The 72089-nt window shown below is 36.2% G+C and overlaps 3 protein-coding genes across 3 annotated transcripts in view; 2 read left to right on the forward strand and 1 right to left on the reverse strand.

Annotated features, from left to right (window-relative positions):
- Positions 1-9025: 9025 nt before the first annotated feature.
- On the reverse strand, positions 9026-12415 carry LOC131643409 (F-box protein At5g07670-like). The gene is made up of 2 exons (XM_058913625.1): positions 11031-12415; positions 9026-10394 (listed from the first exon to the last, which is right to left on the reverse strand). The coding sequence occupies exons 1-2, from the start codon at positions 12263-12265 to the stop codon at positions 10121-10123; spliced, it is 1509 nt and encodes a 502-aa protein (XP_058769608.1). The 5' UTR covers positions 12266-12415; the 3' UTR covers positions 9026-10120.
- A 32198-nt stretch (positions 12416-44613) lies between these two features.
- Positions 44614-46023, forward strand: LOC131648226 (uncharacterized). The gene has a single exon (XM_058918004.1). The coding sequence runs from the start codon at positions 44614-44616 to the stop codon at positions 46021-46023; it is 1410 nt and encodes a 469-aa protein (XP_058773987.1).
- A 24681-nt stretch (positions 46024-70704) lies between these two features.
- LOC131648236 (uncharacterized) overlaps positions 70705-72089 on the forward strand; it is a 7438-nt gene continuing 6053 nt past the window's right edge. The window contains exons 1-2 of the mRNA XM_058918014.1: positions 70705-71206; positions 71453-72089. The exon at positions 71453-72089 is cut by the window's right edge and continues 4014 nt beyond it. Of these exons, the coding sequence (XP_058773997.1) occupies positions 70705-71206; positions 71453-72089 (1139 nt within the window). The remainder of the gene's footprint in view (positions 71207-71452) is intronic.

Genomic DNA, 72089 nt, shown 5'->3' on the forward strand with positions numbered 1-72089 from the left:
TGCCTCTTCACCTTAAAACTGGGATACTACAGAACAGATTACAACAAAGGATGTAATTTACACATTTTTAATCAAATAATAAAGTGTTGAAACAGGGCTAGGTTTCTTCTAAGCTTTAGTAAAATGCAATATGAACAAACAGCAAGAGATGCATAACACAAGCAGCATAATGGTGGTCAGCAAGAGATGCATAGAGAGATGGTTTTAGAGACTTACAATCGTGGTCAGCAATTCTCGAAACGATTTGAGAGTGTCTCCTTTGACTGAGACGAAGATTCAGCCGGAGGCGGAAGGCGGAAGAGTTTGCGAAGAGTTTGAGAGCGTCTCCTTTTATCCCTATTACTCAGCCACGAAGTGAATGAGGAGACGAAGAGTTTGCGAAGGCGGAAGGAGAAGACGAAATTCAGAGATTCAGTATCGAAATTCAAGGATGGAATGGTGATTCAAGGATGGAAGGCAGAGATTTTCATGGTAGGTTTACGTTTGGGGAAGAAGCTCTAGAATGGTATCCTGATTTCTGAAAAACGTAATAACCTGGGAATTAATGTTTTGTTTTAAAAAATTTAATTGTAAATACCCTACGAGAGCGCTTTTGAAAAGCGCTTTGGTACCCCAGCCCTATACCAGCGCTTTTTGATAGAAAGCGCTTTGGTAACCTACCCCTTTACCAGCGCTTCTAAAAGCGCTTTGGTAACAAGCCCTATACCAGCACTTCTTTAAAGCGCTTTAGTACCCCAGCCCTATACCAGCGCTTCTTTAAAGCGCTTTGGTAACAAGCCCTATAGCAGCGCTTTTCAAAAGCGCTTTCGTAGGTACCCCCTACAGGAGCGCTTTTTTTTCTTGTTTTTTATTTTTGTTTTTAGCGAAGGCCTATAGCAGCGCTTTTGCCAAAAGCGCTTTTGTAGCTGCGTTGCTAAAACTTAAATTTGGCGTAGTGATTCACAGCAAAGTTATTCTCAATCACATGCAGTATTCTCCTGGATTCTATTCAGACAAACATTCCCCTCAGATATAATCAAACCAAAGATTCATTCTGAAGAGATCTCTCTTTCCGAACCACCTATCAACTCAAAACAAGCAACACAGATCTAAGTCGATACCTTGGACGGTTCCTTAATGATCTACCTTCAAGATCTAAAGCGGATACATCAGACGGTTCCACAACGATCATCTTCAAAGATCTAAAGCAGATACCTCAGACGGTTCCACAACGATCAACATTCAAAATCTAAAGCGGAAAAACTTTGGACAGTTCCGTAACGATCAGCCTCCAAGATTTAAAGCGGTAACCTCGGACGGTTCAGTAACGGTCAACGCAGCGGTTTTCAAATCCTTCATCAAGATATAATCAATGGATTCATTCTAATGAACAAACCATCAACACATTCACCAGATGGCATCTGAAAACCCATCTCAGGTAATGTTTTGATCCGCCAACGACATTTCTCAAGCCACATTCAAAGCAATTTCCAACATCACTTCCGGTGGAGGTAAGTGCAAATTTTCAGGGCATCTAAATATTCAATCATCTTCTACCTTCAGATTCCAATCGGTCTCTTCAGGTTTAAGAAGATTGAATAGGGGCAACTGTTATACCCCAAAATTTGCCCGCATCTTTTTCAGAAAGAAGGCAGCAGACTTCTGTCTAAAAAAATTGGGAGTTTCATATAATCTTGGATTTTGTTTCATAAATATCCTGATTTTATGAATACTCGGTTTTTAGAATATTTCTTATACGGTATTTTGGTTCGCTGTTGAATTTATTCTTACACAAACGCCAAGTACTGTTTATCACTTCACACACGCTGTTTATTTGAGATTTATTTGCAGATAAATAATACTGACGTAATTGGTACATAATTAAACTTTTGCAGGCGCAAAGTCCGGGGATTCAGACTGTACTGGTAACAATTAATTTATTATTTGTTTTGTTTCCCACTAATTTTTGTACTATATTATTATTTTTAAATCTCTTCCTTTATTTTCAAATCTCAAATCAAATCCTAACTTTATTCTATACATCTCTCTTTTCAAACCCTACCATACACTTTCTTTCAAATCCTACTACCACTCAAATTTTCCTTTTTTGTACGGTATCACTTCATTCCCCAACGTCTCTATCCTTCTTTTTACTCTATAAATACCCCTCATTTTTTCCATAAATTCTCACATCAAATTTCACTCATTTCCCAAATTTCTACCTCATAATTATTTTCTCTTCTTCCCCGGCAAAAATGGCAATGTGGATGGATACATTTTTTCTTATGGTCATCACTGTTTTGGTGGTGATCATGTCCTTTTTCTGTCTGCATAGTCCTGAAAAATGCGGAACTGGAATGTTTACACTCCCGTGCATCTATATGCTGTTATTTATAGCATGGGTTTTTAATCGTCATTTTTAAAGTTTGTCGTATCTTTCGCTTTCAAATAATGTACCGTTCATTTTATTTGTCGTACTGTTCGTTATATTATGTAATATTTGTACTGTCAGTATTAAATGTCATTTTATCTGTCGTACTGTAGTTTAATTATCAAGATAATATTATGTGTGTTTATTGCTAGTTAAATATTTATTTTTTCTGTGCATTAAATATTTTTCAAGATTATTATCGGTAATTTCGTTCGCGTACGGTATATTTTATTTATTTATTATGTTTGTGTTTTTCTAACAACTCATGTAAATAAATTTTCACCATTAACACAACAAAAAAAGAAAAAAAGAAAAAAAGAAAAAATTAACTTTAACTGTTAAGTTTACACTTTAACTGTTACGTTAATGCCCGGACAGCCAGTTAACAGTCAAACCCGTTGACAGCAAAATTCTCCGTGTTTGTACCATCATTCAAATCAATCTTTTGAATTTCAAAATTCCAAGATTTTTGTTCTAGAAGTCTTCTGATAATCACATGATCAACAGAGACTAAACACTGCACAAAAATCAGGTACGCTTAACTATCTCCTACAGAAACAGTCCCTAACTAGGGTTTTTGTTTTTTTCAGGAGAACAAGTTTTTTGAGACCTCAAATGGATTTCATGGATCTCCATATGTCTCAAAGTAACCCCAGACAAATTTTCAAACTTCGATTCGCTCAGACGCACAGTCACCAGCTCAAACAGTCAACAAACGACCAGTTTGACCGAAAAGTCAACAGACAGTCAAAAATGAAATTTTTTGTCAACATCCATATTTTGTCAAAATATTCATCATTTGATCGATGGTTGATCATAATTCATCGAGAAAAGATCAGAAATCAACAAAACCCTAAGTTTCAAAATTAGGGTTTTCTCCTAAAAAGTCAACTGAACTTTGACCGGCCATAACTCTCTCCTCGTTCATTCAAAAAATTCCAACCAAAGCTTGTTTTGAAGGAAATTCAATTATATTTCAAATGAAATCGATCCCATGGTCATTGGATTTACCATTTGAAAAATATGAGCCAGGACATTACAGGTCATTTTCAAAGTCAACAAAAAGTGGTTTTTTGTCAAAGGCCGTAACATCAAGATAACTTCTCCAAATGCAAAAAAGTTTCCAAAGTAGCTTGTAGAGGACATCTTGAGGTTTCTAAATAGTACAAGAACTCCTTCATATGATCAAAATTGAGGGAGATATGCCTTGTTGAAGTTGGCTATTTTTTGGGAAAATGCATGAAACCAACATTGATCAAAAATGTTTTTTTTCCAAAAGAGGCCAAGTATTCATGATCCAAACATTTTTCTAATGATATTAAAGGGCTCCCACGACCAACTTGAGGCCCATGGCATTTTTATTTCTTTTTTAATTTAATTTTATTCCATTTAAAGTTAAATTAAAAGAGAAATGGTTCAAGATAATGATTCAAGGCTTTTGTCCTTAGCATGAGCCATCAAAATTGATCCAAACTCTGCAGCATAGAGGTGTGTAGCAGGCCTATAGCAAGAGGGATGAAGAAAATGAAGCCATGGTCAAGAAATTCAAACTTTTTAATATTAAAAAAACCAAAAGTTCAAAAGCAATCAAAGCTTCTTAGCTTAAAAAAAAATCCAAAAAAAATACTCTCCTTTTATCTTATTGCAATTTAAATTCATAGATAAGTGTATAGGTTGTCAAATTTATGTAAATAGCGTAGTTTACATTTCTCGCACAATCGATGTAATAGCGTAGATTTATTTTCCGCATTTTACATTCCCGCACTTTAAAATTCTGTACATATAAAACTGCGTGTATGTCAAAGATAATAACTGAAGCGTTAGATCACTAATTTCAAAGACAAAAAAATATCTGAAAATAAAACACAATCACACTTGCACCTCTTAGGGTAATCCCTCTGTTACTCTTTTCAAAATCAATTCTACTGTTTCAAATACAATTCAAACAATTTCTTTCTGTATCCAGTCAAAGAAAATTTTCTAAAAGAAAATAGGAAAGGACCTTATAAATTTAGGGTAGATCTCCTAATTGCTTGCTCAAAATCAAACAAAACAACAAATGTTTCACATATCACTGTTTTTCCAAAATAAAACTTTCAAAAAGATAACACTTTGTATATATCCAAACAAGGATCATTACGAAGTTAAAAAAATCTTTTTTTCGAAAGATAGAACACTTTGTATACATCCGCACAAGGATCATTACAAAGTTAATTTACAAAGGTATTTAAAACCACATACAAGCATTTCAAAGCAAGACAAATGATTCAAACAAGTGAGCTAAGCAATTAAGAGCCCATGGATAACCATGGATACAAAGGGGTGCTAATACCTTCCCTTTGTATAACCTACCCCCGAACCCAAAATCTCTTAAAGGTCTTTTTCTGTTTCTTTTATAAACATTTCCTTAATTGGATAAAATAAAAGTCGGTGGCGACTCTCTGATTTTCACAAACTCAAAAATAAAAGAAGAGTCAGTTCGTATCCCACGAAAAAAAACCAAGGACGACACTACTGCTGAGGTGGATTACTTTGATGGTGAGATTGATGCACAAGTTGAATCAATAGTGGCATCTATAGAAACTGAATACCAAACAACCCAATCATCTCAGATAGTGAATCCAACAGACCAAGAAAAAGCAAGTGGGCTCTAAGAAGAAATGAAAACAGACCATGGATGTTTATGGCATTTTGATTGTAGACCTGTCGAAGTCTATTTGGTATGTTTATGGCATTTTGATTGTAGTCTATGGAAGTTTATTTTGTATGTTTATGATAGTTGGATGTTTAGTACCAATTGACAATGGTATTTTGTATGTTTATGACATTTGTAAGTTTAGTAACAACTGACAATGGTATTTATTGAGTTATGACAATTGCAATTTTAGTACTAATTTACAAGTTTACAAGTTTAACAATTTACTAGTTTAATAATTTACAAGTTACTGGTTTGACAATTACAATTTACTGGTTTACAATCTATAAGTTTAACATGGTTTACAAGAATACATACCAGTGATACCAATTTGCCATAGTTTTGTTGATTACAGACCAGTTACATTATAATGCAGTAAAATACCAACAACATACCAAATATACCAAGTAAAACACATGGTTCCAATTTCATTCATTTCAATGTTCATACAAAGAGTACAACTGAATTGATACAATTCATAGTATTTCTACAACAAAATCTACTTAGTACTAAACAAAATAGCAAAAAACAACCAAGACACAATAAGAGTGTATGTGAGGGCATTAATAATCTTCTGATCTTTTGCAGACTTTAGTTTCAGTTTCTCAATCTTCTTTTTGTTCATTGACATCCCAAACTCGTGTACAAAATTCTTCCCAAATTCTGCACCCAACTTCCTCATAACCTCTAACATCTTTTCACTTTCAGGTGAACATCCATCATACCGAGGACCTTCAAGTATTCCACTGTCAAGTTCATCATCCCAATGAGATCCATTACAATCATCTTCCTTCTAGAAAGTATTGCAAAACCATTAAGATTATAAAAAACGAAATCTGGTAAACTATCAACATTAAACACCATTAAGAACTAAGGATATGAAGAAAATCGAACAACCCCCCCCCCCCCCCAATTTTAACACTTCCAATATCTCCTTCATGGGTTTGACTTTGATTTCGACACAAAAATTCGCATAGGAAGGTGGTGCCCACAGATTGGAGCTTTCCATCCACTGCTATTGATCTCAGAACTTGCGCTTTCGGCCATTGATTGAAGCTCGTGTATAGGTTGATGTCGTAGTTGTTAGCTGCACACAAACCCTAGATGCAAAGACAATGTCAATTCAACGAAATAATTTATTTTCATTTTAATTTGTTTTGTTTTACATGATAAATAATGTTAATTGGATTCAATAATAAAAATAATTGGAATAAATTACACCTAAGCATGAGTTATACTAAAAATGCTTACATGGCAATGACAACTCAGCAAATTAAGTAACCAAATTCACTAAAGATTTAAAATGTGAGAATCTTCATATTAAAGGGATGAAATCTCTGTTTTTTTTTACAGGGTTGTTTTTGGGATTCGCCCCAAATGGCAGAGGGTAAAAAGGTGTTTAACCCTAAAACAATTATTCTCTCATGGTTTAGAAGAAAGCTTCTACGAGCATAAAGATCGATAGCATTTCACCGTTCCTACACATTTTTCTAAGCCACGCTCTCAGAATGTAATGAATAATTAAATGGAAAAGGAGTTCTTTAGTTTGCAAACATTATCACTGGAAACAACGTTCTTTTCATTACTTATTTCTTTCTTTATTAATTTTTTAATAAAAAGAACCAAAATCAGTATAAATGAGGTATAATGTGGATTATAGTGGGATCCATTTAATTTTTTAAAAGTTGTATGGATATTTAAAAATGTAGTATAGTTGTTTAATTAATTAAAAATAATAAAATAATATAAAAATGTAAGTAGGTCTTATTTAAAGAATTCAAATGGATAGAATGGACTTGGGTTCTCTAAAATGCCCACAACATTGCTCCAAATGGTGACTCTGGGAGGTATCTCACGGACACGTGACATGCGATGACTACATTGTTCACTATCCTAAGATATGTTCACCATTTTAGGATCTTGAAGATTATTTTACTAGCAAAATACTCGTGCGTCCGCATGAATAAATTTATTTACTACAATATAGAATTCGAAATGAGTTATTTAATTATAAAATGAATAATGATAATATAAATTCAAATATATTAAATAATTATAAAAAAGAAAAAATGTATATAAAATGGAGATAGGAGAAAAAAATAAAATTTTGATATTTAAAAATAATTTTTGTCTCAAATGAAGGTAAATGTTAATTAAAATAAAATAGGTATTTTGCCGATAATGGCCGGTGAAAAAAAGAGAAAATTTAACATTTGAAAAATAAGAATTTTGTGTCTCAAATAAAGGAAATCGTGAATTAAAATAGGTATTTTGCTGATAGTATTTCGTAAGAAAAATATAAATTTTTACATTTAAAAATAAGAATTTTGTGTATCAAATAAAGATAATTTTAATTAAAATAAAATAGGTATTTTGCTGATAGTTTCCCGTGAGAAAAAGAAATATTTTGACATTTGAAAATAAGAATTTTGTGTCTCAAATAAAAGTAATTGTTATTTAAAAAAATATGTATTTTGCTGATAGTGACACGTGAGATTTTTTTTTTTTTTTGACATTTGCAAATAAGAACTCTGTGTCTCAAATAAAGATAATTTTTTAATTAAAATAAAATAAGTATTTTGTTGATAGTGACCTATGTTAAAAAAAGAAAATTTGAAATTTGAAAATAAGAATTTTGTGTCTCAAATAATGAAAATTATTTATTAAAATAAAATAGGTATTTTTCTGATAGTAATCCGTGAGGTGAAAAATTAGTTGTGTGTATGACTATTTAGTATTATCTAAGTTCATAAATTAAAGTTTTAATTTTATTAAGGTTTAGTATAGATTAATTAATATTTTAATAACAATAAATAATAATTAGAATTGATTAAATTTGTCGAAAAAAATTAAGTAAATACCAATATTGCATACATTCATACGACAATAAATATTTAATATGATAATCATATATTGTAACTATACATTTTAATATATTAAAAATCATTAGGAGAAAATAAAATAATTAGTTAGAAAAGATAAAATAATAAAATGAAAAGAGAAAGAAAAATGAATTTAATTTGAAAGAAGAATGAGATGGTGAGTGAAAGAGTAAGAAGTGGAGAAAAAAGTGAAAGTTAAAAAAGTTTCAAATATAAACTTATACTTGGTAGCATTTGGTTGAAGTATGATGAGTTAATTGAGAGATTAAGTTTTTACTAGTTTAACCTTTTGTAAGTGTAAAAAATTTTAAAGTGAAAGGTATTATTGATAGTTTGGCAAGAGTTGATTTTAATAGATATATAGTTGATTGATGAAATTCACAGATACTCTCTTTAGTTCTATTTATAATAGATAGATAATTATTATAGTCCATATACATTAACTATTCAATGAACTTTTTTTTTACAAACTATGCAATGAACTTAAAAATAGTTTTTTTTCTTATAAAGATGATATGAGGGAGTACATTGTAAATTTAAACATGTCTCATAGTTTATTTCAATGTTTTAAAAATCGAATAGGTCATCAATTCAGTGAAGATATTGAGTCATTGGTTTATTGGTCGAATCACTGAGTCACTGGTCAAACTGCATGACTAAACCGGATTAAATTGAATAACTTGGTTGAATAAATCGGTCTCATAACAAAATTATATTTATTAAATCAGCCAAATCAGATGATCCTGTCTCTAAAAAATATCACGACATCTACAAAATTTTAAAATTTCAAAATTTATAATTTCACAAGTTCATTCTTGAAATTGAAATTCTAAACGTAATTATCGCACACAATATAATAGTACAAAATACAAATTCAAATGAATTTTAAACAAAGTCTAATTTCAAACGAGAGAAAATTGTTTCAAATAAGTTTTGAACAAAGTGTACTTATATTTCAATTTTTTTTAAAATTATCAAAACAAATCATTTTGTCTGAAGAAGAAAAGGTATGCAATTGACTTGTCGATTTTTCATAATCACCACTTCATCGGTTTTGGCCGATTCTAATCAATTTTTACTGGTTCAGTAACATACCCGGTCCAACAATAAAATCAGACCGATGACTCTTTTAGTTGCCAGTTCGATCAACCAATTCAATTGAGTTTTTAAAACACTGATTTATTTAAATATTTACAATAAGTTGTAAATCTTACTACTGGATTGGGATAAAAATGAAGGTTTTGAGATTGTGAGGGATTTTTGAAAGTCTTGTGCTTGTGAAACTAATAATGGATGAGAGTTTTGAGATTGTAGGGGGTTCTTTGAAATGCTTGTGAAACTTAGAATGGGGGAGGGGATAGTAAACTCATGACTATAATAAATATGCGCTTTGAAATGAAGCTTCTAGATAGAGACGTCTGAAAAGGGGGGAATTGAAGTTTTGAGGTGCTTGAGAAATAATGGAGTGGGTTGAAACAATGAATTTTTTTAGTCACGAATTTCTAAATTAGAAAGAGTGAATTTAACTTCTTTTTTCTTTTTTTTTTTTATTTGAATGGTGACCACTCAAGTTCTTCTAAACAATTTGTGTTGAAATAAATTCATTAACCACTTGAATCCGCCAACATGCTTAAAAGACTGATAACTAATACTAACATCCATAAGAATATTCCAGAAACAAGTATTCCAAAATAAAATTGCAAAGTTTATACATTAGCACGTTCAAAAGCCAAAGGCAAGGCCATCACAGACAACAGTAACATGCTTATTATTTCACTAAACTTTCACATTGTAGAAAGAAAATGCAGATGTCCCAATTTCCACTCCTATGAACTTAGTTTACCTTTTACATATTTACATCTCTAAGCTTCTTTCTTTGTCTAACAAAAGGAAGAAAAATAAAGAATAATCTTCCCCATCAACATCTATGTGAAAAGAAAAAAGTATCTTACAAATTGGTAATGCTACAATTTTCACTATGTCAGTGAAAATAATCTGTTTTTAAAACAATGCCTATGTTTATTAGACAACTAGTACAAGAATTGTCAGATAGTAACTATAGTGACACTAAACAACTGCCATTGTTCGCAACTGTTGACAACACTGACTACTACTACACGACAAATTTAAGAGTCACGTTAGGGTTCTTTTAAAAAATTTCCCACCTTTCTTCCCTATACTTACCGCCATGAGACTTGATTGAAGAAGAGATTTGGTATCTGGCCTCCATTTCAATTCTTTGAGAGTGGTGAATAAGGTAGCAAGTGAAAGAGTGATTTCAGTATCCTTTATATTCTTACATGAGACTACCCTAAGGCTTTGAAGCTCCTTCCATGAATGTATTACAGAATCCAAACCTTGTGTTGTTAGCAACGAGCATCCTTCTAAGTGAAGCAACTTTACGCACCTGAAATGACACAACAAATTCGATTTATAACTTGCACAATAATTTCAGCTGTGATTATAGTCACTTTTATATGATTTTTCCCACTAAAATTAGCATAACCACCTTCAAATTTGACAAAAAAAGATAAAGAAATTGTAGAAGTAAAACTAAAATTTCACTATAATGTCACAGAACAGAACCAGTCCAACCGTAATGAACACAAAACTTACTTGCGCATTATAAATCCCCCCACATTCACGCAGACAAGATTGCCAAGGAAATTTCCTTAGCTATAAATACATATATAGCTAAGGAAATTTCAACATTGGCCAATTCAAAATCACACATTAGAATCTTTTGGTATTGTACCGCTATCTCAAGGAAAGGAGCCCCCTAGATTGATATGTGTTCGGCCATGAGGTAACTGAAACATGGCCACAAAATTGGTCAAACGCCAGGGATCAAACTCGGATGCCAGTCGAATCTGTCCCTATAGATGGAGCGCATTAACAACTTGTGCCTAACCTCATGGCAGCACACATCTAAATTTGAATCAATGGATTATCATTTGTCAATCAAACAGTAAAATTAGATCATAAGTTCTAGAGATTGTTTACATAGTTGGCAATCAGAAGTAGTTGCAAAAGAGAAAATTACCTGCAAACAGTTGCAAAGCCGAACATGCCATTATCCAATCCCCAGCAATCCTGAATAATAATCTCCTTAGCAGACCTACAAACAGAAAACAAAGCGGCAACACTCTTCTTATCCCGCAACTGACATTTCTGTAAATGCAGCCTTTGAAGTGCAGGAAAAGAACCCAAATACTCATCAACCCCCAGATTCAAATCAATCTTCTTACAAGACTGCAACCTCAACGTCTTCAAATTCTCGCAATACGAAACCGCAGCCAACCATCCATCATCCATCCTATGATCACACAAAGTCAACTCCTCCAACATCTGACAACACTTCCCAATCGCCTTAATCCCATCAAAACTCCCTTCACAACCACAAAGCTCAAGCTTCACAAGCCTCTTACAACCCTGAGCCAAAATAGTCAAACCAATATCCGAAACCACGGAACCATAAAAACCCTCCACATTCCCAACCAATTTCAAAATCTGCAAATTCCCACACGCCGCTATCCCACGCAACACATTATCACTACACCTCTGAAGCTCCAATTCCTGCAACGTAGGACACTCTTCCGCCACACTAAGCAAACCCATCTCACTAGCACCAATCACTTGCACCCTCCTCAAATTCGGACACGCGCCCGCCAAAGCAGTCAACCCATTATCAATAACTTCAACAGGAAGCATATTCTCCTCACAATTATACCAATTCGGCGAACACCCCGAATCAACACCCATCGACAAAACATTACCGCTCATCACAATATTCGAACTTTGTGCTAAAATCAAACACCCAGGAATCAAATCAACATGATTAAGATTCGGAAACCTATGAATCAACCTACCAGACAAAACAAAATTCCAATCAAGAATCCTAATCGAACGAACGAGCCGACCTTGTAGATTCAACCATCTCTTACAAACCAACGAATTATCATTCCTCTGCGAATCCGGCAGCTTGGACAGAATCTTGAGAAGAATCACATCAGACAACAACAAGGTTCGATCAATGATTGAGAAATTTGGGATTACTGCGTTGGTATTCGATTTGCGAGGTGAAGTGAGAGAGTGAAGCTGCATTGCAGCTGCAGCAGCAACAACCATTTGCTCTAACGGCTTCGATTTGGTGTGTTTGAGCCATAAATCAGACCACCGTGGTGCTCGTTTCTTCACTGGCGAACTTGGATTAGGGTTAGGGTTAGGGTTTTCTTTCTCGTTCTGATATTGATTCTTCACCTCCGTCGCAAACGACATCGTTTTTCTGTTACTAGAATGTGTTGTGGTGGTGGTGTTGAAGTTGAAGAAGCGTTATTTATTTATTTATTTATTTGTTTATTATGAAAATGGAAATGGAAAAATTGAATTTTGTAAAGTTTTTAGGGAACAACAAACACCAACGGAAATGTTTGTGATGTCATTTTCTATCAAACTTTTTATATTTTTGAATTTTTTTATTCAATGATTTGTTGTTTTTGTTTTTTGTGTGGATGATTTGTAACGGTATAGATTTCCACTGAAAAAACGGATCAAGTAGATAGATGCATTGATGTGACATGTAGATGCATTGTTGTAGGGTTAGTTAACGGATATAAGTAGTTCTAATGTGGTTTGAATTGGTCTTAGATTTTTTGTTCTCATTTATTAACCACAAATAGAGTAAGGCTTTGATTTAATGAAGAAAGGGGACCATTAAAATCTTTCAATTTCTAATGATGAAAAAAATAATAAAGAACAGTATTTTGGGTAAGACCCAATCAAAATTAAGTCACCTATTCCTTCCATTTCAAAATATAAGTTGTTTAAGTCCAGCGGTGGCCCTGAGCACGGGCTCGTGGGGCGGGAGCCCAGACCCCATAATTTTAGGGGCACCAAAAAAATTTCTTACATTTATATATATTAAAAGAGAATTTTCTATTATAGAAATATTTGTTAGAATTAAAAAAAATACTGGTTAACAAGATTATAGATGCACTACAAAGTCAAAATTAATAAAATAATATTCTCATAAATAAAATATAGAGTAGAATAAAATCAATTAATTCCCATAAAATAAAATTAATTGATATATCCATAATTTTTGCAACTAAAGAGTTTAATTGAGGCATTAAAATTAAAACAATGATATAGAAAATATTTTATATTATTGATCCCAAAATTAAAAGTGAAGTCAAATCTTTAGTAACTCATGGAATCAGAAATTTTGAATTTTTAGTAGGCATGATTATTTGGTTTGAATTGTTAACTGCTGTTAATGAAATTAGCAAAAGTTTCAAGAAAAAAATACGCGTATTGATGTGGCTATAAAACTAGTAAAATGTTTGATTAAGTATTTGAAAAAATACAGAGAATGTGGATTTGTAAATGCTAAGGCTACTGCCGAAAAGATTGAGAATGAAATGGAGGTTGAATGTGTGTTTATTCAAAAAGTCAAATTAGTAGAAAACAACACTATGATGAAAATTCATAACAACCCACATAGCTGAATCTTGAGTCTGCTAAATAGTTTTTTCGAAATCATTATTTCATATATATTGTAGATCAAACAATTGGCTCACTTGATAGAAGATTTGAGCAGTATAGCACATATGAAAATATTTTTGGATTCTTGTTTAGTATTGAAAGGCGTAGATCATTATCTGACAGGGACTGGAAAGCATGATGTTTGAAACTTGTTTAGAACATGACGATTATCTTGATCTTGATGGTGAAATTGTGTTTGAAGAATTGAAAGTTATTAGAGAAGTTTTAACAGTTGAATCAAAATCAAGCTATATGATAGTTGATTCTTTGAAGACTTTTAATTGTTTTTCTAATGCATGCATAGATTATAGAATAATATTGAAGAACATTGATTATGAACAAATTATTAACAATTTTGCAAAAAAAAAAATGCTAAGATGATGATATTTAAATGATTTTGAAGGTTTTGTCACTTTTTTATAGGAAAAAAGATCGGATCAAGAAGAAAAAGAAAAACAATAAGTCTCTTTATAGTGGTTTATATTTTGATTTAGAATAAACATTAATTCAAAGATCCATATTTCTATTCTTTTTGCTCAATGTCAAATAAAAATGTGTTTTTTATCCAATTATTTATTTTATTCTTATTTATTTATTTATTGTTAAAAAATTATAGGAGCACCACTCTTTTGATTTGCCCAAGGCACCCAAATTCAAAGGACCAGCCCTGTGTAAGTCTATGTTTGGATATCACGAAATGAACGGAGTAGAATGAAGCGGAGTCGAGTGGGATGGAACGGAATTGAACGAAGCGGAATGAAGATACCATTTCATTGTTTGGAAATTTTAGGATGGAATAAAGAAAATTGCTCATTTCACCCAAATCAAAGGGAAGGAATATGGTGGTAAGTGATGGAATGGAATGGAATCCATACCACTCCTTTCCGCTGCCCCGCTCTATCGTTTTTAAATTATCAAAACAATGAAATATCATTTTATTCTATTTCATTCTGTTCCGCTTGTTGCACCCCAAAATTTGCCCATCTAATTATACCTCAAACTGGTTTATCGCTTCGACTGCATTTGCATCTTAGGTCATTAATAGAACCATGCATTTCATTGTACACATAATTAAAGGATCAAGAACCAAGGGTGTATTTCCCTATGATTGCATCCATCAAATATTTTTGTTGGGATCAGTTGGATCGAATATGGTTTCCTCATTTAATTGGCAATCAAAAGGGTCTTTCTTATGAAATTTGGTCATAATTATTTCCTACACTGTTTGGAGCATAAATTATGGGTGCAATGCTTGGTGAATTCACCTGCACAGAGATGTTAACCTACGACAAATCTTGTGAGATGGAGACTATTATGATGTTGATTTGAAAAGAGAAAAGAGAGGAGTTATGGTGTTGCAACTTATCCCGATATCAAAACCAACTTGATTGCAAATGATTTTGTCCAAGAAGACCCTCGTGAATTTATCTATTACTATACCTCATGCTATAGTCGTCTCGTCTCTCAAGATTTCAAAGCATTGTTAATGGCTAGCGTGTTAGGGTTATCTCTTGGAATGGCGGTCAGAGACTTTCGATTAGGGTGGAAATGTTTCAGCTATAATACAAGATGATTGAATTTGTGAATCCCTTTTGCGGTCCAGATTATATGGCTCTCAATTAGGTGGCAATTACCATGTTGATTTAAGCTTTCATAAACTAAGTTCAGAAAGGTGATGTGTGGGGTTTGTTCACAGTGTAAGATTACAAAAGCATACACCATTGTTCATCCATGACAAGTGCAAGTTTCAAGTTCAAAAAAAAACCATACACATTATTTACAAAATCCATCCATCTACAAATATCCTCATCATTTTCATCCAATACATGCTCATTACAAAAAGAAGATACAAAACCCGATCACAATTATAAATTGATTCGCCACTTAATTCTAACATTGGCCATTACAAGTTCAAGAAGTATTTATATCCTATTCCTAAAATCTATTCCTTCATTATCTTAACACTTCAATTCTGCAGCTACATCTTTAAGCCATGCTTCTTTATTCTTCGACCTCATGCCTTCACCTATCTCATCCCTAACATATTCAATCATACGCCAAATTCAGCATCCGTATTCGATATTCGCAATCAGCCCCTGCATATACCATAAAATAGTCATACATTTGGTTCAAATATTCAGTGCCATCACAATTCACATTTTATACAAAAAGGGAAAAGGAGCATAACTCAGTTCAACAATGACACATCCAGAAAAAAAGCTAACAGCTTCGAACCCACACCAAACACAAATAAAACCTGCAAAACCAGTCAGGCGTACACACAGAAGTTACTCAAGGCCCTGCAGCATTCAACAAACAACATGACAGCCTTTACATTTTATAACAACAGTTCCAAACCGGCATCAATTCAACATCACATTGCAAACAATACATAGTGCATCATGGGTATACATACAAGAGCAGAAACAAACATCCATGCAAAGCCAGTATATTCCAATAGTTCGACTGTTGCCATCATAACTAACCAAACTCAACTTTCCCTCATGACAGAATTTTCCAACCAGTTCTAATTTATTTCTAACTTTCAGCCAAACCAACAAAAACATTCCATAACTAACTTTCAAAAGAAAACAGTCCCATTTCAACTCTTAAATTCCTAACATATAACCGAAATAACTGACATAACCTTTCCTATCAATTACAATCTAACCAAACAATCACTTACCAAACTGATCCAAAACGATGTTCTTGCTTTGCTTCCTATCCATTCTTCAAGACCTTGCCATATTCCTCCTGCACAATACAAAAAAATCAAATTTAAAACAGAGTCCCACATTCAAGAAATTGAAAAAATACCTTGCAAGCTATAATGCTGAGTCCCACATCTAAGGATTCCTAATGATCACCCAATGATTGCTCCTATAAATAATCAGCTTCACCCACCTACAATCGACACCAAAAAAAAGCACAATCGCTACTCTTCGTCATTGTTTCGCTTGCAAACTTTGACAGAAGAAGAGCTAAGCCTCAGTTCAAACTCTTCACATCATCACCATTCTCCATCCTCGACTGCTCCACCATTTACAATCATCTTCTCTCAATTCATACTCATATCTCTGCAAATTCTCTCTCTCCAACCTCTCCCTTCAATTACCCTCACTATACGCTCGGTTTTCAGAAGCCATTGGAGTTCCACAATCGGAGCTCCGATTAAGCTTGAGCTCGGCCTCCATCCTTCTACTTACAGGTCATCCTCTGCTCTCATCTCAATCAGAGCTCACACGCAATAACACGGTTCGACGGAAAAATCAATCAATAAAGACAACATCGCCACAGAAGAAAGGAATACGAGAAGAAGAAGAAGAATCGGCTAAGAGCAAAAGCACCAAAAATCAGAAATTGTTACCTGAAGAAATCTTCTGCCGTTTGCGTTTGTTTCGCATCTCCAGAAGCTCATAAAAGAATTCTCCTCTGGTTTTTCGTTCTTCCACCGTTGGCCTTCAATTCAGGTTCTTTTGACTGCTTCCTTTGCAAATTTGTATGTGCTTGATTGCCAAGAACGGTGTTGTAATGTAATCCTTGATTTGCTCAAGTTCCATTCGGATGCATGAACATTAAGATTTAGGGTTCAATGTCTGAATCCTCCGATTCGTTTGTTTGCGTTCCCCTGGTGAGAAATCGATGAGGGAATTGGTTTCAGAGTGTGATTTTAGGTTAGGTTCGTGTTTAGTCTAGATTGGTTGAAGGAGATAGGTAACGGCGGTAGCAGTGACATTCGCCGGAGATCGCGAGAGTGAAAGAGCGGAGAGATGAGAGGTTGAATTGGTTACGAGAGAGGTGGTGGTGCCGGTGACGCCCCGCCGAAGAGGAAGAATTTCCCGGCGCCGTTTGGTTGTGCTTGAAAACGGAACAAGAGTGAGAGTTCGAGAAAGATGAAGGGTCGTAACGAATTTTACCCTAATTCCCAAATTCCTTTTTTTATTATTTTTTATTAATTCTGTTTTATTTTTATTAAAGCCATAATAGGAATTCTGAAAATACAACTTGGATCTGATTCCATAAACATGTCTGGGCCGAATTCGTTGTTCACATCCCTCAATGGCCCATTCATCTTTTTCTTGTTTGATACAAAAACCTGAGCATAGGCTTGGATTGGGCCTGCACAGAGTTGCTTCTAATCACCCCCATTTGGCCCATGATGCGCCACTTTTTTGGCACAGAATGTTGAACAAAAACAAGCTTCTGGATCTCTTCTAGTGGGCTCAGCGCCCTGGTGCTATTCACAGCCCTATATTCAGTTTGCACCCCCTAGTTCCATTCTTTAATTAATTAAATCCTTGTTCTAATAGATTTCTACCAATTTCTTTTTAGTAATTCAAACTAATTTTTCTCCTATATTCTTCTTAGACTTTTAATTCAAATTTCCTTCATAAAAATTGACATAAAAAAGACGTTAGTTTAGGACTAATTTTCTTTTAATTTCTAATCAAATTTTCTTCATAAAACCAACAAAAATAATAGTATCTTTAGTCCATTTTTGTACTATATTTTTAGTTTGATATTCTTGCGTATGACTTCTAATTTTTGCCTTAATTTTCATGTATCTCTTTCTCCTAACCATAGGTAGAAACCATGACAACATTAGGTAGAAATCCCTTTCATACTTAGGCTAGTTTCTAGGCTAGTTCTTTTTCCTTTTCAACCTTAAAACATCTAAAAATACTTGAATAAATTTCCCATAAAAAATACCAAGAAAACTCATAAAAAATGACTAATAAATACTTTGACTAATAAAAAGGGAATGGAAGCTTGTAACTTCTCTTGCTTAAGGGATGTTCGAGTGCTTGGAGCTCCCTTGCTTAAGGGTTCCGTTCAGGCGTAAGTTCCCAACCTCTAAAAAACACAAACCAAAGAGTAACTCGAGTTTCCCTTGCTTAAGGGATTTCCTCGAAACGCTCAAACTCTCTTCTCTATCTCGCCTCCGAGGCATTCTTTAATCGGACATGTTATTTCCGCTCCATTCCCAGCTTAAGACTCCAGAGGTCGAGCAGCGGAGTGCGAATGTAACTTCGTCCACTAAAAAACACAAAAACAAACAAAAAACTAAAGAGCCGAACTACGGCGCTCTGATTCCTGAAAAGGATACGTAGGCATTAGGTCGCGGGGCCTAAGCGAGCACAATTATTTGTAAACCTTATTTTCCCCGTGTTTCTTTTCTTTCATTTGCATGCATTCCCTTAGTAATTAAGCTTTAGATTTATACACCCTTTAGATAGCAACAAACATAGGTGGATACCATCGAGTACGATGGGCGCGAGGGGTGCTAGTACCTTCCCCTTGCGTAACCGACTCCCGTACCCTATCTCTGGTCGAAAGACCTCGTTCTTATCCATCTTAGGTTTTCTGATATTCCTTTCCCTTATGGGATAAATATATTGGTGGCGACTCTGTCTGATTTTCGCGAGCGTGCGACAGCTGGCGACTCTGCTGGGGATGTTGCTAGACCTGTTGCTGGTCCATCCTTAGTGAGTCGATCCTAGCCTGCGTTTGTTTGTTTATTTACTGGGTGTTTACTTGTTTTATGTCTATACCTTGTATATATGTTTGTGTGCTTATTCTTCGCTTGCATATCATGTTTATTTCGGTTTGCACATCATGCATATGGATTATATTCTGTGTTCCTTGGGGTCTTCTGTTCTGTTTTGCAGGTGGGGGGTTTGTATGAGGTAAAAGGCCCACTACCCAGGCCAGTGACACATAGGATTAGCGTGGATGCTCATGTTGACTCCCGTAGCGCTTGCTATGATCGAGCTTGACATGGGGTACCACAACTGGGCGAGGTTCTTTCATGGAACAATGTGTCTGGCACGCTTGTTGCCTCAAACACTTTGTACCCCATGAGAACTGTAGACCCTAGTGACCATTAGGGACCACTTGTCCGTGTCTAGACTACACACCTGTGAGATTGGGATGGGACAGGAAACCTAACCTTCATCATACCCGGATTTCTGCTATTCAACAAAAGGCGTCGAACCTTTGATCCTGGGACATTTGACTTATACAAAAGTTCTACATCAGTTATCTATCAGAATCAACGTCGAACCTCTGAATCTGGAAGGTTCGACCTTATTTGACTTATGCAAAGGCTATATATCAGAATCAACGTCGAACCTCTGAATCTGGAGGGTTCGACCATCTTTGACTTATGCACAAGCTATTTATCCAGAAAGCAACGTCGAACCTCTGAATCTGGAGGGTTCGACCATATCTTATTGACCATGAGAAGTTGTTATCCAAGAGGCCTTGATCCTTGATCCTGATACATTTGCATCATCATTAACATTTTGCATTCATACATTTGCATCCATGGTTACCAAGACTCTTACCTCCTACCTCTCCATCAGATCAGACAAGACGATTCCTCGACGCCAATATCTGACAAAAGCTCACAGAAGAAGAATCATGGGGAATTACAAATAAGATCAAGCTACCATCAGAAGACTCCACGCCCCCTAAAGGGGGCACCTTCCACCAAAGGAGCCTGGAGACTTTGTGTTTGTCAGAGAACATCTCATTTGCATCAGAATAAGGCCAATCTTGCCATTGTTTAGATTTCTCTAGTATTTTCAATTGTACTATTTTCGTTGTTATCAAGTACTTCTCAATGTAAGAAACTCATTCTGTTCGAATAAATAAAAATAATGCAATATACATGTTTTTCTCAAATCATTTCATCTTTGTCATTATGTTCATTGATACTTCACTCATTTGTCGTAAGCAACTAAAAAAGGAGAATGATGAAAATCAAAAACACATGAATCACTAATTGTATGCCTTTGGAACAAGATCCTGCTGACGATGTACAGGCATTGTTTCCATTCCTAAACACCGGAGTTATAAGGAAGTGAAACCCTCGTCAACCCCTTTGAGCCTAAGGAGTAGTAGTTTCTTTCAAAAATACAAAACCCTCAATCTTAACCAGGGGCAGGGTAGTCTTCAGTTAGTGCGACCGAGCGCTCAACTTTCAGGTATTCCATCAGAGGATCAATCATATCTCAGATCTCACAACAAAAAAGGAAGAGCACCATCCACAATGGATGTCTCCCGTTCACTAAGAAGAAGGCAGTCACAACCTTTTCATCAAGTCAATCACCAAAGTCATACAACTTGTTCCCGAACGAGCCAAAAAGAATGAAAAGAAAGTTATGAATAAAATAAAAAAGGAAAACAATAGCCCGCTAAGTCAAAAAAAAAAAGAGAAAGAAAAGCTTTGAAGCAAATGACTTAGGCAAAAATTAGGGCATATCCCGCTGGACAACGAAAACCAAAATCAAAAGAAACTTTTTGTCCAGGCAAAAGTTAGGGAAAGCAAAAGAACAAAAATCCTCCAAGGAACAAGTTGTTATGACCATCAACAAAAGCACTAAAGGGTGACTGCCACCTCAATCAAAGCTACAAAGGATCCTCATCCATCGCAATCCTTCCTGAAAGGCGAACACTCGTGTCAAACTAACTGAACGTAGGACTGGAGAACATCACGAAGAGGGGTGGGTTAAGTAGAACTTGAGCCTTTATCCTTTGTTTCTCAAACCGTGAACTCGGCCACGTTACAACCCTCAAAAGTCCTAATTGAAGCAGGGTTCGTTCCGAGAGCATACAAACTATAAATCATGTCAAAACTGACTCCTAATGTTGCTGTGTCACTTGTGTTAGTATCAGTACAACATTTTGACAAATAAAACTTTTTCTTTGAGATTAACATGTGCATTGCATTCCCATTATCTTTTCAAAACAGAATTGTCTCTAATTAGAAAGTAAGTACTTGATACCAAGGAAAGCTTAACATCGAAAGTCAGTCAAGTAATCTTACAAAGGCAAAGGTTGGTCATCCACAAAGCAAATCTCTGAAGCACCCATCTGGTGGAAGAGTTCCCTTCAATCTGGAGCATTCATCCCTTCATCCACACTGGGGCAGACCATTACAAATCTCCATGATTCAAGCATATCAAAGTTTTATCTCAAGAGATCCTACAAGCTGGGGCAAGCTAGTGACAATTCATTTTTTCATCCCCAAGCAAGTGTCAGATATCAAGACAAGTGCCGAGGAGTCAAGTCAAACACCTCACCTTCACAAGTTCTATTCTTCAAGCAACAACTTCCCGCAAGGGCATTCTCCATCCATTCCTGGTATCTTGGAGAAATCATTCCATTCACAATCATACAATCATCATGCATATCATTGCATTCTCATTATCATTTCACCCGCATGATCCAATCATCAACAAATCAGGGGCATCCACCCTATCTTGAATCAAGCAGAGTTCAGAACTCCACCTAATCTATTCCACATCAAAGCAGAAACCCTGAACAATCCATTAGTACACTGCATATAGAACTCATTGCATTGCATCTCCAGAAGTGCACAAATAAATCAAACATTTGCATGTGAAGCATAAGCCAAATTACTCATCAGATGGGTTCTCTACAAGCAATCAATTGATATTCCACTGGGGCACTCAGAGTTACCATCGTGGTGTCATCTCCTCAAGTCAATCATGTTCATCTTGCTTCAACCCAGAGTTGATGTTCTTTTATTCAATCCAGAATTGACCTTCCTTTCATCTTTTAACCCCGAGTTAATTACCTTTTTCCCACTCACCCAGAGTTGACGGTTGTCTTTTATTCAACTCAGAGTTGATCCTTGTTTCTTTCCCACTCACCCAGAGTTGACGGTCACCTTTTATTCAACCCAGAGTTGATGTTTGTCTTTTATTCAACCCAGAGTTGATGCTTATCTTTTTCCCACTCAACCCAGAGTTGATGGTTGTCTTGTTTCTTTCCCACTCACCCAGAGTTGACGGTCACCTTCTACTCAACCCAGAGTTGATGCTTATCTTTTGTTCAACCCAGAGTTGATTCTTATCTTTTTCCATTCAACCCAGAGTTGATGTTTGACTTTTATTCAATCCAGAATTGATCCTTTTCCCACTCACCCAGAGTTGACGGTCACCTTTTATTCAACCCAGAGTTGATGTTTATCTCTTTCCCACTCAACCCAGAGTTGACAGTTATCTTTTATTCAACCCAGAGTTGATCCCTTATCTTTTTTCCCACTCAACCCAGAGTTGATGGTTGTCTTGTTTCTTTTCCCTTTCAACCCAGAGTTGATAGTTATCTTTTACCTCTTCTACTCAACCCAGAGTTGACGGTCTTCTTTCCTGATTTTTTTTCTCAACCCAGAGTTGACAGTTTTTTATTTTCTTCTCAACCCAGAGTTGACGGTTTTCTTTCTTTATTGAGTTGACGATCATTCCTAATTGTTCTTCTTTCCTTTTCTCAACCCAGAGTTGATACCCTTATCTTATCTTCAACCCAGAGTTGATGTTCTTGTTTCATTTCTCAATCTAGAATTGATGTTTACATCTTGTCCAACCCAGAGTTGACTTCCCTTTATTCTTCGACCCAGAGTTGACCCACTTTTCTTCTTCAACCCAGAGTTGAGTTTTATTTCATTTCTAACCCAGAGTTACCTAGTTCAATCCAGATTTGATACCATTTTTCCTCAGTAGAGTTGACACCATTTCTTCCCCATTGGATCTTATCTCTCATAAGGCAAATTTTCAGGTTCACTTGGTATTTAATCGTCTTTTACCTTGATTGCTCGAAAAGCTAGCGCCAATCTCCCATTCAGGTTCAAGATGATTAAATAGGGGCAGCTGTTGCACCCCAAAATTTGCCCATCTAATTATACCTCAAACTGGTTTATCGCTTCGACTGCATTTGCATCTTAGGTCATTAATAGAACCATGCATTTCATTGTACACATAATTAAAGGATCAAGAACCAAGGGTGTATTTCCCTATGATTGCATCCATCAAATATTTTTGTTGGGATCAGTTGGATCGAATATGGTTTCCTCATTTAATTGGCAATCAAAAGGGTCTTTCTTATGAAATTTGGTCATAATTATTTCCTACACTGTTTGGAGCATAAATTATGGGTGCAATGCTTGGTGAATTCACCTGCACAGAGATGTTAACCTACGACAAATCTTGTGAGATGGAGACTATTATGATGTTGATTTGAAAAGAGAAAAGAGAGGAGTTATGGTGTTGCAACTTATCCCGATATCAAAACCAACTTGATTGCAAATGATTTTGTCCAAGAAGACCCTCGTGAATTTATCTATTACTATACCTCATGCTATAGTCGTCTCGTCTCTCAAGATTTCAAAGCATTGTTAATGGCTAGCGTGTTAGGGTTATCTCTTGGAATGGCGGTCAGAGACTTTCGATTAGGGTGGAAATGTTTCAGCTATAATACAAGATGATTGAATTTGTGAATCCCTTTTGCGGTCCAGATTATATGGCTCTCAATTAGGTGGCAATTACCATGTTGATTTAAGCTTTCATAAACTAAGTTCAGAAAGGTGATGTGTGGGGTTTGTTCACAGTGTAAGATTACAAAAGCATACACCATTGTTCATCCATGACAAGTGCAAGTTTCAAGTTCAAAAAAAAACCATACACATTATTTACAAAATCCATCCATCTACAAATATCCTCATCATTTTCATCCAATACATGCTCATTACAAAAAGAAGATACAAAACCCGATCACAATTATAAATTGATTCGCCACTTAATTCTAACATTGGCCATTACAAGTTCAAGAAGTATTTATATCCTATTCCTAAAATCTATTCCTTCATTATCTTAACACTTCAATTCTGCAGCTACATCTTTAAGCCATGCTTCTTTATTCTTCGACCTCATGCCTTCACCTATCTCATCCCTAACATATTCAATCATACGCCAAATTCAGCATCCGTATTCGATATTCGCAATCAGCCCCTGCATATACCATAAAATAGTCATACATTTGGTTCAAATATTCAGTGCCATCACAATTCACATTTTATACAAAAAGGGAAAAGGAGCATAACTCAGTTCAACAATGACACATCCAGAAAAAAAGCTAACAGCTTCGAACCCACACCAAACACAAATAAAACCTGCAAAACCAGTCAGGCGTACACACAGAAGTTACTCAAGGCCCTGCAGCATTCAACAAACAACATGACAGCCTTTACATTTTATAACAACAGTTCCAAACCGGCATCAATTCAACATCACATTGCAAACAATACATAGTGCATCATGGGTATACATACAAGAGCAGAAACAAACATCCATGCAAAGCCAGTATATTCCAATAGTTCGACTGTTGCCATCATAACTAACCAAACTCAACTTTCCCTCATGACAGAATTTTCCAACCAGTTCTAATTTATTTCTAACTTTCAGCCAAACCAACAAAAACATTCCATAACTAACTTTCAAAAGAAAACAGTCCCATTTCAACTCTTAAATTCCTAACATATAACCGAAATAACTGACATAACCTTTCCTATCAATTACAATCTAACCAAACAATCACTTACCAAACTGATCCAAAACGATGTTCTTGCTTTGCTTCCTATCCATTCTTCAAGACCTTGCCATATTCCTCCTGCACAATACAAAAAAATCAAATTTAAAACAGAGTCCCACATTCAAGAAATTGAAAAAATACCTTGCAAGCTATAATGCTGAGTCCCACATCTAAGGATTCCTAATGATCACCCAATGATTGCTCCTATAAATAATCAGCTTCACCCACCTACAATCGACACCAAAAAAAAGCACAATCGCTACTCTTCGTCATTGTTTCGCTTGCAAACTTTGACAGAAGAAGAGCTAAGCCTCAGTTCAAACTCTTCACATCATCACCATTCTCCATCCTCGACTGCTCCACCATTTACAATCATCTTCTCTCAATTCATACTCATATCTCTGCAAATTCTCTCTCTCCAACCTCTCCCTTCAATTACCCTCACTATACGCTCGGTTTTCAGAAGCCATTGGAGTTCCACAATCGGAGCTCCGATTAAGCTTGAGCTCGGCCTCCATCCTTCTACTTACAGGTCATCCTCTGCTCTCATCTCAATCAGAGCTCACACGCAATAACACGGTTCGACGGAAAAATCAATCAATAAAGACAACATCGCCACAGAAGAAAGGAATACGAGAAGAAGAAGAAGAATCGGCTAAGAGCAAAAGCACCAAAAATCAGAAATTGTTACCTGAAGAAATCTTCTGCCGTTTGCGTTTGTTTCGCATCTCCAGAAGCTCATAAAAGAATTCTCCTCTGGTTTTTCGTTCTTCCACCGTTGGCCTTCAATTCAGGTTCTTTTGACTGCTTCCTTTGCAAATTTGTATGTGCTTGATTGCCAAGAACGGTGTTGTAATGTAATCCTTGATTTGCTCAAGTTCCATTCGGATGCATGAACATTAAGATTTAGGGTTCAATGTCTGAATCCTCCGATTCGTTTGTTTGCGTTCCCCTGGTGAGAAATCGATGAGGGAATTGGTTTCAGAGTGTGATTTTAGGTTAGGTTCGTGTTTAGTCTAGATTGGTTGAAGGAGATAGGTAACGGCGGTAGCAGTGACATTCGCCGGAGATCGCGAGAGTGAAAGAGCGGAGAGATGAGAGGTTGAATTGGTTACGAGAGAGGTGGTGGTGCCGGTGACGCCCCGCCGAAGAGGAAGAATTTCCCGGCGCCGTTTGGTTGTGCTTGAAAACGGAACAAGAGTGAGAGTTCGAGAAAGATGAAGGGTCGTAACGAATTTTACCCTAATTCCCAAATTCCTTTTTTTATTATTTTTTATTAATTCTGTTTTATTTTTATTAAAGCCATAATAGGAATTCTGAAAATACAACTTGGATCTGATTCCATAAACATGTCTGGGCCGAATTCGTTGTTCACATCCCTCAATGGCCCATTCATCTTTTTCTTGTTTGATACAAAAACCTGAGCATAGGCTTGGATTGGGCCTGCACAGAGTTGCTTCTAATCACCCCCATTTGGCCCATGATGCGCCACTTTTTTGGCACAGAATGTTGAACAAAAACAAGCTTCTGGATCTCTTCTAGTGGGCTCAGCGCCCTGGTGCTATTCACAGCCCTATATTCAGTTTGCACCCCCTAGTTCCATTCTTTAATTAATTAAATCCTTGTTCTAATAGATTTCTACCAATTTCTTTTTAGTAATTCAAACTAATTTTTCTCCTATATTCTTCTTAGACTTTTAATTCAAATTTCCTTCATAAAAATTGACATAAAAAAGACGTTAGTTTAGGACTAATTTTCTTTTAATTTCTAATCAAATTTTCTTCATAAAACCAACAAAAATAATAGTATCTTTAGTCCATTTTTGTACTATATTTTTAGTTTGATATTCTTGCGTATGACTTCTAATTTTTGCCTTAATTTTCATGTATCTCTTTCTCCTAACCATAGGTAGAAACCATGACAACATTAGGTAGAAATCCCTTTCATACTTAGGCTAGTTTCTAGGCTAGTTCTTTTTCCTTTTCAACCTTAAAACATCTAAAAATACTTGAATAAATTTCCCATAAAAAATACCAAGAAAACTCATAAAAAATGACTAATAAATACTTTGACTAATAAAAAGGGAATGGAAGCTTGTAACTTCTCTTGCTTAAGGGATGTTCGAGTGCTTGGAGCTCCCTTGCTTAAGGGTTCCGTTCAGGCGTAAGTTCCCAACCTCTAAAAAACACAAACCAAAGAGTAACTCGAGTTTCCCTTGCTTAAGGGATTTCCTCGAAACGCTCAAACTCTCTTCTCTATCTCGCCTCCGAGGCATTCTTTAATCGGACATGTTATTTCCGCTCCATTCCCAGCTTAAGACTCCAGAGGTCGAGCAGCGGAGTGCGAATGTAACTTCGTCCACTAAAAAACACAAAAACAAACAAAAAACTAAAGAGCCGAACTACGGCGCTCTGATTCCTGAAAAGGATACGTAGGCATTAGGTCGCGGGGCCTAAGCGAGCACAATTATTTGTAAACCTTATTTTCCCCGTGTTTCTTTTCTTTCATTTGCATGCATTCCCTTAGTAATTAAGCTTTAGATTTATACACCCTTTAGATAGCAACAAACATAGGTGGATACCATCGAGTACGATGGGCGCGAGGGGTGCTAGTACCTTCCCCTTGCGTAACCGACTCCCGTACCCTATCTCTGGTCGAAAGACCTCGTTCTTATCCATCTTAGGTTTTCTGATATTCCTTTCCCTTATGGGATAAATATATTGGTGGCGACTCTGTCTGATTTTCGCGAGCGTGCGACACCGCTCCATCCAATTCCATAAATCCAAACAAAGTCTAAGGTTTTTGCACACTGATTAAATAATACAATAATATTATCATAAAATATTACACTTTTGTTAAATCTATAATATAAGAAAAATATATATTTTTCTCAACTTTTGTTCTGGTTCTGCCATGTGGCACCCTAAAAAGAGAGTATCAGATTTTCCCATTTTTGAATTTTCCTTTTTTTTTTAATATTCTCACTTTTTTATTTTTGCAAAAGAAATAGAAAGATTGAATTGATAAATCCAAGGCAAAGCATAAGAAATGCTATGACAGAGAAAAGGTATTACATCATAATGTTCTGAGACTTGGAAATAAATTTCCTTAGTAGAAACAACACTACAAACAAACAACACCAAACTCACATTACAATGCACCATGGTTAGGACACTATGGACACATATATTCTCACTTTTCCTTCCCTCCACCTTCCACTTTCCATCCGTTACACGATTCCACAAGAGTTTCAACGGTTTCTTCACAAAACTGTTCATCCTCCATATTCCACGTTCAAAACGGTTTCTATCCTATCTCTTCTTCTCTCACACCATTAAGGATCATTCAACCCAATGTATTTTTAATTTCTTCTGACTCTCTCATATTCTTACTATCTTTCTCTCTCGTTCTCTCTCTCAATCTCTGAATTTGCTTCCTTTTTCCTCTTTATCTTCCTCTTCTGCTTCCTTCTTCCTCTATCATCCACGTTCCAATTTCTTCCCCAACTTCTTCATCTTTACACCTACCTCACCTTCCTCTCCATCTCAAAAAATTCTTCGACGAAACATCATTCAAACTCATTAATCTCAACTGATTTTCACATGCTGCTTCAATTTCTTGAAGTTGACAACCAAACACACGAACCCTTTCCCCCGCGTCAACCCTAATCCATAAATTGATTTTGAGTTTGATTATAAGTACAATCGATAAGAGAAATCACATGAAAGATAGAGTTTCAAGTATGTCTGGTTCTTATGTGTGGTTCTTATTTTCTTCTTTATTCTTCAATTTTTTAATATTATAGGGTTGTATTAGCTTGACTCTCTATTATATTTTGGAATTAACATTGATGTGTTTATTTTTTGTCACTGCATTGAGGTATATAGAGTTGACAAGGTTTTTTTTCCGGTTTCTATTATCGCTATTTTATTTATTTCTTTACGTTTTTGTTTGTTGTTCAAAATTATGGATCTATTTGTTATTTCTGATTCTGATAGGGCTGGAATTGAGATACCGAAGATTGAAGTTAGGTATTCGAATTTGACTATTAGTGTTGATGTTTTAATCGGTTCACGAGCTATTCCAACTATGCTCTATCAGAATCGCAATGCATTAGAGGTTATTTTTTGTATTTTTTTATTTCATATTTATTTTATTGATAGTGCATGTGATTCTGAATACGTTATGCAATTTCACGCAGGGTATCCTAACGAAGTTGGGGTGTTTTCGACCTAAACGGCATTCAATGTTCCTCCTTCTTCTTTTTATTATAGTATTTCCTTTGATGGTTAGTTGTAGTTAATGTGATTGTTACGCAACTATAAGCTCCTGTTTTTATGAACTTTTTTATAAGTTTTCTTCTCTTTTTGGCTATTTCGGTTGAATAAAGTTATTTTTTGTGGTTGATATACATCTTGCATTGAATTGAAACAGCGTGATATTAATGATATTATCACGAGCAAAGAGGTTATGCAATTGACAGGTTCTGAACTTGATGTGTGCTATATGGTGATTAATCGGGTAACTTACTTTTTGTTGCGCATGATGACTTTGCTACTTGTGTAACACCCCAATTCTACCCAAGCATTTAGGTACAAATATCAAAGTATAAAAATTAAATTCATATAAACAATTAGGGTATTACACTTAAGTAACCACATTACCAAGAATGACATACTCGCAAAAGATGCACAACACAAATAATCAAAGAGGAAAGATTCTCGTAAACACTTGACAGTATTCATATATATATATATATATATATATATATATATATATATATATATATATATATATATATATATATATATATATATATATATATATATATATATATATATATATATATATATATATATATATCGGTAAATAGAATATCCACAATATTCCTCCAAAATACTACGTATGAGAAGGTATCCAAAGTACATAATATGAATACATCCAAAGGATCAATTATACATCAAAAAGACTGTCATGCACTCAGTTTTTTACCATACCTCTCGCGGAGAGATACGCGAACTGACTCTTTTCTTTCTGCTTTTGTGTTTTTTTGAAAATCAGAGAGTCGCCACCGACTTTTATTTTATCCAATTAAGGAAAGGTTTATAAAAGAAACAGAAAAAGACCTTTAAGAAATTCTGGGTAAGGGGGTAGGTTATACAAAGGGAAGGTATTAGCACCCTTTGTATCCATGGTTATCCATGGGCTCTTTAATTTGCTTAGCTCACTTCTTTTGAATCACTTTTCTATTGCCTTGAAATGCTTGTATGTGGTTTCAAATACCTTTGTAAATTGACTTTGTAATGATCCTTGTGCGGATGTATACAAAGTGTTTTTATCTTTCAAAAGATGTTTTTGAAAAAAGAACGTTAACTTCGTAATGATTCTCGTTTGGATATATACAAAGTATTGTCTTTTTGAAAGTTTTATTTTGAAAAACAATGATATATGAGAGATTTGTTTGTTTTTATCTGAGCAAGCAAATTAGGAGGTCTACCCTAAGTTATAAGGTCTTTTACTATTTCCTTTAAAAAAACTATCCTTTTACCGGATGTAAATGAAAGTTCGATTTTGCATTTGAAACAGTAGAATTTGATTTTGATCTTTGAAAAGAGTAAAAGAGGGATTACCCTAAGAGGTGCAAGTGTGATTGTGTTTTGATTCAGATATTTTATCTTTTGAAGTTAGTGATCTAACGATTCAATTTTAATCTTTGATATACACGCAGTTTTATATGTACTGGAATTTAAAATGCGAAAATGTAAAATGCGGAAAGTAAATCTACGCTGTTACATCGATTTTGCGGGAAATGTAAACTACGTTATTTACATGAATTTGACAACCTATACACTTGATCTATGAATTTAAATTGCAAGAAAATAAAAGAAATATTTTTGGATTTTTTGATGATTGATTTTAATTAGAATTAATGCATGATTAATTTAATTAAAATGAGAAAAAGATAGAAATAAAATTTAAACCTAAAAATTAAGTTTAAAATATGTTCAAAATGCTTATTAATTAATTTTAAAACAAAACTAATTTTTTTGGAATTTTTGAAATTGATTTTGAAATTATTAAGTTAAATAATCATATAATTATATAAATAATTACACAAATAATTAAAACTTAAAGAGAAAATTATTCTACATATGTACAAAATTAGCCTATAATATATAAACTATATTTAATATAAAGAACAATTTTTTTATGATTTTTTGATTGGTTAAAATAATTAAAAGATAAATATATACATATTATCTAATTAATTATACAAAATATTTAAATTATGAAGAAAAATAAAATATTTTTATATCAGAAAATAAAGTATTATTTTATCAACTTAAAAATATTTTTTTGTGTATTTTTTGATTTTTAGAACTATTTTAAAATAATTTTATAAAGAAAATTAAATAAAAATAGAAAATATATAAACAATGATCTGGTGTGGTTATTAAATGAAGTCCATGATGGGGGTGCGCGTTTTGATGCGTTGGATTGATAGATGGATGGATCTGATGGTCACCAGCATGAGGGATCATAACACGTGACACACCTGCAAAACACTGAATCCAAGGTTAATTTAAAAAAACACGCGCGCGCCCTTCAGCCAATCAGAGGACGCCACGCATCATCTTCTTCATCAGGATGGATCTTTTACACCTTTCATTTGCAGGTGGTGTAAAAACTCCAACCTATTACACCTGTTGAGAATAGCGAATACAAGCAAACAACAATATAAATTTGGCGCGATGCCATGGTTCAGTTCGTTTTGTTCATACGAGTTTAATGGTACCATTTAGAACTTGTAATTTTGCATGGATCGTAAAGCCCTAATTTTGAAAGCAAGAACCCTAAAATGGTGGTTCCTCGTATAGGTGTCCAAACTTCAATTAAGTTTCCAGAAATGATCAGAACCTCAAACTAAACTTAAATATGAGTCTACATCTTGCTAAACATGCATGTGTGATGAGATTTTTGTAAGTCTTAGTTCGAGCAAACCGTGAGGTATAGGTACGTGTTCTTGATGATTCAAGGCTTGCAATTGATCTGGTTATGTTTAGTGAGGGTCAGGGAACGTGTTTGATTAATTAATTTGTATTGAAACAAGCTAGAAATTAAAATTCGAATTTTAAATTTCTTTGAAAAAATTCAAGTTGATACAAGGTTGATACAAGCAAGACTTGGGCTCTGAATTCGTGTCTCTTCTATTACTGAAGTGTGATACTTCATTTATAGGCAAAGATGTGCTTAAAAACTAAGCTAGAAGCATTAAGTGCTTTTGTTGAATTTTGGAATTTTTTAATATATGTAGCTTTGAATTCAAGCCACCATAGCTTGACTTTTCCACACCTCTTCTGCTGTACTTCTCTTGGGGCAGAGTATTGAATGATCTTTGATGAGTCATGCTTAGAAACTAAGCTACACATTATCCTTCCATTTTCCTTTTTTTAATTTAATCTTATATGATAAAATTAAACCAAAAAAAAGAACAAAAATGATGTGGGCTTTGTCTTGGTCGTGGGAGGCCCTTCTCATTATGGGAAACATGTTTGGATCATGGAAATTGAGTTTCATTTGGAAGAAAAACATTTTTGATCAATGTTAATTTCATGCATTTTCCCAAAATTTAGCAAACTTCAACAAGGTGTAAATCCCTCAATTTTTATCATATGAAGGAGATCTTGTACTTTTTGGAAACCTCAAAGAGTCCTCTAACCAATGTCTTTGGTCTAATATCAAAATGATTTTCCATGCTCCTTGTGTATCCTTTTGAAAAAAGTGACTTTTTGTTGACTTTGAAAATGACCTGTAATGTCTTTGTCCATACTTTTCAAATGGTGAATCTAATGACCATGGGACCAATTGAATTTGAAAGATAATTGAATTTCCTTCAAAATGAGCTTTGGTTTGAATTTTTTGGATGAAGGATGAGAGATTTATGACCAGTCAAAGTTCAGTTGACTTTTTAGGAGAAAACCCTAATTTTGAAACTTCGGGTTTTGTTGATTTTTTATCTTTCCTTGATGAATTATGATCAACCAATGATCAAATGATGAATCCTTTGACAAAATATGGATGTTGACAAAAAAATTCATTTTTGACTGTCTGTTGACTTTTTTGGTCAAACGGGTCGTCTGTTGACTGTTTGAGCTGCTGACTGTGCGTCTGAGCGAATTGAAGTTTGAAAATTTGTATGATGGTACTTTGAGATGTATGGAGGTCCATGAAATCCATTTGAGGTCTCAAAAACTTGTTCTCCTGAAAAAAACAAGAAACCCTAGTTAGGGACCATTTGTGTAGGAGACAGTTAAGCGTACCTGATTTTTGTGCAGTGCTGAGTCTCTGCTAATCATGTGATATTCAGAAGACGTCTAGGACAAAAATCTTGGAATTTTGAAATGCAAAAGTTTGATTTGATTGATGGTACAAAACACGGAGAATTGCACTGTCAGCGGTTTGACTGTCAACTGACTGTTCAGGCATGTAGCAGTTAAAGTGAAAATTCAACAGTCAAAGTTAATATTTTTGTTGTTTTTGTTTTTTTGTTTTGTTTTGTGTTAATGATGAAAATTTATTTACATGACTTGTTAGAAAAACACAGACGTAATAACTAAATAATATGTACTGTATGCGAGCAAAATTACCGATAATAACCCTGAAAATTATTTAATGCACAGGAAAATAAATATTTAACTGGCAGAAAACACACAAAATATTATCTGGATAATTAAGCAACAATATGACAAATAGTACGACATTTAATACTGACAGTGCAAATATTACATACTATAATGAACAGTACGACGAGTAAACGGTACATTAAGAAGTAAGAGATACGGCAAACTTTAGGAATGACGATTAATAACCCATGCTACAAACAGTAACATGTAGATGATTGGGAGTGTCAACATCCCAGGTCCACATTTTTCAGGGCTATGCAGACAGAAGAAGGACATGATTACCACCACGACGGTGATGATCATAAGAAAACACGTCTCTATCCGCTTCGCCATTTTTACCGGGGGAAGAAGAGAGAATGAATATGAAGTAGAAATTTGAGAGATGAGTTAGAATTTGATGTGAGATTTTATGGAAAAAATGAGAAGTATTTATAGAATGAAAAGAAAGATAGAGACGTTGGGGAATGAAGTGATTCCGTACAAAAGGAAAATTTGAGTGGAAGTAAGATTTGAAAGAAAGTGTATGATAGTGTTGGAAAAAAGAGAGATGTATAGAATAAAGTTAGGATTTGATTTTTGAAAGAAAGAGATTTGGAAAGAAAGGAAAAGATTTTGAAAATAATGGAATATAGTACAAAAATTAGTGGGAAACAAAAGATAATAATAATTTACTTGTTACCAGTACAGTCTGAATCCCCGAACTATGCGCCTGCAAAAGATTTAACTCTGTACCAATTGCGTCAGTACTATTTATCTGTAAATAAATATCAAATAAATAGCGTGTGTGAAGTAATAAACAGTAATGGCGTTTGCGTAAGAATAAACTCAACAGCGAGCCAAAATACCGTATAAGAAAAATTCTAAAAACCAAGTATTCACAAATCAGGATATGAAAATCCAAGATTATATGAAACTCTTAATTTTTAGATTGAAGTTTTCTTGAAAAAAGATGCGGGCAAATTTTGGGGTATAACAAAGACCCTATAAGCATCATCTACAAAATAAGTGTTCAATCCCCCTAGGTGTTACGTATCACGAGCGGACGACACCAAAACGGACGACTAAGAAAAGAGCACCTACACTTGCGGATCACCTGCACATTACCCACGAGTAGGTAACATTAAAGCAGAAGGGTGAGAATATAATTCATAATGAAAAGCATGATAAATATAGTAATGCCAACAAGTATCATCAAGAATCATACAACAAAGTAATCCACTAAGTCAACCACAATCAATGTATGAACAGTGCGATAAATGAGTGAGAACATAATGGTAAAGACAGATGGTGATGAATGAGACTCGACTATGCATATGCATGTGGTACCTGAATCCGGAGTAAACTCCTCCTTGTCATTATAACAAATACACCTTGCCGAGCATTATGCTGGGACTTCATTCCACTCAGGAAACTACACCGTTGTCGAGCAGTAAGCTACGAAAAACCTTCATCGAGCATTTATCCCCCACTAATGACCTCTTGCCACTCAGGATAATATACCGTTACCGAGCATTAAGCTCCTACTGGTAACCAATGCCACACGGGCCACCTGCTAACAGCATTCCGCTATTAACGTAATGAAATGTTATGTTGTGCAAACGAACGACTCGGTTACATATTTACAACAACAATAATATAACTTGGTCACATATCCACATCACGCCGGATATATTATTCCACACGGATACATCACCAAAATTGCCACTCAGGCGTTCATAATCACACAACACACATATACCGTCAAAACATACTTGATTAGCAAATATCATTTCACAAAATACATTTATGAAAAATCATTCAACCACCAACACACTCCTCTTTATCATAAAGCATACTCAATAAGCTTCATAACGCTTCAAACAGCGTCAAAAACGGAGTTACGGATCAAAAGTTATGATCGTTACAAAATCTGCCAAAAATTGGAAAAGTTGTAGGTCGACGCATGGAAAGCATAGGTCGACGCATTGAAATCCTGTCACCCCCGGGTATGCGCACGCCGACCCAATAGGTCGACGCAAGGATTTCACAGGTCGACGCATTCTGCAGAAAACACAGATTTTTGCCTTTTAGGCTGCACAGGTCGACGCAAACCTCTGTGCAGGTCGACCTAAGCTTCGTAGAAACCTAAAAAACACCATTTACACCATCCAGACTCTTATAAACATTTCTCTAACACATATACATCATTCTAAACATCCACAAATCACAAACACAACATAAAAGTGTGATCATGCAACATAAACAACCAACTTTGCATGGTTGATATCGCTAAACTTCTCATAACCTAGTTGTTCCTTCCAATGCAAGAAAACATGGAGAAATGGAAAAACAAACATGATCAATGAAGATATCTATCATCATACTACACATACACACCACAAAATCATGTTCATAACTTCAAAACTCACAAAACTCATAATCTACCATTGTTGGCCAAAGCATAGAAAATGAACAAGAACAAGAACAAGAACAAGATTATAAGGATCATACATTCAAGATAAATTAGATTCACCCCCCTTACCTTGGTTAATCTTGATTCTAGCTTGGGTTTGATCTTCTCACAAAAATCTCTTCTTTTCTTTCTCTTCTCTCTTTTCTCTCTATTTCTTCTTCTTTTTTTTTTCTGGTTTTCTTTCTTTCTATTCTCTCTTATCTCTTTTCTATCTCCCCCCTACTTCCTATTCACTCATAAAAATATCTAACTAAAATATCTACTTTACGGTCTAAACTTAATTGTTCAGAATCCCCAAAACGCTAAGTAGCACGTCATATATATTTCTACTACCGAAAACGTAAAAATCATTGATTAAATAATAATCTACTATACCGAACTATTACCGACTGACACGACTAAAAAATGGTAAAATTTAAGAAAATACAGCAATAATCACAATTAAACAGAAAAACACATTTACGTGCGTTACAACTTGGACCTCCAGGTTCTACAAGTCCTCTTTACTAATGGCTTTCGCGGGCAAGCTTGACTTTAATATGAAGGTGCACTAAGTATTCCCTTTAGACTTCTCTTGAATTAAGTATATAGTTGTCCATTAACTTTTCACCCTTTCATGTCATGTAAAATTTTCTCAACCAATGCCAATGAAGAATAGCGTTAAATGTGACAAAAAATTTGCTTCAATGTGATTGTTGTCTAATGAAATAGGCTATGATTTGATGTCAGTATTAAGGTTAATTACAACGAATCTCAGACTATTGTTTATTTTCCCACAGGGCAAGGAAGATGAAACAAGGGTTATTCTGTCGAAGTCTTGGAGAAAAACTAAAGAGTGTTTGGAGAAAAACTAAAGAGTGTTTGTGTTATACCCCAAAATTTGCCTATTCATCCCATCTACAATTAGGGTTTTATCCAGACAACATACCATAAGTCAAGAGTCTCCCAAGGCTAGGGTTTGGGGTTCTCTTGAGAAGATCAATAAGATAAGGGTCTCAATCAAAAGTCTTTGGATTATAATGACTTAAGATAGCTCCAGGCCAAAGATCAAGGCTCAACTCCAAAGCTATATGCTCAAACAAACTCCAAGATTCACAGTCAACTGATTAAACCTAAAAAGTCAATCACAATCAAAGCATGGTCCAAGCCTCTGATCATGGATCAAACATCAAGTACATAAGTGTATATCAATCATTTGATCAAAATTTGATCATGATTTATCAGTAGAAACTCAGAGATGAACAAATACAAAAAGGTTCAAATTAGGGTTTCTCTAAGAAAAAGTCAACTCAACTTTGACTGACCATAACTTTCACATGGAACATCAAAAGTTCCCCACTCAAAGCCTATTTGGAAGGAAATTGGATTCTCTACAACTTTGTCTCTCACAAGCCAAGGCTAGAAATGCTTCATTTGAGAGGTAGAATGCAAAAGATTACAGGTCCTTTTCAAGCATCCTTCAAAAGCAGTTTTTTGTCAAAGAGGATATGGTCAAGATAAAAGCTCCAAATGAAAAATATGTTCCAAAGTGGCTTATAGAGGACCTCTTGAGGTTTCCAAAAAGTCTTAGAACTCCCTCATAGCTTAAAAATTGAGTGAGATATGCTTGGTCAAAGTTGAGTAATTTTAGAGGACCAAATGTGAAATAAAGGAGGTCCAAATTGAATTTCTTGGAAGTGGGCCTATATTTTATGACTCAAACTTGATCCACAAGTTATCCAAACCATGTGCCACGAATTTCACCTTTTATTTGATTTTTATTTGATTTTTTATTTCATTTAAAAATGATTTAAAAAGATATAATTGAAAAAATCATATATTATCGTAAAAAGATTCATGTTGATTATTTCCAATCACAATTATGACAAAATAATGAAATATTTTCGTGCACAATTAATTAGGGAAAATTGGTATGATATTGGACAAAATTAGAAAAGCTTCCAAATCAAAATTTTAAGCAAATTTCTCAATATTGCAAGATTTGATTCAAGAAAGATTTTGGAAGTTTTTGTTAACCTAAATCGTTGCCTATAAGTACCTAACATATACCAAGTGAATAAGGGTTACAAAATCTGGAGAGAAGCACACTTGCAAGAACTTAAAAAATCACCAAAGAGCTTGAATTCGGTTTTGGAGAATTTGAGGCTTTCAACAAGAATTGGAGATTGCAAAAGCTTCCTCAAGTGATTCTGAACGTGCCTGGATAATTACTCTGCTTCAGCACCCCCAGAAAATTCTCCAATAGGTCAAAGTAAGTCGTTCTGAAACTTGATTCGATTGGCATGATGTGTGCATATTTATGATGTTTTGATTGTGTGTTATGCTTTGTATGAGTGCTATGAATGTTTCCTGCAAGTTAATTTGATTTCTGGGCGCGTTTGGGGTGGCTCACCATTGTTGGCCGTTAGGGTTCTAAGAGGCTTGCAATTAGGGTTTCCTGTTAGGGTTGAAATTGGGTCAAAACAAGGGCGTGATTGGGTTCGCATGGTTTAAACGAAGAGTTTGAAGGGGTCGCGAAACATTTACACATACTTATGCTCTATTCGCTATTTTTCAAATGTATAGGCTACGAAATATTTCGAAGCAAAATTGTAGCAAAAGATTTACAGGTTTTGTGTCTTCTTGGGGAAGACGATGAGGTGCCCCTCTCTCATTGGTCTGTTTAAAATTTGGCGCGCGTGCTATATTGTGTTTTCCAGTTGTTTACATATTGATCCGGGTGCATATATTAAACAAGTAACATGGCTGGCTGAGTTGGTCAAACGCTTGTATGTGAGGGAGAGGTCGCAGGTTCGAGCCTCCCCTCTAACATATTATTTTTTTGAAAATCCTAATTCCTGATCCCACGCTCCCATGTCTATAGGCCACACGGTGAACCCTCATGATCCATCCCTTTATTCTCCACTCAGCCTAATCTAACACACCCAGATCTAGTCCTTATACCATATACCTTAATAACAACCGCACTGAATCATAATCCCTGAAAAAACTAAAATTATTTTAATTAATTTGTTTTTTTATTAAATCTTTTAATATAATTAATTATATATAGTAATAGTTTTTCTAAACAAAATTAATATATTTAGTTCGATTAAATCTTTTTAATATATTTATTTATATAGTAATTATTTTTATAAATGAAATTAATATTTGATATTTATATTAAAAAGTTATAATTTGTTGTTCGTGCCGATTAAATCAATTAATCGCTATGGTCAATAATAAACTTTAATTAAAATTTTTATTTAATTAAAATATACTTAATTTCTACTTGGTTAAATGGTTTCAACTATCTTATTAGTCGCGATGATTAATCTGTTTTTTTTCTTCTCTTATTCTAATTTGTTATTCTTTTTAATCGAATCAATCGATTACGAGGGGTAACGATGCAAATCAATTCATAAAAAATTATTAAAAAAATACTATAATTCATTATTAGTGATAATCGAATCAATCGATTAAAATTGGTAACGATGTAATTGTATATCTGTTAACTATGGTAATTGAATCAATCGATTATCACGGTTAATAGTACAAATTAAAATCAGGGTTGTACGCCCACACTCTAAAAAACACTTCCCAACAAACCTTTCAATTTCCTAACTATCATAGGCTATTTCGAAAGCCTTGAAGCAATTTTTCAACCATCTCAGATCAAACTCAAATTCAGTGGCGTACAACCCTTCCCCGAACTACGTAGACTCTGATCCTCCCTAAGGAGGTACGTAGGCACTTGGCAACAAGGCGAGTCCCCCTCCCCCATAAATCTCATTTTTCCCGATTTAAATTATAAACCTTTAATTATGACAATTGTTTGCTTTAACTCTGTTTTTCATCTTTCTTTATCCTTTTTCTATAGGCCTTGCCTCTACAATGCAAACCTTAGGAAAGGGTTTAGGGTGCCTAACACCTTCCCTCGACCTGAAATAGTATCTTACCCTGAATCTTTATAACTGCGCGAGGTTTCCTATTCGCCTTGGTAGAATAGGTGGCGGCTCTAAACATTTAATTTTTAGGCAGGTTGCTACAGCTGGCGACTCTGCTGGGGACAACTTAATAGTGAATACTATGCTCCTATAGGTTTTGGCAGGGTTTAGGTTTGGCGCATTTTAGGGTTTGGCAAACTTGCCATTTTTAGGGTTTGGGGGAGGTTCATCTTTATAATAAATATTTTCTTTATTTATTTGTTTTGTTTTTTGTCATTGGTTTTTTTATTGAATGTTTTATTTAAAATGTTGGATTATATATTATATGCATTGTTGGTTTTTTTATGTTGTGTTAAACCCTAAGTGTGGGAGTTAACTTTGAGATCAGGGGGGAATCGAATCGCCTACGAGTCTCATTGATAACTCCACTCGGAGTGGGTTGAGTATTCGAAAATGTCCAAAACGAGGCTTGACTTTGTTGAGGGCAGGACTGGATAGTCAGCTGATCTCTCCGAGAACCTACCCCAAAAATTCGAACCTCATTGGATAAAATGAGTTGTTCTAAAATCCGAAGAGACAAAAAGTCTCGGAGGCTACGAATGACCCCATGAGACCTTCTAGAACCCCCCATAAAAAGGTTGGCTCCCTAGAGCCGCCACGTCGAACCTATGAACTTAGGATTCTTGATCTGATTTGTTTTTTTGTGTATTATTTATGCTTGGGTTTTTTGTTTATTTTTATTTTTGTTTGCTTGTTATTATATTTTTGTGTTTGCATGCATCATCCCTCATTTGCATCTTCATCATGTCTTATCCACAAAAAAAATATACATATAAAAAATATATACATTTTGTAAAAAAAAAAAAAATTTTTTGTTGGTGAATGTGTAGGAAGGATGAGTACCAAGAAGACAATTGTTCACCTTACAGTTTCTACTCCAGACATCAAGAAATTGAAGATAATCAAAGAGAAATTACCATCAGGTGCTTTGGATAGGTTTTTGATCCGCTATGGAAATATCTTGGACTTGCTAAGGGTGAAAGTACAAGAGGAAGCTATTACCGCATTGGTTCAATTCTATGATCCGCCGCTTAGATGTTTCACTTTTCAGGATTTTCAGTTGGCTCCGACTTTGGAAGAGATGGATGCTGTGTTGGGTTTCTCAAAAATTAAAAAGGAATTCTATACTGGTGTAGGTAAAGAAGTTGATTTTTCAGATTTGGCAAAGGCTTTGGAAATATCCGATACGGAATTGAAGTCTAATTACAAAACTGATGGAGATGTGCATGGGATCAAGAGATCTTATTTAGAAAATCAAGCTTTAATGTATGCTCAAAAGAAACAATGGGAAATTTGTGGACATATGTTAGCTCTCTTGGTTTTTGGTGTTGTTTTGTTGCCAAAAAATATTGATTATATTGATCCTGCCGCCATTCATGCTTTCACCTCTTTTAGGATTTATGGAAAAGATCCGACTCCGACTATCCTCGCTAATATTTATTATGCTATCCATATGAAGTATGAAAAGAAGAGAGGAATGCTATTTTGTTGTGTCCATTTGCTATATTCTATGTTGACTTCTCATCTATACAAAGCTAGTTGTTTTATCAAATAATTGACTAGAAATGATTGGGCTCAAAAACTAAGGGCTCTTAAAGCGGATTCTATTCTATGGTATGCAAAGAAATTAAATTCTGATAGGATTATTTACAAATGCGGAGAATTCGACAATGTGCCATTAATGTGGACTCTTGGTTGTATTAATTATAACCCCGTTTTAGCATTGCGTCAATTAGGTCATTCTATGGATAATGAACCTTCCGAACAACAAATAGAGGAATTAATCTTGCATGATAATGGGAAAGGTGAACCAAGAACATTGAAGAAAGTAATTCAAGCTTGGAGTCATGTTCAAAGAAAATACTTTGGGCCAAAGAATGTAATTGCTAAAGCACCTTACACCGCATGGGTTCAAGAGAGAGTTGGAAAGATCTTGCTTCCTTTTGTTATGGATCCCGCATACAAGCCTGATTCTCCTAATCCTGTTCCTCTATCCATCGAAGAGATAGAAGGGATCAAGGCTGCCCTAGAGGCGTCCCGAAAGGAAAAAGAGAAATTAGAACTTGATTTGCATCAACTTACCAACTAAAGGAGCCAACTACGCTTTGACCTTAAAGAAAAGAATCAAGAACTTCAAGCAATGAAGGAGGAGAATGATAGACAAAGGAGTAAAAGGAAACGTGCAACCGAAGGAGTTCTAAGTGCTAATTTTAATCTAGAAGCACATAATGAGAGGTTGGCACAAGCGGATATAGAAATTGCAAGGTGGAGAAGGCGCTATGAAAAGGCTTCCCATGACAAAGCGGAATCCGAGAAAAATCTAGAAGCTGTGGTTTTTGAATTAACGGATAGGACTAAAGATCAAGAGGTAGAAATAAGAAACCTCAAATTTGATCTTCAAGAAGCCCGCAATTCTGGACAAGAGGAACGCACAAGGTGATTGGCTGCGGAGGAAGCACTCTTACAACGCACCGATGAGCGCCATAGAGCACTTCAGGCTATGGCCTTGCTTAGGCAATTGCTTATAAGGCAAAGGGAGATGTGTGGGGCTGCAAGGGATGAAGGGGATTATTGGAAGATACAATACACAATTGTTTCTACAGCTTATGAGCATGTGAGCATGGTTCCCAAGATGCTTGAAGACTATGAAAAATGCCGTGATAATTATGATAAGCTAGTCTTCTTGTGTAATGATTTAATACAAGACATCCTAAAGAGTTTGGCAAAGGCGGAATCATCTCTTGTTGTCCTTCCTAAAGAAGTCAAGGAGTTCATGGAACTTTGTAGAGACATGGTGGACAAGTTCAAAGAAGACATCCAAAGGCGTTCTTAGTTTTATTCTATTTTCATTGTTGCTTTTTATTTTGTTTCAAGTATTTTAATTTTCAATTTCAATTTCTATTTGTGAACCAACAATTAATGGAGTAGTATTTTCTTTTTTAATAATAAAGTGTGTTTCTTTTCCGTTACTCATTGTTTCTATAATATTCACCAAAAGATTATTTCTCTAAAAAAAAACATATATATATATATATATATATATATATATATATATATATATATATATATATATATATATATGTATAAAAAAAAAGAAAAAATAGTACATATGTAACAAAAAAAAATTACATATGTATAAAAAAAAAGAGAAAAATGTACATATATAAAAAAGGGGAAGAGAAAAGGAGAATAAAAATAGTATATAAATATATATGTATATTATAATAATGTGGATAAGACGTGAACATTGCATAATCATAACATTCATAGCATGCATATCATATTTATTTTCAAAGCATTAAAATAAAAACTATCTTTATCTCCAGTCACACCATTGGGGAAAGCAACCAAGCAATCATACCACCATACCAAACCCGTGCTCAGAAGAAGAAAGCTATGGAACAATTAGAACAAAATCAAGCCGCCCTTCGCGAAGTAACTCAGTTGAAAGGTACTGTAGATGAGATTAAGAGAGGAATGGCTCAGATGTTGAGTTTCATGAAGGACATCAGGGATGAACAGGAAAGGGCTAGGGAAGCTCGGAATCAGTATGAGGAAATACCGAACGACGGCAACCCGCTGCTAGGATTTGTTCAGGGCTTCGACGCTCGCAAATCAAATTCTCAATCCTCTAAGAGGGTTACCAGAATCCATGAAGAGGGAGAGGCTTCCCATGAAGGTTTCATTCCTACCACTCAGAAAGAGGGGGCGCCTCGCACGATTCGCATCCCTGCTAACAATCCACCTAAGGATGAGGATTACGTGGATTTATAATATGGGGAAGTGGATGAAACAAATCAGGAACCCCAGCATAAGTAAATCCAATCTGATTCCGAAGAAAGTGCTAGGAGTAGTGAACAAATCAAAGCATTAGAAGAAAGGCTGAAAGCAGTGGAAGGATATGACGTCTTTGATGTGGATACCTATGAAATGAGCCTGGTTCCGAATTTGACTATTCCTCCTAAGTTCAAGATACCCAACTTTGAGAAATACAAAGGACTTACATGCCCAAGAAGTCATTTACGCATGTACGTCAGAAAAATGGCTGCTTATGCCAATGACCAAAAGCTGATGATGCATTTCTTCCAAGACAGTCTAAGTGGGGCATCTGTCGAATGGTACATGCAGTTGGAAAAGACACATATCCGAAGCTGGAACGACCTTGCTAATACGTTCTTAAAGCAATACAAGTACAATCTGGACATGGCACCCAATCGAATGCAGTTACAAAATTTGTCCCAGAAGAAAGAAGAATCATTCAAGGAATACGCCCAAAGATGGCGAGAAATGGCGTTCCGAGTCCAACCTCCGTTGCTAGAAAAGGAGCTGGTTGACATGTTCATGAGAACTCTACAAGGACCATACTATGATAAGATGATCGGAAGTGTATCCTCAGGATTCTCAGATCTAGTGGTCATCGGAGAAAGAATTGAAGACGGAATCAAAGATGGGAAAATACAAGGAGCATCATCTAACTCTTATCACTCAAAGAGGCCCACCTCAACCTTTGCTAAAAAGAAGGAAGGGGAGACCAACGCAGTAGTGCATCAAGAGCCTAGACCTCCTATGTCTTACCCACTTCAACAAAACAGGTTCCAAGGTCCTCTAAGGAAATTCGATCCTTTGCCTACTTCCAGAAGTGAAATACTGAAATATCTGGTAAATGAGCGATTGGTAGAACTTAGACCTATGCCACCTCCGATTCCTAGAAAAGCTACACCCAACTTCAGACCCAATGAAAGGTGTGAATTTCACGCCAATTCTCCTGGACACACGTTAGAAAAATGCTGGGCTTTCAGGCACAAGGTTCAAGACCTGATCGAGTCTGGGGCAATTGCTTTCGACAAACCTAATGTGAAGACAAATCCCATGCCTCGTCACGATGGCACAGTCAATGCAATCGAGGTCGTCACTGAGCAAGAGTTAGTTCAACAACGGAGTTCCCCTATAGATTCCCTTAAGAGGTATCTACTCGCAAGGGGGTTCATCCTAGAACATAACGAGGCTTTTAAGGACACCCTGCAGAGACTCGTGGACCAAGGGATAATTCAGTTGAAAGAACACCCCGAGGAGGAGTATATGGCCATGTTGGAAAGGAACGAGCCATTAATAATACCTAGTCCAGGAGCAAGGAAGACATTAATCATCCCCTGCGCCAAAGCACCATTGATGATACCCACGCAAGTACACACTAGGATCATCCCAGTCAGAGATCCATATCCGGTGGACAAAATGAAAGCGGTCCCTTGGGAATATGATTCAAGTAGTAATACGGAAGTGACAAACATCGTTGGGCCTGGAGGTATGACTCGTAGTGGTCGCATATTCAATGCTGCGAAACCAAATGAGAACTTAGCACAACCAAGTAATCAAGCTACTGTGGTCCTGACTGAAGAAGGCACAGCCAAGGATAAAGAGGTCGTTAACAAAGACGCTGAAGAATTCTTGGCATTAATCAAGAAAAGTTATTATAGAGTGGTGGACCAGTTACACAAAACTCCGTCCAAAATATCACTCCTCTCGCTGCTAGTACATTCAGAAAAACACCGAGATGCTTTGATGAAAATCCTGAATGCTGCCCACGTAACTAAAGACATCACTGTAAATCAATTTGATGGAATGGTGGCTAATCTCACCGCTGGGGCATGTTTAAGCTTCAATGATCATGAGCTACCCCCACAAGGGAAAGAGCACAACAAAGCCTTACATATCTTCATACAATGTGGAAAAGCTCATCTATCCAGAGTTCTGATTGACACAGGGTCGTCACTAAACGTGATGCCAAAAGCCACTCCCGACAAGATAGCCTTGGAGGGCCTGGTAGTTAGATCAAGTCGTCTGGTAGTCAAAGCCTTCGATGGATCACAAAGTCCGGTATTTAGAGAAGTAGACCTCCCTGTAGTAGTTGGTCCCCATACATTCTGCATAAATTTCCAAGTAATGGAAATTGAACCTGCTTATACCTGTTTATTGTGACGTCCCTGGATTCATGCTACTGGGGCAGTTACCTCCACTCTACATCAAAAAGTAAAGTTCGTGGATGGGAACTCCATAGTGACCGTCAATGGGGAGGAGGATATATTTGTTAGCAATCTGGACTCATACCGATACATCGAGGCTGGAGAAAAGGCGTTGGAAACCTCTTTCCAAGCACTAGAGATAGCAACCGCTGTCACACTACCGGTAGAGAAGATACGAAGGGCGGTGACATCCTGGAGAGACCTGCAAGTCCTGAAAATGGAAGGCTGGGGCAAAGTGCCAGAAGTTCAAGAGAAGAAGGATCGTCTGGGGTTAGGATATCAACCAACAAAGAAGGCTGCAAAGGAAGAACAACGATTCCCTCCGATTGCGCAAACTTTTGTCACAGGCGGATATGAGCATGTATCCATGATATCTAGTATGGAGGGTACATCCAACTTCATCCGAATGATCAGACCAGGAGAACAGCTACAAAATTGGACAAGCCTGGAGATACCGGAGATAGTTTATATTTCAAAGTAATTTGTTTTGTCGTGTGTTTTATTTCCCTTTCAATTAATAAAAAAAACAATGTCGCTCATGCCTCGCCCGAAGCATAGAGTTGGTTTGTAAGGGCCCCACTTTACTTTCAAAGTTTGAGTTTATTAATAAAATTGTCGTTTCAATTTGGTATTGAAAACACCGTCTCGTTCTTGCATTTATTTTCCTAAAATGACAAATAACATTCTTGCATAAAACAAAAGCACAATCATAATTGCATACTAAAAACCAAACATAAACATGTGCAGATCACCTTTTAACATCACCGATAATAATACTGCTGAAACTCAATATAAACTCGAGGCTCTCGCTAATCGGTCTGAGGAAGGGGATGAGGAAGACGACGGACTTCCGGAAGAATTGTCAAGACTGATGGACAGAGAATCCAAAAGCATGCTCCCTCCTCAAGAAGCCATTGAAATCATAAACTTGGGCACCGATAAAGAACCCAAAGAAATCAAGATTGGGGCAACACTGAACGAGGATGTAAAAGCAACGCTGGTCAAACTCCTCCATGACAATGTAGAAATATTCGCTTGGTCATACCGCGACATGCCTGGTTTGGATACAGACATCGTCGTACATAGGCTACCACTCAAAGAGGGTTGTACACCTGTCAGACAAAAGCGCAGAAGAGTTCGACCCGACATGGATAATAAGATCCGAGAAGAGGTACTCAAGCAGTTTGACGCAGGTTTCCTTGCCGTAGTTGAATATCCGCCATGGATCGCCAATATAGTGCCAGTGCCTAAGAAGGATGGGAAAGTTCGCATGTGTGTTGATTACAGAGATCTGAATAAGGCAAGCCCAAAGGACGACTTTCCACTACCACACATAGACATACTAGTGGACAATACCGCACAAGCTTCGGTATTCTCATTCATGGATGGATTTTCTGGATATAATCAGATCAAAATGGCTCCCGAGGACATGGAGAAAACCACCATCATGACATCTTGGGGTACTTTCTGTTACAAGGTGATGCCTTTCGGATTGCAAAATGCCGGGGCAACGTATCAGCGAGCGATGGTCACGCTGTTCCATGATATGATCCACAAGGAAGTCGAAGTATATGTGGACGACATGATCGCTAAGTCCCACACTGAAGAGGAGCACATTACGCATTTGCAAAAGTTATTCGAACGCTTAAAGAAGTTCAAGCTAAGGTTGAATCCGAACAAGTGTACATTTGGTGTGAGATCAGGAAAGCTGTTGGGATTCATAGTAAGCCAACGAGGCATAGAGGTAGATCCTGACAAAGTGAAGGCCATACAAGAAATGCCCGTTCCAAGAACAGAAAAAGAGGTTCGCGGTTTCTTAGGTCGTTTGAATTATATCTCAAGGTTCATCTCGCACTTAACTGCTACATGCGAGCCCATATTCAAATTACTAAGGAAAGATCAACCAATAAAGTGGAACGACGATTGTCAGGTAGCTTTCGAAACCATAAAGCGTTATTTACAAGAGCCACCGATACTCGTACCCCCCGTATATGGACGACCTTTGATCATGTACCTCACCGTCCTCGAAAGGTCTATGGGATGCGTACTGGGGCAGCAAGATGAAACTGGCAGGAAAGAACACGCTATTTACTACCTTAGCAAGAAATTCACCGATTGCGAATCCCGATATTCACCGTTGGAAAAGACATGTTGCATGCTAGCATGGGCCTCCAAACGTCTAAGGCAATATATGCTGAACCATTCCACATGGTTAATATCGAGGATGGATCCTCTGAAATACGTGTTCGAAAAACAGGCTCTTACAGGAAGAATCGCTAGATGGCAAATGCTGTTGTCAGAATACGACATTCAATATGTCACGCAAAAGGCAATAAAAGGGAGTGTACTGGCAGAACATCTAGCTCATCAGCCCATCGAAGAATATCAGTCTATGAAGTTTGACTTTCCTGATGAGGACATTATGCTAGTAAGAGACTATGAAATACCTGGACCCGAGGAAGGACCCGAACCAGGATTAGTGTGGACGCTCATGTTCGATGGAGCCTCAAACGCACTAGGACATGGCATAGGGGCAGTCTTGACATCTCCTGATAATCGTCACATACCCTTCACCGCGAGACTATGTTTCGACTGTACCAACAATATTGCAGAATACGAAGCGTGCATATTGGGGTTAGAAGCTGCGATCGATCTACGGATTAAATTACTCGAGGTATATGGGGATTCAGCATTAGTGATCCACCAAGTCAATAAAGAATGGGATACGAGAGATGCAAAGCTAATCCCATATCGAGACCTCATACTGGAACTAATAGCTGAGTTTGAGACCATCACTTTTAATCACATCCCGAGGGAGGAAAATCAAATGGCCGACGCATTGGCAACACTCTCCTCTATGTTTAAGGTAACCTGGCCAAATCACAAACCTCGGATAACGATCAGACACTTTGGCGAACCAGCCTATTGCCTTACGATCGAGGAACAACCCGATAACAAGCCCTGGTACTATGATATTAGGAAATACTTGGAGAAACAAGAATACCCAGAGAACGCCTCCACAATTGACAAAAAGACACTAAGGAGGTTGGCATCTAAGTTCTTCCTAAATGGTAACGTCCTATACAAGCGAAACTACGATTCAGTGTTGCTAAGATGCATGGATAAGAATGAGGCCAGAGAGATCATCAAAGAGGTCCATGAAGGAACCTTTGGAACTCATGCAAATGGACATTCAATGGCAAGAAAGATATTAAGAGCAGGGTACTACTGGTTGACGATGGAGGCTGACTGCTTCCAATATGCAAGGACGTGTCATAAATGCCAAATATACGCTGACAAAGTACACGTATCTCCAAACCCATTGAATGTGCTAAGTTCACCATGGCCGTTTGCAATGTGGGGGATTGATATGATAGGAATGATCGAACCCAAAGCCTCTAATGGACACCGATTCATATTGGTTGCCATCGACTATTTCACCAAGTGGGTCGAGGCTGCTTCCTACACTAATGTAACCAGACAAGTGGTTACCCGGTTCATCAAACATAACCTCATATGCCGATATGGGATTCCAAGTAGAATCATCACTGACAATGGGTCGAACTTGAACAATAATATGATGAAGGAGCTGTGCGAAGAATTAAAAATTGAACACCATAATTCTTCACCATATAGGCCTAAGATGAATGGCGCTGTTGAAGCCGCAAACAAAAATATCAAAAAGATAATACAAAAGATGGTGAAAACATACAAGGATTGGCATGAAATGCTTCCCTTCGCCTTACACGGTTACAGAACTTCAGTGCGCACATCCACAGGGGCAACCCCTTTCTCTCTAGTCTATGGTATGGAAGCAGTTCTTCCTATCGAAGTAGAGATTCCCTCTTTAAGAGTCCTAGCTGATACAAAGTTAGAAGAATCGGAATGGGTAAAAACCCGTTTTGATCAGCTGAATCTCATTGAAGAAAAGCGACTGACGGCTTTGTGTCACGGACAACTCTATCAGAAAAGGATGAAAAAGGCGTTCGATAAAAAGGTCCGTCCTCGAACTTACAAAGAAGGGGATCTCGTCCTCAAGAAGATCTTACTACCCCGACTCGATGCCCAAGGAAAATGGACACCTAACTACGAAGGTCCATACGTCGTCAAAACAGTATTCTCCGGAGGAGCACTTGTCCTCACCACCATGGATGGAGATGAGTTATCACATCCAATCAACTCAGATGCAGTCAAGAAGTACTACGCATAGCAGGGGCAAGATTCCAAACCAGATCCAAGATGATTCATAAAGGGTAAAAAGTCGTGCAATCACCAACTTCTGAAGTCAAAGGATTACTAGGGCCCTCGATAATAAAAGAGCGATAGCAGTATTAATATCATTTCTATTTGTCATTTTTTCTTTCTTCCATACTTCTTGTACATTCGCCAATTCAAGGCAATAATCAATAAAAACTTTCCCTTTCACACTGTGTCTTTCGTCATTTCAATACCAAGTGCAAAGAACAATTTATTTCTCATAAAATTTAAACTCTGAACTTAAAACAAGAAACTTACAAATCATTAGACAAAATAAAGGGGATGAAACCACGACATCTCTGGCAGGCAACACACGCCTGGTGACATGATAGTTCCGCAAACACTACAACATCCCAATAGACTAACCTCAGACGATTTGGGTTAAAGATCCGCAAAGCTGCTTGAAAGGTTTTAAACAAATCCAATGGGTGACAAAAGATAGTACATCAAAGTCATCATACATATTCATGTTCATATACACTCGCATACGCGCCATTTGCATAAACATTCAGGCATTTACAACAAATCATACGCATACGCATGTGCAAAGCATCATTCTACAGGTAAATCCTGTTTACCGACTTGTTTCTTCCAATTCCATTTCAAATCCTATCCCAATCCTATTTCAATTTCAATTTCAATTGCAATCCAAAATCGTAACCTTCGCGTTACGTCTTATCTCGTTAGTTTTTAGCGATGATATGGCACCGAGTTATTTGGTACACAAGTAACCAAGACTCATTCCAATTTCAATTTCAAACCAAATCGTAACCTTCACGTTACGTCTTATCTCGTTAGTTTTTAGCGATGATATGGCACCGAGTTCTTTGGTACGCAAGTAACCAAGACTCATTCCAATTTCAATTTCAATTTCAAACCAAATCGTAACCTTCGCGTTACGTCTTATCACGTTAGTTTCTAACAATGATATGGCACCGAGTCCTTTGGTACGCAAGTAACCAAGACTCATTCCAATTTCAATTTCAAACCAAATCGTAACCTTCGCGTTACGTCTTATCTCGTTAGTTTTTAGCAATGATATGGCACCGAGTTCTTTGGTACGCAAGTAACCAAGACTCATTCCAATTTCAATTTCAAACCAAATCGTAACCTTCGCGTTACGTCTTATCACGTTAGTTTCTAACAATGATATGGCACCGAGTCCTTTGGTACGCAAGTAACTAAGACTCATTCCAATTTCAATTTCAATTTCAAACCAAATCGTAACTTTCACGTTACGTCTTATCTCGTTAGTTTAGCGATGATATGGCACCGAGTTCTTTGGTACGTAAGTAACTAAGACTCATTTCAATTTCAATTTCAAACCAAATCGTGACCTTCGCGTTACGTCTTATCATGTTAAGTTTTTAGTGATGATATGGCACCGAGTTCTTTGGCACGTCAGTACCAAAACTCATTTCTATTTCAGTTTTAGTTTCAATCCCAACCATGACCTATTGCGTTAGTCCCTGGGCGCAACAAGTGATGTCATATCACATCAGTCCCTCGGCAATAGTACAGAGCTTCGCCTCTCCGCAAATAGGGATTTATTCCCTAGGCTTCTCGAAACAAGTTCGCCACGTCAACACAGTGTATTCTTCCAGCAACGCATCCACCCTACATTCTGCAGTACCAGCAAATTTTAGGGCATTTCCAGTGTTCAATAATCTTCCACCTTCAGATCATGACAGGAAAACATGCCTATCTGACTCTTTCGGTTTAAGAAGATTGAACAGGGGCAGCTGTCATACCCCAAAATTTGCCTATTCATCCCATCTACAATTAGGGTTTTATCCAGACAACATCCTATAAGTCAAGAGTCTCCTGAGGCTAGGGTTTGGGGTTCTCTTGAGAAGATCAATAAGATAAGGGTCTCAATCAAAAGTCTTTGGATTATAATGACTTAAGATAGCTCCAGGGCAAAGATCAAGGCTCAACTCCAAAGCTATATGCTCAAACAAACTCCAAGATTCACAGTCAACTGATTAAACCTAAAAAGTCAATCACAATCAAAGCATGGTCCAAGCCTCTGATCATGGATCAAACATCAAGTACATAAGTGTATATCAATCATTTGATCAAAATTTGATCATGATTTATCAGTAGAAACTCAGAGATGAACAAATACAAAAAGGTTCAAATTAGGGTTTCTCTAGGAAAAAGTCAACTCAACTTTGACTGACCATAACTTTCACATGGAACATCAAAAATTCCCCACTCAAAGCCTATTTGGAAGGAAATTGGATTCTCTACAACTTTGTCTCTCACAAGCCAAGGCTAGAAATGCTTCATTTGAGAGGTAGAATGCAAAAGATTACAGGTCCTTTTCAAGCATCCTTCAAAAGCAGTTTTTTGTCAAAGAGGATATGGTCAAGATAAAAGCTCCAAATGAAAAATATGTTCCAAAGTGGCTTATAGAGGACCTCTTGAGGTTTCCAAAAAGTCTTAGAACTCCCTCATAGCTTAAAAATTGAGTGAGATATGCTTGGTCAAAGTTGAGTAATTTTAGAGGACCAAATGTGAAATAAAGGAGGTCCAAATTGAATTTCTTGCAAGTGGGCCTATATTTTATGACTCAAACTTGATCCACAAGTTATCCAAACCATGTGCCACGAATTTCACCTTTTATTTGATTTTTATTTGATTTTTTATTTCATTTAAAAATGATTTAAAAAGATATAATTGAAAAAATCATATATTATGGTAAAAAGATTCATGTTGATTATTTCCAATCACAATTATGACAAAATAATGAAATATTTTCGTGCACAATTAATTAGGGAAAATTGGTATGATATTGGACAAAATTAGAAAAGCTTCCAAATCAAAATTTTAAGCAAATTTCTCAATATTGCAAGATTTGATTCAAGAAAGATTTTGGAAGTTTTTGTTAACCTAAATCGTTGCCTATAAGTACCTAACATATACCAAGTGAATAAGGGTTACAAAATCTGGAGAGAAGCACACTTGCAAGAACTTAAAAAATCACCAAAGAGCTTGAATTCGGTTTTGGAGAATTTGAGGCTTTCAACAAGAATTGGAGATTGCAAAAGCTTCCTCAAGTGATTCTGAACGTGCCTGGATAATTACTCTGCTTCAGCACCCCCAGAAAATTCTCCAATAGGTCAAAGTAAGTCGTTCTGAAACTTGATTCGATTGGCATGATGTGTGCATATTTATGATGTTTTGATTGTGTGTTATGCTTTGTATGAGTGCTATGAATGTTTCCTGCAAGTTAATTTGATTTCTGGGCGCGTTTGGGGTGGCTCACCATTGTTGGCCGTTAGGGTTCTAAGAGGCTTGCAATTAGGGTTTCCTGTTAGGGTTGAAATTGGGTCAAAACAAGGGCGTGATTGGGTTCGCATGGTTTAAACGAAGAGTTTGAAGGGGTCGCGAAACGTTTACACATACTTATGCTCTATTCGCTATTTTTCAAATGTATAGGCTACGAAATATTTCGAAGCAAAATCATAGAAAAAGATTTACAGGTTTTTGTGTCTTCTTGGGGAAGACGATGAGGTGCCCCTCTCTCATTGGTCTGATTAAAATTTGGCGCGCGTGCTATATTGTGTTTTCCAGTTGTTTACATATTGATCCGGGTGCGTATATTAAACAAGTAACATGGGTGGCTGAGTTGGTCAAACGCTTGTATGTGAGGGAGAGGTCGCAGGTTCGAGCCTCCCCTCTAACATATTATATTTCTGAAAATCCTAATTCCTGATCCCACGCTCCCACGTCTATAGGCCACACGGTGAACCCTCATGATCCATCCCTTTATTCTCCACTCAGCCTAATCTAACACACCCAGATCTAGTCCTTATACCATATACCTTAATAACAACCACATTGAATCATAATCCCTGAAAAAACTAAAATTATTTTAATTAATTTGTTTTTTTATTAAATCTTTTAATATAATTAATTATATATAGTAATTGTTTTTCTAAACAAAATTAATATATTTAGTTTGATTAAATCTTTTTAATATATTTATTTATATAGTAATTATTTTTATAAATGAAATTAATATTTGATATTTATATTAAAAAGTTATAATTTGTTGTTCGTGCCGATTAAAATATACTTAATTTCTACTTGGTTAAATGGTTTCGACTATCTTATTAGTCGCGATGATTAATCTGTTTTTTTCTTCTCTTATTCTAATTTGTTATTCTTTTTAATCGAATCAATCGATTACGAGGGGTAACGATGCAAATCAATTCATAAAAAATTATTAAAAAATACTATAATTCATTATTAGTGATAATCGAATCAATCGATTAAAATTGGTAACGATGTAATTGTTAATCTGTTAACTATGGTAATTGAATCAATCGATTATCGCGGTTAATAGTACAAATTAAAATCAGGGTTGTACGCCCACACTCTAAAAAAACTTCCCAACAAACCTTTCAATTTCCTAACTATCATAGGCTATTTCGAAAGCCTTGAAGCAATTTTTCAACCATCTCAGATCAAACTCAAATTCAGTGGCGTACAACCCTTCCCCGAACTACGTAGACTCTGATCCTCCCTAAGGAGGTACGTAGGCACTTGGCAACAAGGCGAGTCCCCCTCCCCCATAAATCTCATTTTTCCCGATTTAAATTATAAACCTTTAATTATGACAATTGTTTGCTTTAACCCTGTTTGTCATCTTTCTTTATCCTTTTGCCATAAGCCTTGCCTCTACAATGCAAACCTTAGGAAAGGGTTTAGGGTGCCTAACACCTTCCCTCGACCAGAAATAGTATCTTACCCTGAATCTTTATAACTGCGCGAGGTTTCCTATTCGCCTTGGTAGAATAGGTGGCGACTCTAAACATTTAATTTTTAGGCAGGTTGCTAAAGTTTGGTCTTCGTTCGAAGAGGGCTCTACGCAGGTATCACAGTTCAAGTAGTTCAACAATTTGTCAATATCAACACAGTCATGTATTACAGCCCAACCATAGTTCAGTTTGCTGGCATTGTCTTCAACTCCACCACACTTGCACTTTCTTTGGTTACTTCTGATCTTAATGCGTTGGAACTATATTGAGCATGGTTTTAATCGATATATTTGGAAGTAGAAAGTTGATGTTAATCTCCTTGATTGGTATCTTTGCTTCACTTGTAGTATTAAGTGTTACATTCAACCAAGCAGCTCACCATGCACCTGCAATCGATAAACGAGATTCTCATTGATCGGCTTTGTAGTGATTTATTCCTTAGTGCCGGAAACGAAAGGCCTTCAGTTTGAGGAGGTTGAGAAACTGCTTCAGAAAGGGTTTAGACCTTTCCCATTTAACCACAAAAAAGAAGATGTCAAAGGGAAAAGGAAGATGGAAATGAATGACTTACCTTGTTTGTGCTATATTATCACTGTATTACTTTGAAATTTTTGTTAGAAAAAGATTTGTTCTTATCAATTATCTTAGTTTTGATGATAACAATAATATGAATTTTGCTTAAGATAATATGGTACTCTAATCCAATGCAATTTCCCTTTCAGGAAATATATAAAGAGTACGCATAATTCAGCGCTCAGAAGATGTATCTCAAATGGTTCAGCATGCAACATCAGAACATGGTCTGGCAAGACATCAGAAGATGGTCGAAGCAGAATCAGAACATGGGTCTATGGAAGCATCAGAAGAACATGAGATCAGAAGCACTGAAGATCAGAAGATGGTATCACGCTCAGAAGCACTTCAAGGTCAGAAGATCAGAAGATGCTGTGCACCAAGCTGTTTGACTCTGATGATATTCAAACGTCGTATTCACAAACATCAGATCAGAAGGAAGTACACGTGGCAGACTACACTGACTGACAAAAGGAACGTTAAAGCTACTAAAGGCTACGTCAGTAGACACAGCGTGAACAAGGCTCGAGGTAGTTGACAAAAGCGTATAACATTAAATGCAAAGCTGTACGGAACACGCAAAGCATTAAATGCATTCAACGGTCATCTTCTCAACGCCTATAAATATGAAGTTCTGATGAGAAGCAAGGTTAACGATTTCGCACCAATACAATTCAAATTAACTTGCTGAAACGCTGTTCAAATCTAAACTCAGAATCTTCATCTTCATCAAAGCTCACTACATGGCTGTTGTAATATCTTAGTGAGATTAAGCTTAAATTGTAAGAGAAATATCACAGTTGTGATTATCGCTTTTAAGAAGCATTTGTAAACTCTTGAATAGATTACATTAAGTTGTAAGGAACTAGAGTGATCAGTTGATCAGTATACTCTAGGAAGTCTTAGCAGTTGGCTGAGCAGGAAGTCTTGGCAGTTGGCTGAGCAGGAAGTCTTGGCAGTTGGCTGAGCAGAAAGTCTTAGGAGTGAACTAAGCCTAGAGTGATCGTGTTGATCAGTAGACTCTAGAAAAGTCTTAGGAGTGAACTAAGCAGTTGTTCCTGGAGTGATCAGGTTGTGATCAGAAGACTCTGGAAGACTTAGTTGCGGCTAAGTGGAAAACCATTGTAATCCGTGCGATTAGTGGATTAAATCCTCAGTTGAGGTAAATCATCTCTGCGGGGGTGGACTGGAGTAGCTTCGTTAACAGCGAACCAGGATAAAAATATTTGTGCATTTATTTTTATCGTCCAAGTTTTAAAGTCACACTTATTCAATCCCCCCCTTTCTAAGTGTTTTTCTATCCTTCAATTGGTATCAGAGCGCCGGTTCTAAGGTGCAAGCACTTAACCGTGTTTAGAAAAGATTCAGGAAGAGAAAAACGCTTCATTTAAAATATGGTTGATGAAAGTGAAAGGACTATAACTACACCTGCATCTACATCTGGCTCTGCTGAGCAATACAACGGTAACAATGGTTATACTAGACCGCCGGTATTTGATGGTGAAAACTTTGAATACTGGAAAGATAAACTGGAAAGTTACTTTCTGGGTCTAGATGGTGATCTATGGGATCTTCTGATGGATGGTTACAAACATCCTGTAAATGCCAGAGGCGTAAAGCTGTCAAGGCAAGAAATGAATGATGATCAAAAGAAGCTTTTCAGGAATCATCATAAATGTAGAACTGTTTTGCTGAATGCTATCTCTCATGCTGAGTATGAGAAGATATCTAACAGGGAAACGGCCTATGACATATATGAGTCCTTGAAAATGACTCATGAAGGAAATGCTCAAGTCAAGGAGACAAAAGCTCTTGCCTTAATCCAGAAGTATGAAGCCTTCAAGATGGAGGATGATGAAGACATTGAAAAGATGTTTTCGAGATTTCAAACTCTTACTGCTGGATTGAGAGTTCTTGACAAAGGATACACCAAGGCTGATCATGTAAAGAAGATCATCAGAAGCTTACCCAGAAGATGGGGTCCGATGGTGACTGCATTCAAGATTGCGAAGAATCTGAATGAAGTTTCTCTGGAAGAGCTTATCAGTGCCTTGAGAAGCCATGAGATTGAGCTGGACGCAAATGAGCCTCAAAAGAAAGGTAAGTCTATTGCATTAAAATCAAATATCAAGAAATGCACTAACGCTTTTCAGGCTAGAGAAGAAGATCCTGAAGAATCAGAATCTGAAGAAGAAGATGAACTGTCCATGATTTCCAGAAGGCTAAATCAACTCTGGAAGACCAAGCAAAGGAAGTTCAGAGGCTTCAGAAGTTCAAGGAAATTTGAACGTGGAGAATCATCTGATGAAAGAAGATTTGACAAGAAGAAGGTCATGTGCTATGAATGCAATGAGCCTGGACACTACAAGAATGAATGTCCAAATCTTCAGAAGGAAAGTCCCAAGAAAAGGTTTCATAAGAAGAAAGGTCTTATGGCAACCTGGGATGAGTCAGAAGATGATTCAGAAGATGAGCAGGCCAACTGTGCGCTGATGGCGACAGAAGATGACGGATCAGAATCTACATCAGAATCAGATTCTGAAGAGGTATTTTCTGAACTTACTAGAGATGAGTTAGTTTCCGGTCTAACTGAACTTCTGGAACTCAAGTCTCAGATCAGTCTCAAATACAAAAAGCTGAAAAAGCAATTTGAATTTGAAACAAAGAAGCTTGAGCTGGAGAATTCTGAATTAAAAGAAAAACTTTTAAAATTATCCAATAATGTTGGATCTCCTTCTGATTCAGAAAAATCCACTCCCAGTCTAAACCATATTCTGAAAGAATATGATTTAAGTTTCAGAAAGTTCTTATCTAGAAGTATTGGCAGAAGTCAGCTAGCTTCTATGATATATGCTGTGTCTGGAAACAAAAGAGTTGGCATTGGTTATGAGGGTGAAACTCCATACAAACTTGAACCTGTTGATGAAATGAAAATTACATACAAGCCATTGTATGATCAGTTCAAGTATGGCCACTCTCATGATATTAGGCACACCTCACATGCACAAAGTTTTCACATAACACACACTAAGAAGCATGTGACACAACCTAGGAAATATCATGAAACTCACATTAAGAATTATCATGCTGTTCCTCCTATTGCTTATAATGTAAAACCCAAGTTCAAACAGAACTTGAGAAAATCTAACAAGAAAGGACCCAAAAAGATGTGGGTACCTAAGGATAAGATTATTCCTATTGCAGATATCCTTGACTGCAAGAAGGACAAAGCACAACATGTCATGGTACCTGGACTCTGGATGCTCGCGACACATGACAGGAAGAAGGTCTATGTTCCAAGACCTGGTGCTTAAGTCTGGAGGAGAAGTCAAGTTCGGAGGAGATCAGAAGGGCAAGATAATTGGCTCTGGAACTATAAAATCTGGTAACTCTCCTTCCATCTCTAATGTACTTCTTGTAGAAGGATTAACACATAACCTTTTATCTATCAGTCAATTAAGTGACAATGGTTATGATATAATCTTTAATCAAGAGTCTTGCAAGGCTGTAAATCAGAAGGATGGCTCAATCCTATTTACAGGCAAGAGGAAGAACAACATTTATAAGACAGATCTGCAAGATCTTATGAGTCAGAAGGTGACTTGTCTTATGTCTGTTTCTGAAGAGCAGTGGGTCTGGCACAGGAGATTAGGTCATGCTAGTTTGAGAAAGATCTCTCAGATTAACAAACTGAATCTTGTCAGAGGACTCCCTAATCTGAAATTCCAATCAGATGCTCTTTGTGAAGCATGTCAGAAGGGCAAGTTCTCCAAACCTGCATTCAAGTCTAAGAATGTTGTTTCTACCTCAAGGCCATTAGAACTCTTGCACATTGATCTGTTTGGCCCAGTCAAAACAGCATCTGTCAGAGGAAAGAAATATGGATTAGTCATCGTAGATGATTATAGCCGCTGGACATGGGTAAAATTCTTAAAACACAAGGATGAGACTCATTCAGTGTTCTTTGATTTCTGCATTCAGATTCAATCTGAAAAAGAGTGTAAAATCATAAAGGTCAGAAGTGATCATGGTGGTGAATTTGAGAACAAATCCTTTGAAGATTTCTTCAAAGAAAATGGTATTGCCCATGATTTCTCTTGTCCTAGAACTCCACAGCAAAATGGGGTTGTAGAACGAAAGAATAGGACTCTGCAAGAAATGGCCAGAACCATGATCAATGAAACCAATATGGCTAAGCATTTCTGGGCAGAAGCAATAAACACTGCATGTTATATTCAGAATAGAATCTCTATCAGACCTATTCTTAATAAGACTCCCTATGAATTGTGGAAGAATAAAAAGCCCAACATTTCATATTTCCATCCTTTTGGATGTGTATGCTTTATTCTGAACACTAAAGATCATCTTGGTAAGTTTGATTCCAAAGCTCAAAAGTGTTTCCTTCTTGGATACTCTGAACGCTCAAAAGGCTACAGGGTATACAATACTGAAACATTGGTTGTAGAAGAATCAATCAATATCAGGTTTGATGATAAGCTTGGTTCTGAAAAACCAAAGCAAGTTGATAATTTTGCAGGTTGTGATATTGACATATCAGAAGTTGCTGAGCCAAGAAGCAACGCATCAGAAGCAGAGCTCCTCAGAAGCAAAGAATCTGAAGATCAAGTAACAGCTTCTCTGGAGGATCTAAGTATTTCTGAAGAACCATCTGTCAGAAGATCATCCAGACTCATCTCTGGTCATTCAGAAGATGTCATTCTTGGAAAGAAGGATGATCCAATCAGAACAAGAGCATTCCTTAGGAACAATGCAGACTGTCAATTAGGTCTTGTATCTTTGATCGAGCCAACTTCTGTTGATCATGCTCTAGAAGATCCAGACTGGATAATTGCTATGCAAGAAGAACTAAATCAGTTCACAAGGAATGATGTTTGGGATCTTGTTCCTAGACCAGATGGATTCAATATAATTGGTACAAAATGGGTCTTCAGAAACAAGCTTAGTGAGAAAGGTGAAGTGGTAAGGAACAAAGCCAGACTGGTGGCTCAGGGTTATAGTCAGCAAGAAGGGATTGACTACACAGAAACCTTTGCACCAGTGGCCAGGTTAGAGTCTATTCGTCTATTAATTTCTTTTGCCACTCAACATAACATCACTCTCTATCAGATGGATGTTAAGAGTGCCTTCTTAAATGGTTATATAGATGAAGAAGTTTATGTCCATCAACCTCCTGGTTTTGAAGACTCTATGTCTCCTAATCATGTTTTTAAACTTAAGAAATCATTGTATGGATTGAAACAGGCTCCCAGAGCTTGGTATGAACGCTTAAGTTCTTTCCTTCTAGATAATGGTTTCACTAGAGGAAAAGTGGACACTACTCTCTTTTGTAAAACCTTTGAAAAGGATATTTTAATTTGTCAAATATATGTAGATGATATTATTTTTGGAACATCTAATGCTACACTTGGAAAGGAGTTTGCTAAGTCTATGCAGGCTGAGTTTGAAATGAGCATGATGGGAGAACTCAAGTATTTCCTTGGAATACAAATAAATCAAACATCAGAAGGAACGTATGTTCACCAAACCAAGTATGTGAAGGAACTTCTGAAGAAGTTTAATCTTCTAGACTGCAAAGAAGCCAAAACTCCTATGCATCCAACATGCATCCTAGGTAAGGATGAGGTAAGTAAGAAGGTAGATCAGAAGCTATACAGAGGTATGATTGGATCTCTTCTATATCTGACTGCTTCTAGACCTGACATTCTGTTCAGTGTTTGTTTGTGTGCTAGATTCCAATCGGATCCTAGAGAATCTCATTTAACTGCTGTTAAGAGAATTCTAAGGTATCTGAAAGGTACTACTAATGTTGGTTTAGTTTACAGAAAATCTAAAGAATACAACTTAGTAGGATTCTGCGATGCTGATTACGCTGGAGACAGAATTGAAAGAAAAAGTACTTCAGGAAGTTGCCAATTTCTTGGAAGTCACTTAATCTCCTGGTACAGCAAGAAGCAAGCAACCATTGCTCTATCAACCACAGAAGCAGAATATGTCGCAGCTGCTGGTTGTAGTACACAGATGCTCTGGATGAAAAGTCAGTTAGAAGATTATCAGATATTTGAGAGTAACATTCCTATATTCTGTGATAATACTTCTGCTATATGTTTATCTAAGAATCCTATTCTTCATTCAAAAGCTAAACATATTGAGATAAAACATCATTTCATAAGGGACTATGTTCAGAAGGGTGTTATTTCCTTAAACTTTGTTGATACAGACCATCAATGGGCTGATATCTTTACAAAACCCCTGGCTGAAGATAGGTTTAAGTTCATTCTGAAGAACATCAGTATGGATTTATGCCCAGAATGAGAAGATGAGAAGTTCTCATGTATGAGTATCTTCTGAAATGAATGTGGAACATTTTTTTAATCAGAAGTTCTGATTGAATTCGTTTAGAAATTATGATTCGGTTATTACTAACGTTTCATTGTCTAAGTTGATTCAGAACCTCTTTTAAAGCAAAACAGCTGTTACGCTTTATCTCGGGATGGTAAACCTGTCGTTACTATTCATGGATAAGCGCGCGTGCAGTTGAAGGGACGCCGACCATAGGTAACTGTGCCAGTCACTTCATTTGTCTTTATTATCTCTCCTCTCGTCTCGCAAGGACTCTAGAAGAAATTCAGAGGAGACAGGATGAGCAAAGCTCACTCAATGAGAAGTATGATGCTTTCATTGAGAGGCAAGAAGGACACAACAACGATGTTAAACAGATGCTGGCCAAGATCTTATCAAGACTAGGGTCATCTTAGATTGAGTCTATGTTGTTTCTTTCTTTTCTTTGCATCTGTTTTGTTTCTGTGCATCTGATTTTTTCATCTTGTACTTCTGTACCCATTGGTTGAACCTAAATGAAATCATTTTCTTCCTCAATGTGTTCTGTTTTTATTCATCTGAATCTTTTCTATTTTTTGATGATATGACAAAAAGGGGGAGAAATACTGTGATAAATGATTTGATTTAATCAGTTGCATTCACTAACAAGAACTGCAAGTTCTATATGGTTTAAGTGTTTTGCAGGTACAAAGAAGTGAAGTGAATCTTCAAAGCAAACACAAGAAGCAAAACCATGGAAACTGAAGCAAGCTAAGTGCTGTCAAGCTTCAGAGATCAGAAGCAAGAAAGAAGAATGAATCAGAAGCACTGATAATAGAATTTGAATATCATTGTCCATCCTGTTATGACAAAATTCTATTTGCCCTGATACATATAATGTTATGGCTCTGATACATTATTTGCTCTGATACATGTTTTTAGCCTAAAATGCTCTGATACATTTGGCTCTGATACATATCATGTATTTGAATATACATTTTATGTTCTAACTCGTTCATGCTGACTTTTGTCGTTTAGTTTTTGTTCTGTAACATTTCAGGATGTAGAGATGCTCAAATGATGCTCTGGTACATTCAACAATGTTCTGATACAAATCTAGCATGAAGTGATGTTGGTAGACATTCAAAGTTCTGAAGCTATCCGAGGGAAGCAGAAGTCAGAAGCTGTGAATGTTCTGAAGATCAAAGAAATTCAAGTTCTGAAGCTGTCCTGAATGGAAGCAGAAGTCAGAAGCTGTGAATGTTCTGAAGATCAAAGAAATTCAAGTTCTGAAGCTGTCCAATGGAAGCAGAAGTCAGAAGCTATGAATTCTCTGAAGGCAGAAGCTTATATGATCGTCTCTACCGAAATAATCAGGGAAGTCTTTTATCAAAGTTCTTCGAGTATTTATTTCAGGGGGAGATTATTTATCTCAGGGGGAGATTGTTAATCTCAGGGGGAGACATATTCATATGCTTATGCTATAGCTGTGTAATTTGTCTTTTGCCGTCTACTCTTTCTGATCGCAAATTCATATCATTTATATATGTTTTTGTCATCATCAAAAAGGGGGAGATTGTTAGAACAAGATTTGTTCTTATCAATTATCTTAGTTTTGATGATAACAATAATATGAATTTTGCTTAAGATAATATGGTACTCTAATCCAATGCAATTTCCCTTTCAGGAAATATATAAAGAGTACGCATAATTCAGCGCTCAGAAGATGTATCTCAAATGGTTCAGCATGCAACATCAGAACATGGTCTGGCAAGACATCAGAAGATGGTCGAAGCAGAATCAGAACATGGGTCTATGGAAGCATCAGAAGAACATGAGATCAGAAGCACTGAAGATCAGAAGATGGTATCACGCTCAGAAGCACTTCAAGGTCAGAAGATCAGAAGATGCTGTGCACCAAGCTGTTTGACTCTGATGATATTCAAACGTCGTATTCACAAACATCAGATCAGAAGGAAGTACACGTGGTAGACTACGCTGACTGACAAAAGGAACGTTAAAGCTACTAAAGGCTACGTCAGTAGACACAGCGTGAACAAGGCTCGAGGTAGTTGACAAAAGCGTATAACATTAAATGCAAAGCTGTACGGAACACGCAAAGCATTAAATGCATTCAACGGTCATCTTCTCAACGCCTATAAATATGAAGTTCTGATGAGAAGCAAGGTTAACGATTTCGCACCAATACAATTCAAATTAACTTGCTGAAACGCTGTTCAAATCTAAACTCAGAATCTTCATCTTCATCAAAGCTCACTACATGGCTGTTGTAATATCTTAGTGAGATTAAGCTTAAATTGTAAGAGAAATATCACAGTTGTGATTATCGCTTTTAAGAAGCATTTGTAAACTCTTGAATAGATTACATTAAGTTGTAAGGAACTAGAGTGATCAGTTGATCAGTATACTCTAGGAAGTCTTAGCAGTTGGCTGAGCAGGAAGTCTTGGCAGTTGGCTGAGCAGGAAGTCTTGGCAGTTGGCTGAGCAGAAAGTCTTAGGAGTGAACTAAGCCTAGAGTGATCGTGTTGATCAGTAGACTCTAGAAAAGTCTTAGGAGTGAACTAAGCAGTTGTTCCTGGAGTGATCAGGTTGTGATCAGAAGACTCTGGAAGACTTAGTTGCGGCTAAGTGGAAAACCATTGTAATTCGTGCGATTAGTGGATTAAATCCTCAGTTGAGGTAAATCATCTCTGCGGGGGTGGACTGGAGTAGCTTCGTTAACAGCGAACCAGGATAAAAATATTTGTGCATTTATTTTTATCGTCCAAGTTTTAAAGTCACACTTATTCAATCCCCCCCTTTCTAAGTGTTTTTCTATCCTTCAATTTTTCTTTACATTAGGGGTAATTGTTAATTGTGGATCTAATTTTTCAGGAAATTTGATTTCAAGATGAATGTTACCAACACTACTGATGCTCATGCTCCTGCAATGGATGTAACTGAAGCAACTCCTGAAATTTTCAAAGAGAAAGCTCCACTTGTGCTCTTAGGCTATGTTTGGGAGTTTGGAGGGGAAGGGAGGGGAGGGCTTTAAAAAATAGGAAGAATTGGATGAAAATGATAAAAAGATTTTGGGTAGGAGGGTTTTGGAGGGTTTGAGTTTATTCATAACACCAAAAACCCCATAAAATGGGGGAACTCAAAAATTGTATTGAAGGAGGGTTTTGGAGGGTTTTGAAGGGCTTACATAAATGTTCCAAATATCTTTTAGGTTGTTATAGTATTCCCAAAATTAAAAATATATTAATAATAATGACTCTTTTATCATTCTAAACAAAATTATTTTTTCAAAAAATGTCAAATATTTTCCTATATTTTTTTAAAATTTTGTTTTTGGAAGCCTTCCCCTCCCCTCCCCTCCAAACTCCCAAACATAGCCTTAGTGTTTGCTTTTGCCACTGTGTTGTTCAGGTATTTATGTCTTAGGTTTTAGATCTACATATTATAACTGTTATTCTGTATATTTTGGAGTAACAAAAGCTTGTAATTTTGTTTAGATTCACAAATTTTTAACTATTATTGTGCTGATTGTAGTTATCGTTGGAGGATTACTTTGACACAAGTGATTCTCATGATTTTGGGAACAATTTTTGCATGCCTGGTGTCTAGCAACATTGACACTCTGATGATGGTGTTTGCTTCAGTTTTTCTCATATATGATTTACAGTTCAGATCTACCTATTATATTTAATAATTTGGATAATTTTTCCTTGAATTTCTTGCACAAATATTAACCATCATTCTTTATATTTTGTTGTGATTGTAGTGATGCTATGAGAATGAGTTGGGAAACCATTACTGTGACTCTTCTTGTGACCATCCTTGCTTGGGTGCTTTTTGCATGGGTATTTTCTGGAAACATTTGCATGGTTACTTTACTAGTGATTCTAGTAGGGTGATTTTCCATTGATATGCAAAGATGATCATCATCTTGCAGCCTTAATTTTGATTTTGGTTGCAATAAGATCAAACCGATAGCACATAATCAAAACTATTTTAATTTGTGTTGTAATAATTTTGGTGATGGTACTTGCTTTTGCACTGTAACATTTGGAAAACAAATTTCATTCGTTTTTTTCGGATATGTATGATGTATGCTTCATGTTAGGGATGTATGCTTCATGACGATGTTATGTTTAAGTTTTCTTTTCTTCCCTTTAAAACATTCCATCATCATCATTATAATATAACCCATAGCCATTCTAACATTTAAAATAATTACCACACTACCAAAATCCCATTCTAGAGATAAGATTTGTGTAAGAATGTGTAAAACTGACATGTTTTAGAATTCATTTATTAATCACAAAAATAAGATTCATTATCTATTTCTTTTCAATTCAATTATTAAATCAAAATTAGCACATTAATTTTTTCTAAAATTTATTTATTTAATTAATTGATAATACCAGTCATATAATCACGGTTCTACCATACAACAAAAATCTCAAGTGAGGTAAAGTTTAGGAACCAGAAATTCACAACTACCCTTGAAAAGTGAATAAATTGAAAAAAGTGATCCTCAAGATGAAGCAGATCAGCCCAAACAATATCTAACCAAGAACGAACCTGTGATCAAAGGGAGCCGAAGAACTCACAATGCAGAAACATGTGTTGCACTGATTCCACTGTACCATAGCCCGATACACATAATTGATCCTCTTGAGAAATAATTGATAATTTAATAAAATATATGAAACAAATATTTTTTATTTTTAGAAACTAAAAATAATTTATTATTGATACAAATATTTTTATAAACGAAAAAACTGTATTGTTAATAAAAATATTTTTATAAATGAAAAAAGTGTTTTGTTGATTCAAAATAATAACGGGAACATGAAGTTACCGATCAAAATATGGAATAAGAACGGAAACATGAAGTTACTGATCAAAATATTGAATATTAATGGGAACACGAAATTACTGATCAAAATATTGAATATTACCGGAAACATGAAGTTACTGATCAAAGCATTGAATATTAACGAGAACACGAAGTTACTGATCAAAATATTGAATATTAACGGGAGCACAAAGTTACTGATCAAAATTTTGAATATTAACGAAAAACATTAAGTTACTCATCAATTTTTTTAATATTAACGGGAACAAATTTGGAATAAATGGGAACACGAAGTTACTGATCAAAATAATGAATATTAACGGGAACATGAAGTTAATGATCAAAATATTGAATATTAACGGGAACATGAAGTTACGGAACAAAGTATTGAATATTAACGAGAACATGAAGTTACTGAAGAAAATATTGAATATTAACGAGAACATGAAGTTATTGATCAAAATATTGAATATTAACGGGAAAATAAATTTCATTGATCAAAATATTGAATATTAACGGGAAAATGAATTTCATTGATCAAAATATTGAATATTAACGGTCACACGGAGTTACTGATCAAAATATTGAATATTAACAGCACCACCGAGTTATTGATTAAAATATTGAATATTAACGGGAGCACGAACTTACTGATCAAAATTTTGAATATTAATGGAAACATTAAGTTACTGATCAACATTTTGAATATTAACGGGAATAACTTTTGAGTATTAACGGGAACACGAAGTTACTGAACAAAATAATGAATATTAACGGGAACACGGAGTTATTGACAAAATATTGAATATTAACGGGAACACGAAGTTACTGATCAAAATTTTGAATATTAACAAAAACATTAAGTTACTGATGAATATTTTGAATATTAACGGGATCAAATTTGGAATATTAACGGGAACACGAAGTTATAGATCAAAATAATGAATATTAACGGGAGCACGAAGTTATTGATCAAAATAATAAATATTAACGGGAACACGGAGTTACTGATCAAAATAATGAATATTAACAGAAACATGAAGTTACTAATCATAATATTGAACGAAATGCATCATAATAATTACATAAATTTCTTTTTTCTGTAAAAATTACAATATTGAACAATAAGCGTGCTATGGGTACTCGTGCGAACGCTTATAATTTTGCTACTACAATATATATTTTATTCTTTATCAATTTCATTTTTAATTTTATTATGTATCTTTACTGAACAAAATACATCATAATAATAATTACATAAATTTCTTTTTTCTGTAAAAAAAATACAATATTGAACAAAATAAACGAGTCAAAACGGGTATTCGTGTGAAAGCATGGGTATCACACTAGTTAATCTTATTAATATATTGAAAGTAGTGTAGAGAGTAATAATTAAAGAGAATTTCTTTACCCACCTCCCAACCTTCTAGGTCACCTCTAGTGAAAAACCATATATACCCGTGACTTCGGAAATGCATTTCCAAAAAGCAAGAAAATGCTGTTTTCGGAGATGCATCTCCGAAAGCGCCTTTTTTTTTCAAAATTTGTCTTATTTCGGAAATGCATTTCCGAAAACAGCATTTCGGAAGTGCATTTCCGAAATACTGCGTGTTTTGCAGATTTAGCAAAACAACCCCTCCCCCAATTCATTTACCCTAATCAACTTCAAACTCAACCCCAAAGAGATTTTTTGCAAACCACTTCCAAGGCTACATCAAAGACTCCAATCACCTTGCTATACTACATTCAAAAGCTCTCCAATCTCTTCAATCGGTAAGTTTTTCGATTTTTAGATCTATGATTCAAATCTCTATTAAGGTGTTTAGAAATTGCAAAAATTATATTGGGGTAGGTTGGTACTGCTATTTAGGTTGTTTAGAATGATTAAATGTAGTTTTGAAGTTTGTTTTTGGGGTCTGCCATGGAAGTTGCAGAAAACTTCTTCGCAGGGGTGTTTTGGAAGTTCATTTCCGAAAACACCTCCATTCCCAATTTCGGAAATGAACTTCCGAAGTGTATCAGAAATGATTTTTTTTTAGTTTTTTCTATTGTCTCGCATATTTATTGATTTCAATTGTTTTCAGGAACATGGCAGGCAACCAAGCACGCATCAGACAGGGTAGAGAGACCCAGACTGCGTCGGCTAGACGCGAGCGGGCGGCGCAGCTGGCGTCGACGCAGGGCTGGGGGAAGGGTCGGGGACGTGTGCGAGTTCCCGTGCAGATGGACGAGGGTACCTCTGCATCTGGATCGAGGAGTCGTCTGACTCGGGTATCTTCTTCCCGCCAGCAAGAGGAGGAGGAGGAGTGATCAGTCACCATTTTTGTTAGTATTTCACCATTTAAAAAATAAGAATTCAGGTAAACTGTTTGATTTAACACGCGATTTTAAGTTATCTTTGTTCTTTTCAATAAAAAGTATTTTTGCTTAAGGTAACCACTTTCTAGTTCCTTTTTACGCTCTTTTATGGTATAATTAGTGGTTTCAGGTTTATGAGCATGGATGTCCAAGATCAGGAGCACAAAAGCAGGGACAAGCAAGAAAGGGAGAAAATCCAAGTCAAGGCAGCCCATACGCGTATGGACCTGCTGATACGCGTATGCCTTGGTCAGGCTCAAGTCCCATACGCGTCCCTCAAATTCCAAGGCAAAAAACCAGTCTGCTCATACGCGTATGGGAATGTCATACGCGTATGACCCCCATCCTGTACGCGTCTCATACGCGTTGTGCTGAATTCATGTGTAAAAATTGCTCTGCCCATACGCGTATAGGGAGTCTCATACGCGTATGAGGCCCAAAATGTTGCCCATCTCAAACCTATATAAACCAGTACTGCGAATTTCACCGGGTTGGACGATTTTTGACTGCGAAGACACGTTCAGAGCGCTGGAGAACTCAGAATTTGGCAAGGGTTTCACATCATTCAAGAGTTTACACAATTGAAGATTGATTCCTCCACAAATTTTGTAATGACAACAATTCTTTTCATTGCTTTGTTTTTGATTATGAGTAGCTAAACCCCTTTTTGCTAAAGGGGGTGACCCTGATTATGAATGTAATGAATTCGTATTTGTCAATGCAGTAATTTTATTATTCATGGTTAAATTGATTTGTTCTTGTTATCGTTCTTAATGCATAAACCGTCGGAAAAACGGATTATGAGTTTTTATAAGTATTAAGCTGGACAGCTATTATCTATCGACCTGAATAAGAACATGGGATAATAAATATTATCTAGGACTAGAAATACTTTATCTTGACCGGAAAATTCTCGATATTTGAATGCTTGATCATTACCGTAATTGACTATGGACATAGAAGTTAAGGTTTGTGTTCAAAGATCTTCTGACTAAGGACTTAGGCTTAGATGCTCTAGAGAACCGGTAATCAATTGTTGTGAAGTATATTATTGCATTGATAAGTTGAAATTATTGCAGGCAGAATCATTCACCTACCTTTAGCATACTACTCATATTTGTTATTCGTTTAACCAATTTATTCGCTATTTCTAAATTGCATATTTTCATCGTTTCCTTATAAACCAAACTATTTACCAGTGACCTTTTGTTTAATTGAAATCATATTCAAACTCTATATCCTCAAGCAGTCCTTGAGATCGACATTCGGAGGAAATTCCTTTTATTACTACAATAGGCAAAAATAGTACACTTGCTATTTTCCTATCAAGTTTTTGGCGCCGTTGCCGGGGACTGCCAAAGATAATAGAGTTAATAGAATTATTTCAATTAAAATTTTGTTGCTCCGCGACTAAAATTTTATTATTACAGTTACTTTTGTACTTTTACCATACTAACTTCTGTCTAATCTGTTTATGCGAGGTAAGGCCTCAGCTGATTTTCATTTTGACGCAGAACCCGAAAGATCTTTGCGAGCTAGACTTCGACAAGCTAAACGAGAAAGACTGGCAGAACCAGAAAGCGAGGAAGAAATCATTGTTCACTCCGAACATTCGGATTCTGAGTCAGACACAGGTTCACAACCAGAAATTCATATCATGGCTGACTTACCTCCTCCAGAAAGACTCTTGGGAGATTATGGTAGAGAAAATAATCCAGCAGGGAGATTGACAATAGTAAATCAACCGGTAAATGTTGCTCACTTTCAGTTGCACCCATCAACCATTCGTCAGCTGGAAAGTAAACCGTTTTCAGGAAAAGTCAATGAAGATGCCAACAAGCACCTACAAAAATTCCTGACAATGACCACATCATTAAAAATTGAGGGGCACTCAGAAGAAGCAAAACGGTTGGTTATGTTTCCCTTTACCTTATCTGAGGACGCCGAAGAATGGTTTTATTCCCTACCTGCAGGAAGTATTACTACTTGGCAACAAATGGAAACAGCATTTCTGAATGAGTATTTTCCAGCTTCTGTGTATATCCGCAAGAGGTATGACATTATGAATTTTAAACAGAAGGATGGAGAGTCACTGGGAGATGCATACAAAAGGTTTAAGAGGTGTTTAGTTGCATGTCCCACTCATAATCTGGACGCAACTGAACAAATGCAAAACTTTGTGAATGGGTTGAGATTAAAGACAAAGCAACTTATTGATACAGCTGCCGGTGGATCAACTAATTTCGCGACACCTTCTGGTATTAAGAAGATTATTGAGGCTATTGCTGCTAACGAGCATTTGGAGCTCTATGATCGTACTGTGAGCCAACCTGAAGGAAAAATTGATTTAAAATTGGCAAATCAGGTTGTGAACATGGAAGATCAAATTAAAGCTGAAGTGGAAAGAAGACTGAAAGGTATGCACTTAGGTACTCAAACGGTAGCTCAAGTTCAACCCGCTCAAGCGATGGTTTGTGAAATCTGTGCTGGACCACACTTTGCCATTCATTGTATTGCTACTGCAGAACAAGTGGAGGGTATAAAGTTCTTGAGGCAGAATAATCCCTATTCCAACACTTATAATCCAGGGTGGAAGAATCATCCAAATTTTTCGTGGAAGGATCAACAGGGTAATGTCCAAAAGCAAATCCCTCAACAACAACAGTACATGCCTCAACAACCACCTTACCAGCAACAATATCACACACCTCAGCAATCCTATCAGCAACAAGGGCCAAAGAAAGCAGATTGGGAGATTGCCATTGAAAAAATGGCAATGCAGAATGTTAAATTCCAGGAAGAGACAAGGGACAACCAAAAGAACACTAATGCTTCTATCAAAAATCTTGAACTTCAACT

The sequence above is a fragment of the Vicia villosa genome, linkage group LG1 (genome assembly GCF_029867415.1).
Source record: "Vicia villosa cultivar HV-30 ecotype Madison, WI linkage group LG1, Vvil1.0, whole genome shotgun sequence".
NCBI classification, from domain to species: domain Eukaryota; kingdom Viridiplantae; phylum Streptophyta; class Magnoliopsida; order Fabales; family Fabaceae; genus Vicia; species Vicia villosa.

Coding starts and splice junctions, on each gene's coding strand:
- LOC131643409 (XM_058913625.1), bottom strand. CDS start 12,265: ATGTCGTTTGCGACGGAGGTGAAGAATCAATATCAGAACGAGAAAGAA. Junction 10,395..11,030: donor GGCTTTGCAACTGTTTGCAG/GTAATTTTCTCT, acceptor GTGTCATTTCAG/GTGCGTAAAGTTGCTTCACT.
- LOC131648226 (XM_058918004.1), top strand. CDS start 44,614: ATGTCTTACCCACTTCAACAAAACAGGTTCCAAGGTCCTCTAAGGAAA.